Source organism: Strongylocentrotus purpuratus, unplaced genomic scaffold (assembly GCF_000002235.5).
Source record: "Strongylocentrotus purpuratus isolate Spur 01 unplaced genomic scaffold, Spur_5.0 spur5_scaffold_11, whole genome shotgun sequence".
NCBI classification, from domain to species: Eukaryota; Metazoa; Echinodermata; class Echinoidea; order Camarodonta; family Strongylocentrotidae; genus Strongylocentrotus; species Strongylocentrotus purpuratus.
In genome coordinates, this window is record NW_022145596.1 from 6,084,637 (window position 1) to 6,156,725 (window position 72,089).

At 37.4% G+C, this 72,089-nt stretch overlaps 6 protein-coding genes across 7 annotated transcripts; 2 read left to right on the forward strand and 4 right to left on the reverse strand.

Moving 5' to 3' along the window:
* Positions 1-1,965: 1,965 nt before the first annotated feature.
* Positions 1,966-20,550, forward strand: LOC592147 (polyketide synthase 2). The gene is given in 5 exon segments (NM_001252084.1): positions 1,966-2,627; positions 9,267-9,721; positions 10,319-11,805; positions 13,286-13,379; positions 13,816-20,550. Coding segments are annotated over 4 exon segments (7,821 nt in total). The 5' UTR covers positions 1,966-2,627; positions 9,267-9,297; the 3' UTR covers positions 19,632-20,550.
* A 4,105-nt stretch (positions 20,551-24,655) lies between these two features.
* Positions 24,656-29,869, reverse strand: LOC115918084 (aminoacyl tRNA synthase complex-interacting multifunctional protein 1-like). The gene is made up of 7 exons (XM_030980471.1): positions 29,799-29,869; positions 28,633-28,775; positions 28,231-28,332; positions 27,818-27,961; positions 27,165-27,379; positions 26,478-26,646; positions 24,656-25,894 (listed from the first exon to the last, which is right to left on the reverse strand). Coding segments are annotated over exons 1-7 (948 nt in total). The 5' UTR covers positions 29,801-29,869; the 3' UTR covers positions 24,656-25,721.
* Positions 29,870-32,060: 2,191 nt separating this feature from the next.
* On the reverse strand, positions 32,061-41,328 carry LOC115922173 (serine/arginine repetitive matrix protein 1-like). Its single transcript, XM_030980473.1, has 9 exons — positions 39,898-41,328; positions 39,377-39,482; positions 38,642-38,754; positions 37,918-38,005; positions 36,683-37,094; positions 35,856-35,934; positions 35,248-35,325; positions 34,476-34,565; positions 32,061-33,125 (listed from the first exon to the last, which is right to left on the reverse strand). The coding sequence occupies exons 1-9, from the start codon at positions 41,152-41,154 to the stop codon at positions 33,045-33,047; spliced, it is 2,304 nt and encodes a 767-aa protein (XP_030836333.1). The 5' UTR covers positions 41,155-41,328; the 3' UTR covers positions 32,061-33,044.
* LOC100888713 (structure-specific endonuclease subunit SLX4) lies at positions 41,325-49,629 on the reverse strand. Its single transcript, XM_030980472.1, has 9 exons — positions 49,272-49,629; positions 48,519-48,677; positions 48,086-48,173; positions 47,371-47,478; positions 46,662-46,856; positions 44,946-45,119; positions 44,044-44,214; positions 42,917-43,077; positions 41,325-42,453 (listed from the first exon to the last, which is right to left on the reverse strand). Exons 1-9 carry the CDS (start codon positions 49,418-49,420, stop codon positions 41,325-41,327), a joined length of 2,334 nt encoding a protein of 777 aa, XP_030836332.1. The 5' UTR covers positions 49,421-49,629.
* Positions 49,630-53,827: 4,198 nt separating this feature from the next.
* On the forward strand, positions 53,828-61,219 carry LOC581223 (fatty acid hydroxylase domain-containing protein 2). 2 transcript variants are annotated; one of them, XM_011665243.2, is made up of 7 exons: positions 53,828-53,928; positions 55,079-55,183; positions 56,007-56,214; positions 57,310-57,428; positions 58,555-58,763; positions 59,288-59,560; positions 60,714-61,219. In XM_011665243.2, exons 2-7 carry the CDS (start codon positions 55,106-55,108, stop codon positions 60,859-60,861), a joined length of 1,035 nt encoding a protein of 344 aa, XP_011663545.1. In that variant the 5' UTR covers positions 53,828-53,928; positions 55,079-55,105; the 3' UTR covers positions 60,862-61,219. The 2 variants fall into 2 exon arrangements, with proteins under 2 accessions (XP_011663545.1, XP_786329.3); XM_781236.5 differs by lacking the exon at positions 59,288-59,560 and adding an exon at positions 59,618-59,890.
* Positions 61,220-65,771: 4,552 nt separating this feature from the next.
* LOC105437992 lies at positions 65,772-71,903 on the reverse strand. Its single transcript, XM_030981256.1, has 4 exons — positions 71,791-71,903; positions 66,955-71,393; positions 66,504-66,717; positions 65,772-66,143 (listed from the first exon to the last, which is right to left on the reverse strand). The coding sequence occupies exons 1-4, from the start codon at positions 71,881-71,883 to the stop codon at positions 65,772-65,774; spliced, it is 5,118 nt and encodes a 1,705-aa protein (XP_030837116.1). The 5' UTR covers positions 71,884-71,903.
* Positions 71,904-72,089: the final 186 nt, after the last annotated feature.

Consider the following 72,089-nt stretch of genomic DNA (forward strand, 5'->3'; position numbering starts at 1 on the left):
TATAACTCTTACATTTTGCTCCTAGCATGATGACGATCATAGTTTTTTTTAATTTTTAACAACGTTTGGTTTTAAAGTGAACAGGTAACATTTGTTTAAGGTTGATTTTTTTTTAATTGAAAATAAAATTCAACGACATTTCTTTTCCCCTCCACTGCTTTGATTTTGTTTCTTGCATTTAAAGATAAAGGTGAGTTCTGGTAGTATGATTGCATTGTGAAAGAAAAGGTGTGGAATGGATCAGAAAAAGATGATCATAATAGCATGTAAGTATTGTTGGGTACTGCAAGGTTCTGGGGTCATCAAAAATAATCAAAATCATCATGAATTTGGCCCAGTCTTGGTAAAGTAACAATCAATGTACAGTGTACACATAAGATGTATATGGGACAACACAAATGGTGTCGGGTCTATAGTACTACCTTGATTTCCTTATCTTTCTATGCTCATTACTCAGCCAGTATACATTTTCTTCCAAAATTGTTTGTCACATGACATTTATTTGTAATCTTGAACATTCAGTGTAAGTTTCGTTAGATTCTGTGAGAATTTTTTTATATTTTTTTTTACCAGAACTCAAGTTTATCTTTAAGCATGAATTCATATCGCGATATTCCGCATGATGATAACTCTATAAAATGCCACACAGGCCTGGGGTATCAGATAAAAAGGAAACGGACAATTTTCTAATTGCAGAATCAAGCGCCTCATTCAATTGCATAAATGCTCGAACATATGGTTATGATTAATCACATCGGCTGCAATTCTTATCGCACGTGATAGTTTGCAATCAACTATGACTATATCAAGCAATGCCTTTAATTGAAATGAGTAAAGGACAGACGACTTTTGGAGAAGTGAATAAAAATAATCCCCACACACATTTAATATTGTAATGCTAAATGGATTCAGATTTTTTCGGCTTTTGCAATTCGGATGCACTTCTCTGTGGCCACATTCTTCTACATCTATTTCCAGTTATTTTGATATAACACACATGGGAAGTTCTGTAGTTGCATTGATAACACATCTATATTCATCAATTAAGATAAAAACAATTGGATAAGTTATCATCAGGGATGTTAGGGGTTTGTCGATGGGAGGGATCATTTTTTTATTTTTTCAATCAGCCTCGTCAGGGTGGAAAAATAAAAATGGCGTAGTCCTAAACTGCGCCACCCCTGGTGCTATTACATTTCATCAGAAGTATAGGGCTTAGTAAATCAAGATATAATTCGTTGTATAATCCGTGTTTTATACTATATTTTCTTTTGAGCGTTCTATGTTTATAATATCATGGTATATATTACATTATATTATTCTAATTTTAAACTTATCCCTTCAGCTCGTGCTGCTGGTCAGTTCTTATAGACCAATATTATAAATAAATATACGATAATACTACGATGTATGTCTTGTAAGAAGATGAAGAGCAGTGTAACAGCGATGCTATTTTTTTGAGTTAATGAAACACTTCCGATTTGTTACATGTGTAATGACATGTATGATCAATGTCTAACCTTCATTGTCTTCAATTTCCAGAGTATTTTGCATAGTTTTGTTTTAGAATTCACTCTCCATTGTCATGGTGTTTGGGGAATGGCATCATTTTTTCAACTAAACTGATGTTTCTGCAAGTCATATATTAACGTTTCTTTGTATTTACAGGGTAGCATTTCCTTCGGGTTTTGATTAGAGTTCGCAAACGGGTATAGGGCAGTTCCAAGGGATGCACAGATACTGTGTTGAAACTGTAGAATTTGAGGGAGAGGGAGACCTAGAACGAAAAGGGAAACACTGTGCAAAACTTTTGATGACTCATCTGGGAAGTTAGATTAGCAGGCAAGGCAAACTCGTTGTCAGTTTCTGGCTTGAGGTCTAGCCATGCACCGATACAGCGTATATAAGTCTTTGCGCATTAGAGAGCCGACAACTCCTATAGAGAAATAGAACCCCCTCCCCTTCTTTCAAACTATTCAGCTTTGGGGTTGTTAAAGCTTGAACCACGACGGGGGAACGTGTACAGCAGTCCTTCTCAACTCACGAGATTTAATTAACGAGTTGTCGAGGGGGCTTGGTATATAAACCCCTCCCGTCGGACGCTCTTATTTAGCGAGGGTATTCTTGAACCGGTCTGGATGGACGCTTTTGGTTCGCTGGAAGTTTTTTTCGTCTGGAAAGGTGTGCTTTAAAAAGGCGAGGAGGGGGTAAAGAGGTTCATTCTGCAAAAGGTTACTTAGTGGAGTAGACGTGCATACATCGGACATTGTAAAGCTTGAACTAACTGCGGAAACACGCACATGCTTGCGGAGCATAGAAGGGTCGCCATTTTCTCATCTCTTTATCAGCTTGAAGAAGAAAAAAAAGTGTATCCCACATTGGCGAATTTTTATTTCGGGAAAGAGTCGAATCATCATTTTTCAGAAATCTGAAGCGTATCTATTGAATTTTCTTGGAGAAATTCGGAGGTTGTATTTTGCCAACTAAACATTTGGATCCATGATGTCAGGATAACTCCTAGGGTAGCCATTTTACACTCGGTTAAAGTTGGAGGATCGCTAACGCTCAACCATTGATTCTGGTAGAAAAGGAAACTCCACGCACCAGAATGAAGTTGTCAAGAAACGGTAAGTTTTTGTTATTACAATGCTAGTTATTGTTATTTGTTATATTTTTTTCTTCTCTGTTTCTCATATTCGGCCTTTCATCCAAACCTCATTCTGATTCTACCTTTTTATTATTTATTCGTTATCAATTGCTAAAGCATTCTCCCCCCTCTCCTATCGTGATATTTTCCACTTTCTTTACCGGGGAACAGAGAGTCTTTAGTTTGTTATCACAAGAAGTCACATTTGACTGTATTTCTGAAAATTATACAGTTTAATAAGCAACGGGTTTGCGAAGGAAAAATGTTTTAATGGAGAAAGAGAAGTTATTAAAGGTAATTATCGATTTCCTGAAGTATGAGAGCAGTACAATAATCTGCTCGGTGTTTTTGCTTGTACTGGTATGACGCAATCATATAGGATCCCTATGTCTGGATGACACCTGTTGTTAAAGGTTTCAAGGGTATAGGCCCCTGTGCACATAATTGAAACATTTACGGAAGTTCCTACTTCAGCCATGGGGGTATTATAAAAGCAATAACATGCTTTAAACTATTGAAATTAGGGTATCCGAATGGTCGCCCGTTTTTATTTTTTATTTAGTCATGTTAGTTATTTGTTTTACGCTTCTGATAATCATCATTTTCTTGACATCTATTTTATAAATACTAAAATATTTTGTAGACCTTGACTAATTTATTCAGGTATAAATAATGATTTCATTTAAATTAATGTAGCGCATCTTAATTTTGCACGGACTGACCCTTTTTTCTAATGTGATGCTCGTTTTAATTTCCTCCATCTTTTTCTTCGGTATTTGCAGTTTCACTGAACAAGCGCCATTAATCTATGTATTCACGTAATAGGAATAGAGTCCACTCATGACTAGATTTATAGGAATGATATGTATTTTAGAGCTATAACGTGAAGATAGTCGGAATAATGTTACACTCAGAAATCTGTCCGATGAAAGATCAGATTAAAATGACGTCAACTTTTCTTTCACGCATACATGTACATGAATTATCAAACTAGCGAGACAATAATTATGCAAGTCATAAACTAGATGTGTTGTAGCTCCCCCCCCCCCCAAAAAAAAAAAAAAATGAAAAAAAAATGAAAAAAAAAATGAAAAAAAACATCAAGCGCCCTTAGAGTTTTAGAGTTTGGTACAGATCAATATGTATTATTCGGGGGTGAGTAATAATTCCAGTTAATTAACCTGGAAATGTACTTTTACTTTCAAACCAATGACATTTCTGAGAGTAATAGAAATTTTGCTTCAAATGAAAATGTAATATTGTTTAGTTGAATAAATTACAGCGACTCTCAGACCTAGCCAATTTGCATCAAAATTATCTGGAAATTTATGGATAAGAAAAATTATGCCTCGATTACTCTTATTTAAAACTACTTCAAACGTTGTTTAAAAAAAGGAATACTCTGATCATCAATTATTTTCTATTATATCAGTAATACAGATGGGAAATGAATTTCTGAGTTTGTGGCACTAGTCATTAGAGAAGGAAATTGAAGTGAATGATTTCAATGACTTCACATATTGGACCTCCTAAACATTAATCTAAACCAAATGGCCGGATATATTATGATGAGGATTAAAAATTCGTCAGACCCATCACTCGCTTCAGATAAACATCATGTCCACATATCGTCCCCTCGATCGCTAACTTCTGTTTCAAGTTTAGGGTGCGTATTAAAACTATTCATGGGGGGGGGGGGGGGTCACTAGGACTATCTCTATTTTTGTGTGTGGTCCTTATACAGAATTATCTGAATTTGAAATGCTTGTCATGGCAATAGATGAGCAAAGGTGTATCAAATTACAATGCTGAAACCAGCAGTGGAGTATCCAGTATATTGAACATAAAGCCTGTGTACGCACCCCCCCCCCCCAGAAAACACTTATGAGTCTACAGCACGTAGGGCTGTCCAGAAATAGCATTCCAATCTCAATTGGGAGGAGAATCCACAATTTTAGATATGCCATCAACCAGAAATAGTGTCCATTTTTTTCTTCAGAGTAACACAAATGGGAATACATGGAGGTAAAACGTGCGTGGGGGCAGAAACCCTCGATTTAAACCTCTAATCTGCCCTTCCGACTTGACTGTCTAGTCTCGATGGCGTAGCCATGTGGGGGTCCAGGGGGACACACCCTCCTCCATTGCAAATACAGGTCAAACTCAATCAAATCAAGTAGATATGTCTTGTAGGAATATTTTCCTGCTGCTAGTATTTGAATTATGTATATATTTTTAGTGCACTATTCATTTCCTAGGCGTCCCTCGTCATATTTTTGTCAACTTTTAGAAGGAAATATATAATTCGTGCCCCTCCTTTTTACATTGAACTGACATTATGGGGGTCTTAGGGGGTTCTGAATAGAGTTAATGTAAGGAAGCTTTTAACTCGCGTGGAAGGAAGAACCCATCTTAGACCGAATGATGATGAAGATGATGCCAAAATATGACAGGAATTTCTTCATAAAACAGATTAAAAATGTCCATGGATGTAAAATGGATGACCTTAAAATAGAATGGTGGCTTGGGGTTATTCTCGTGCCACTACTATGTATATCAGCCAGTGCGTTACATATTATAATTGAAACCTATCCTCCGAATGTAGAATGTTATTTTAAGACTGAGGCAAATAATTATTATGGTTTACAAATAAAGTATCACACTGAATACTATCATAGTTGTGTTAACATGAGTTAAAAATTCCAATTACGCTCATCGAGTTTTATTTACTATTGTCGTTATTTCCGGCATTTTAATTCCATGATTTCTACTTGATTTCTTTCCGGTACAATAAATAAGGATGAAAATTAAGTGCTTTGTCCTGATTTCCGCCTTCCTTTGATGCTTTCTTATCTATTATATTTTATATTCATTTAATTTTTTTAAAAATTCATTGCATCTTTCTCTTTTTACTATCATTTATCAACAACAAAACCTTATTCTTATGCTTTTTCTGCTAGTTTTATCCATTCAGAGATCATATTACATTAGGATTATAATTCATGATACCGTATATATTGACTCGTTGGTTAGAGAAAGCTTGAATTAGACCTACACGTATTTAAAGAAAACATAATCACACCAAATCTAAAATTTACCTCAAATCCTAAAGACAGGAATTGTCACATTTGATGAGTATCCCGCTGTCACACCCAAACAACAATTGACAGTCCTAATTATAAACTACCGTCTGGTTATTCAGGAAAAAGAGAGAAAGAAAGCCCGTATCGGCAAGCTTTAGTTGTCGAAATACTCCACTTCCAGTTTGCATTAGACTCGATTTTCCTGTTCTTTGTTTCCAGTGAATGACTCGGAGGAAGGAATGATTTTTAGGCGATTTAAGAACTAATTACCAGCCGTCATTCATATCGGTGTTATTACTGTGGGTTTTTAAGCAGGTTTGCAACAAGTGGGTAAAAACCTAAATTGAATGAAATAAGTACAGGAACCGATACAATTTCAATCCAAATATGACTAGTTCAGCTACATATTTTTTATAAAGCTTTTGAATTGAACTTGAAATTCCTTCTATTGGAGGAGACAGTAATCTTCCAACCATTATGCCCGTATTACAATATTACCTACGCACCTTCCCTATACGATAAGGTGAGAATTACATGGAAATTGTGTACAATCATATGTACTTATTTCAGTTTTGCTGGTCTAAGAAGCCCCAGGTATGATTATTCCTATAATAAATTGTACGATAACAAAATCATAGGTTTAAGTCTTTTGGACATTCTCTATCTTAATCGAATTTCACATTTATATCAAATACAGCAGATTTCTATTACTACGGATTTTGTACATACAATGAAACGGGTTCATGACCTTTCAACAAGTTTCCTACAGTATAAAGACCAGACCGGAAACCGGTATGTCAAACTTCGTCAGAGGAGGGGGTACAAGTTCTTTCTCTGCCAATATCTCAACCCTGTAAAGGTCAAATTCTTTTACCTCGCCTGTGACATTCTAATAAAGCTAACATCACAGCTATAATGCTTGAAATAAATGTTAAACAGATAATATCAAAGTTCTGAATTATCATTAAATCGAAAAAACCGTGACAGTACAATAACATTGTCAGTGCTAAAAATGAACTCCGAAAGTATTTTGTTTTCCTTCGTTGGCTTTGTGTCTCTAAAAAGGTGGGGTGCCGTGTACTTTAACAACATGTTGCCATCCCAGTTGGACGGTAATAATTCATTTCTCTAATTGATAGGGAGACTAAATGAACATGCAAATGAAGAGAGAGAGAGATAGAGAGAGAGAGAGAGAGAGAGAGGGAGAGAGAGAGTTGAAAAACAGGAGGGGGTTGTAAGCCTTAAGGGCGTCAACGGACATCAACATTCAACAATCACGTTATTAATAATAATTGCCATCAATATTATTGGTTCATTGTGACTTCTTTAAAAAGCCTTGCTGTATATGTTAATGTGTGTTTATACATTTATTCCAATACCTTGATTCTATTGTACTAGTACAATACTAGATATAATTTAATCAATTTAAAGCTTCAACATTGTCAAATAATTTCGACCTATAGCCATAAGAAATATTACACTCCACGTCCGATATTAATTGGCCCTAATAAAACAGTCATCCTGATATTACGCAATTAATATAAGTAATTTCCTGCATTTGAATTAAAGATCCAATGCTGTTGAAATATGATAACACAACGCTGAGAACTGTCATGCAGAATGTAAAGCGCAGGAGAGTAAAATAGTAAAATCTGTAACAAAAAATTATGATAATAACAATAGTAATAATAATTATAATAATAATGATAATAATAAATAAATAAAAAGGAAAGACAAAAGTGTCTATTAAGAATAAAGCGGAAGGTATGTCCTTTATTTCATTATTGATCATGAACGTTACCATAATTTGAAATAGGCACCGTATCTAAACTATTATCCAGGAAAATTGGTATTGGGCGTGGCCAGAACAAAAGTTTCTGTGTACTCTCAAAGTTGTATACGTAACTTTCTTTTTTCTCGCTCTCCTTGAAAAAACACAGCAATGCTGAAGTGAAAGATCATCTCAGTATAATAATGGATATTTTGGAGAAGCTAGCTTTATCTCTTCACCCCTAAGATTAAAATACAAATATTTGCGGGAACAGTAAAAGTAATCGATAGAAAATGAGGAAAAAAAATCATTAAAAACTAGACATAGGAATATTGAATGATTGTACATTTTTAACAAAATAGATGATTGAATGTGCTACAAATGTAGGATTGGGTTTTTTCCCGTAAATTGTATATTATTTCATTAACTATAACAGCAATACAACTAGCTATTAAAAATACAATCTTTTTTTCTTATAATAACATAACTCAATTAACTTAATACAAGTCATAAATAACGATCGATTAAAAAAATAGGAATAATAATAACAATTGTGCTTATAAAGCGCTTTCCACCGAAGTCTCTAAGTCTAAGCGCTAATTTTGAATGAAATCAGAAGAAAAAATAATAAAATTATGCTTAACTTACCCCCCCCCCCCCATACACACACACACACACGCGCACGCACATAAATACACCCCTTCCCAATCCATACACGGGGACCCCAAGTATAACACGGATACAATGTTGCAGCCATGAATCAATCTCATAAGACACGGGAAAGCACAGATGAGGACTATCAGTATATCATGGGTCCCGGCGGAAATGAATGTTAACTGCTAGCTTGAGTGTGACATCCAAGGCATGTCTGTACCCCATAGCCATATAACCAGCATCAGAACTGCAATCTCGCCGAATAATACCTTGCGACCAGACCAAACCCCCCCCCCCCCCCAACAAAAATTAATAAAATTAAGCGACCGTCTTTTCAGGAGGGGTAACAAAAAGTTGCATTTATCATCACACCATTAATTTTCTTTGGAAATAATGACTGCATGCACTATGCGGTATTATACAACACCTACGTGGATCCTTGTCATTTGATTGGACGATTGTTGGTCACATGATATTCAATAGATGGTATATTGCACGGTCGTGCATTTTTGGTTATATGCGCCGTGCATTTTTGGTTATATGCAGACTGCGCACCTCTCTGCTGCATGTGCGCGTATCCCTGCGTGTATCTGACGCGAAGCTTAGGCAATCTGCATGTAATAGAGAAGGCTTGACTCGAACTTTAATTTATCTTTATAAGGAGTAAAGCATAATTTGTTGATTAACGTTCTATTAGGTCTTCTTCGATGTTGTATAAAACAAATAATGAATGTTTTTCATTCGTTTAATAGTGCAAATATTTTCATTCGTTGAAAGATTAACGTTAATTCTATTCAACTCGGCTGACGCCTCGTTGAATAGAATGTTCATCTTTCAACTCATGAACATATTCGCACTATTGAACTCATAACCATTCATTATTTGTATACTAACTAATCAAACTATTATGAATGATTTGTTAACATTTGTTAACATGAAGCTCACTATGTACATACAATTTTGCATTTTTCCCTAAAATATTTAAAGATATAACATTTTTTTTAGGGGTCAAGATTTTCAGACCTTGCCCAGGAAAACCGAACCAAACTGTTGTTGAATAGTTTCATTGATTATCATACATTTTTTTTCCTTCCTTTTTCCAAACATTCAGATTAATCTTCTCTTGTTGGTCACCTTGAGTTATGGACGATAGTTGGAGGGGCGCTACAGGCGGCCACAGAAGCCGATCAGGAACCCTCCGAGGAGCGTTCTCACTCTCACGAGGAGCACGCCTCACCAAGACTGTCTCACAGGAAATCACCGGCAAGAAACACAAAGCCGCCATCATGAGTTCCATCGACGACCCCACCATGCCCATCGACAAGAAAGTCGCCATCGTTGGCATCGGATGCCGCTACGCAAACGGCATCAACGGCGTCCGCAAGTTCTGGGAGATGTTGGCCAAGGGGATGGACTGTACCACGCCGCCTCCCAGTGATCGCTTCGATTCATCTTTCTTCCTCTTCCCGGGAAGCAAGATACAAGGGAAGATGTACAACAAGTGTGCAGGGTATCTATCGCAGAATCCAGAACACTTTGATCGCCAGTTCTTCAGGATATCACCAGGTAAGACAATTATGTATATTTGTGCAAGATATAAAATGACTTCATATTATAAAATCATGGTTATTTTTAATGGATATTTAAAGTATTTAGGATGATAAAGACGATATTGTATTCTGCTGAGGTACACTTTAGATTCAGATCTATTAACAAACTTCATGATAAAAGTAACTTTTAGAGATTGAGCTTTCAGTTGCGCCACTCCAAAGCTTTGGAAGAATCTACCACTAGACATAAGAAAATCCTCATATGTTGCTGTCTTCCGAGTATGTTGAAGACGCACTTATTTTCAAGATCTTTTGAATATTTTTGTTTTTATTACGTGTCTGTTAAGTAGCACTATTAGGAGTTTTGTTTCCATCACAGCACAGTAAAGTATATTCGTATAGTAGATGCGCTGTATAATTGATCTAATTATAATAAGTAATTAGAAGTTGTAAACAAAACAGGCATGCTATAATTGTGTCACGTACAGTGTGCCGAATTACTTTCAAATTCAATTATTTAAGTCAAAGTACACAGTTATGTTTTTATTTATAGAGTTAAGATGTATGTAAAACATGAAACTAACTTAAATGTTTGATACATTTCGTTTGACAGAGGAAGCCAATCACCTGGACCCTCAAATCCGTATGCTGTTAGAAGTAGTCTGGGAGTCACTCCAGGACGCAGGTATCCCAGCCCATTCAGCCAGAGGTTCTAAGACTGGTGTCTACATGGGAGTGACAGCTAGTGAGTACGGTGTACTCATCGGCATGCCAAACGACAACATCAACCAGTACACCAACTCGGGAACCAACTCGTGCATGACGGCAAACAGAGTTTCATACGAGTTCGACTTCCGCGGACCGAGCTTTACAGTAGACACAGCCTGCTCGTCATCCATGTATTCCGTCCATCTGGCCTGCGAAGCATTGAAGAATGGACAATGTGAGATGGCTGTGGCGGGTGGTGTGAACGTCTCGTTGCTTCCCATCACCAGCATCGGCTTTTGCCAGGCGGGGATGCTCGCCCCTGATGGAAAATGTAAGAGCTTTGACAAATCAGCAGATGGATATGCTCGAGGAGAGGGTGTAGGAGCCGTCATTCTCAAACCTCTTCAACGCGCAATCGATGACGGTGATAGAATCTACGGAGTGATCCGCGGTGGAGCTATCGCGAATGATGGTCGCACTCCTGGTATTGCCCTGCCAAGTTATGATGGTCAGGTATCGCTCATTGAAAATGCGTATAAAAATGCAAACACCCTTCCAGAGGAAGTCGTATACGTGGAAGCGCATGGTACAGGTACACAGGTCGGCGACCGAACGGAAGCGAGTGCCATTGGAGAAGCTATGGGACTTAATCGAAAAGTAGAACAACCACCACTCTACCTCGGATCTGTCAAATCAAACTTCGGACATTCAGAGGGCGCTGCCGGTATCGCTGGTGTCATCAAGGCAGCACTGTGTTTGTATCATGAACAGATCCCTAAGGTGGTTCACTTTAGGTCAGGAAATGAGAGTGTTGACTTTGAAAGTTTGAACATTAGAGTCCCCGGTGAGCTTACAAGGTGGCCAAAGGCTGCTAAGAAGCTTGTTGGGTGCAGCTCCTTTGGATTCGGTGGAGCTAATGCTCACATCGTTCTCGAAGGATACCAACAAGGAACCAACCGAAATGAACGCTCATACTCCTCGCATGGTTCCAACGAAAGAGACTCTGGAAAACCTTCGATTCTGTTTTTGTCGGCTGCGAGCAAGGACGCCCTCAAGCAACATCTGGAGGAATGGGGAAGCTACCTCAACGAAGTGATCGGGAACGATACAAGGGCTTACAACAATGCCTTGTACACAGCAGCTGTCCGATCCACACACCACCAGTTTCGAATGGGTATCATCGCAAGGTCACCCAGAGATGCTACAGAACAGGTCCGATTGAAAATAGACCAAGATCCGAGGGTATCCTACAATGTCATCGAAGGAAAAGCCCCGGAACCACACTTGTCAGTGCATCGACTGGTATTCGTTTTCTCTGGGATGGGGTCGCAGTGGTGGGCCATGGCAAGACAGCTTATGGATGATGACGTCCATTTCAGAAACATCATCAAGGTATTTATTCAATCTGTTTCACTATCAAGCTAATGTGACATTGAAACGTATAGTGTAAGATATTCCTGTTTATCAATATGCTAAGAATCTGTAACCTTATAACTGTAACAGTAACTGAATTCCCCCAAATTATATTTTAAAGGGACGATCGAATAATGTATAAATCGCTCCCACGTCCGCTCCTTCCCAAGAAAATCAAACCAAAATTTGAGACTATTCACTCGATCTACATTAAAATTGTAATCATTACTTTAGTGAGTTATTCGAAATCAATTTTCATATTTATGGACAAATCTGCTAAAAATACGTTTACATTTACTTCCGTGGACCAAATATGCTACATATTTATAGGGGTTCCTCGATTGAGGGTGGAGGTGTTAGATCAAATTTAAGCTCAAAATTTTCCAACAAGCAAATTTTAGAGTAGTTTTTTGGACTTTCACATTTACCGACAGAGTAAACAGTGTTCTAGGAATTTCCGTCAAGAGTTTCGAATGGGAATGGGGTCACACCCCTTTCAATAAAGGCATGTTCCACAAATTTGCATTTAAAATAATGTAAGGATCGCTAAGTATTTCTTCATTATTTTGATCTCGAATGTCTGCAAAAAGACACATGGGAAGGTTCTAGTTCAAGTTTTTACCGGTAGCAACCGGTACGCCACGTTGGCATATTCCCAAAGTCTCCTGAGATTTTCTGGATCTATTTTTGTCTCTCCCGTCTCTCTTCACCTGAAATATCACTGTTAAAACGGAAGCGTTCCTGGCTCGTTCTGCTGCCCCCGTCATCACTTAATATCACACAATCACGTTAACCTTTCACGGGCTTCATGCTCCCTGTAACGTGTAGTAATGTAATTTGCTTGGTTAATACGCGAGGTTGAAAGGGTTAAAGGAGATTTCTGTTTATAGTGTCGGATGAATTCTAGAAGGTATTTACACAGGAAGGTCTGACCAGTTTAACATTAATCACATTTAATGTACCTCTATCGACCTCAGACGATAGATAAGGGTGTTTCTGATTCCTCGTTGCGTTTTTATGATAAAAAAGTTATATTAAAAAGCAAAATATGATTACTCAAACGGTAATTCGAATGCATTTCATGTCAGCTATACAGTCGAACTTGCCTCAGAGACCCCTCGATCAAAAGACTACCTGTCTATGAAAAAAAATAAATTTATCTCTTGAATATAGATTTCTCATTTTAAAATGTATTTAAGGGAACCTGTGTAGACGGACCATCTGCCTATCAAGACTAATATTTATTTCTCTTCAGTGGTCTGGATATTAATTTGACTGTACACATGTTGATTGCATGGTCTGGCCGATAATTCCTCTCCATTTTGGCTACTTTAATTTAGCTCGGTTTACATACTGCGTATATTTACTTGTATTCTGAGACAATATAATGAGAAAAGTAAACACGCATAAATATTAAAGGTAGCATCCCATTTTTCATACTTGTTATTTTTGTTTACAGCGCATCGATAAGATCTTGACAAAGTGTGGAGCTAAGTGGTCTTTGATACATCTACTCACAAGAGAAGCGGATCGAGAGAAAATCAACCAAACAGGTAATCAATTGCTCTGTTAAACTTGGTCTATATACATGATTATAATCATATTCTAAATTGATGTGAAAATGTATTCATATTTTTCTCTCTCACTCTCTCTCCACTTTCTTTGTGCATGAAACGTGAAATCATAATTCCCCAAAAAAGTATAACTAAATCTCTGTAATTGATAATGATGCACATCCATGTATTTGAATGGATATGGGATTCGATATATCAGTAGTTTTGGCTACTTTACATTTATTTGTATGAATGAAAGTATTTGAAGCACAACCTACCCTCCTCTCTCGTTGATTAAATCATCCTTTCAGTGTATGCATGTCAGGCGGTATGTATCAGTAATTATAAATGATGAGTATACATGTATATCTGTTTAGCACTTCATTATATATTCTAAATCGTTATCATATTATTTTTGGTGATTTTTTTTATACAGAAATCGCCCAGCCATGTATCTGCGCCGTTCAAATTGGTATGGCAGAGTTCTACCGCATCCGAGGCATCACTCCAGATGCCATCGTTGGCCACAGCGTGGGGGAGGTAGCGGCAGCCCATGCTGCTGGTCTCCTGGCTCTAGAAGATGCTATCCGATTGATCTACACCAGAGGGAGACAGCTCAGGAAAACAAGTGGGATGGGAAGCATGGTTGCCATCCTGCACTCGGCAGAGGAAATCCAAGCCAGACTAGAAAGCAGCGAGTATGTCAGTGTCATCGACGTGGCAGCAATCAACAGCCCCAGTCAGATAGTGCTTTCTGGTGACAAGGAATCACTCGCTGCCTTCTCGGAGAATCTCAGGCGAGAAGGGATAAGGTGCGTGACGCTGAAGGTTAACAACGCATTCCACAGCTACCAGCAAGAAGAGATCAGGAAGGACTTCCTGAAGAAGGTCAAGTTCTTGGATTCAGCGGCAGCTAGGGAGAACTTCAACATGATACCTGTTGTGCCTTTGATATCGACGGTTTCCAACCAGTACCTTGATAGGGACCAGGTCAACAGCGCTGCCTACTGGTGGAAGAATGTCAGACAACCCGTCCAGTTCAAGATGGCAATCGAGAAGCTCCTCCAAGATGGCTACAATTGCTTTCTAGAGATCAGTCCGCATCCTGTGCTATCACCTGCTATAAGGGACACTCTAGGAACATCAGTGATGAACAACAGCAACGTGTTTGTAACAGGTTCCCTTAGGAGACCATCGGATACCCGAGAGGTAGCAGATGACAGAGTGAACCTCCTTCGCTCAATGGCGAAACTTCATGTTGAGGGCTACCCCTTCGATCTTCATCATCTCTTCCAGGAGGGTCCTTACAAAGTGATGTCACTCCCAAGCTACCCATGGCAACGCGTCCTCTGTTCGGCAACTACACAGAAGAGTCACAAGATGTTCAGGTTTCCCATCAGTTGTCATCCACTCTTGGGTAAGCAGCAGCACCTCTCACACTTCAGCGGAGAAAATTCTCCAAGAGTGTGGAGATCCAAGTTCTCGAAATCAACTGTGCCCTGGCTTCGAGATCACAAGCTTCAAGGTAACATCGTCATCCCAGCAGCTGCTCACACAGAAACTATGATTGCTGCAGCAAGAGAAGTCTACCCTGATTCCGAGGTTGTAACGCTGAGGGATGTGAAGTTTGAAAGATTTGTGTTCGCCTCAGAGCTTGAGGGTGTCCTAGAAATCAGTCTTGAGACAAGATCACGGGAAGCTCTCTTCGCTCTACGTAGCTACAACCAAACAGATCGCAGCTGGACACTTCATAGTAAGTCATCAATTGATGCACCAGGCAAAGTGCGCAACTCAATTCATCAGATTGAGGAAGGATTCCACTCCGTGAAGCTAGCAACAGACGACATCAGAAGAAAATGTCCTTATGAGACCGATCAACAAGAGTTCTACGCCAGGCTATGGCGAGGCGGTTTCCATCTTGGTGAGACATTCAAGTGCGTCAACACAGCTTACTTCAGCCATGACTACAACGAGGCGCTGTTGTATGCATCTGTGCCAGAGGCACTCGAGCGAGAATTCAAGCTGTACAACTTCCACCCTGCACTCTTTGACAGTGTCTTCCAGGGCTTTGGTATCTGTCAGATGTTCCAAGAGCAAGAGAAAGCACGAACAACGAACTCAAATTTCAGAACCTGGTTCCAAGTACCACGTTCTGTTCGTAAGATACATATGAAGGGCAAGGCACCCACTCAAATGGCATTCCATGTGAAGATGACCAAAGCGAATGGTATCACATATGGTAATGCCGTTGTTGCTGATGCTACGAACCAGAGAGTTTTCGCACAAGTTGACAGCATGATGTTCGAGAATGTACATTCCAATGAGCCAGAGGAGAGAGTTCAGTTGTGGAGAAGAGAATGGGTACCATTTCACATAGAGGTTGATGACAGTGCCCTTCGTGTCCCACAAAAGGTACCTCCACCAACCAGACCACTCAGTGCAATAGGCTCAGAAGCTCCAGGTGCAATAATCATCATCAAGGACAAGCAAGGTGTATCAATGGAACTGAAACGGCGGATGGAAGTTGAGAGTGTAGTTAGCGTCCTAGATCCACGCATTCTCATTGACGGTGACGAGAGATTCCGCCGAGTACTGCGTTCACTTGGTATGGTGACAGACCTAATCCTCCTCTCTCCCCTGGATGTGAAGCAGTTTGGAGCGATCGGAGGTATCAGTAAGCAGAGCTTTGAAGAATCACAGACGATGACAGCACTCTCTCCCATCAGCCTCTACCGAGCAGTCAGCCGACACGACACTAAACCCAAGCCAAGGTTGTGGGTTATCACCAGAGGTGCACACTCTGTCATGGATGTTGACGTGGTAGACCCCATGATGGCTCCAGCTGGATCATTCGGATTGACACTCATGCATGAAGACCCGGAGTTTCCTGTAGTGACTGTGGATCTCCCGTCATTACAAGAGCCTGAAGAATCGGCACATTGGTTATACCAGTACATGAAGTCGGCCCCGAATGAGGAAAACTATGTTGCTCTCAGGAGAAAGGTACCAGCTCCAGCTGGTGACGATCCAAAAGAACTCGCCTTTGAAGCTCATGCCATGCGCATCATCATGCAACCACAATCAAGCTTCTCTGCTCCTACTCTATCTACAAATTGGCAGGTCGATCTGAATGAGAGCTTGAAACAGAAACGTCTCACGGTCAAGCAGAGTCATGAAATGCCAGCCAAGACATCTGACAAGGAACTCGCCATCAAAGTAACGGCTTTCTCTGTGCAGCAGCTAGTAGATGCAAATGACAGGAAGGTCGGATGTGGATATCTCTATGCCGGGAAGATACTCAGCTGTAGTGAAGAGGTGCAAGTCATGTTCAGAATGAGAACCAACGTCCTTGGATTTCGAACCGGAAATCAGATCACTGCATCTCTCCACGCTAAGACATCTGACTTAATCCCCATTCCAGCTAACCTCACACCAATAGAGGCTATCAACATCGTGCGAGATTACCTCCCAGCCTTCGTCGCTTTCCATGATACACTGAAACTCACAGAGAATGGCACAGTTATTGTCTGTTTATCATCTCTTAGTGATCGAGTTGGCCTGGCGACGACACATCTCGCACTTGAGCAGGGAGCTACAGTGTTCATCCATGTAGAATCAGATGATGGAAACATCTTACCCGTCGAGAAGCTCCTTGGAATCCTCGGTGATTCCAGAGTGGTTATCACTTCGAATGAGAACTTCAACACGCTCATCAATGACTTCTCTGTGGATGTTCTGCTGTTTGCTGGAGAGCTTCCTCACGATACAAGCAGTTTGAAGAGGCTAGTTGGGAAACTGCGGCCTTTCGGAACCATTGTCCAGATCCATGGAAGAGACGCCGTTGCTGGGGATTCTAGGATCAGCAACTTGCCTCCTAACATCTACTTTCTGTCTATTGACATGGCTCTTGGTCGGTTCGAGGATATGCGTGCACGCATGCAGGATGCAATGTCCCGTCTCTTGCATCTTTTCAGCGTCCACAATGGCTTCCAGGCACTCAAGTCTCTCACGGTCCCAACTGCTCCAATATCTAAGTTGGCACGATCTCCCCATGCATCACTCGAGGAGATAACCGTCAACATTGATGAAGACAGTATTCCTGCCACTTTGAATTTCGATGATATCCACTTCACTGCTAATCCAAAGGCATCATTCTTAGTGACAGGAGGTTCCAAGGGATTCGGACTATCTATGGTAGAGTGGCTGGTTCAATGTGGAGCTCGTCATGTCTACGTCATCTCACGTAATACACCAGAAGAAGAGACGATCTTAAAATTCAAATCATTCCGTGATTCTGGAGCTAGGATTACTCATCTGAAGGTTGATATGGGGCGTGAGCATGAAGTAGAGAAGGCACTCCTGGCCATCAAGGACAACGAAGACCAGCCACTTGAAGGTATCTTCCACTGCGCCACAGTCTACAATGATGCAATCCTTCGTCATATGACTACTGAAGCTTGGAATGACGTCATGATTCCAAAGGCGTACGGCTCACTGATTCTTCACCAATTGACAACCAAACTTGGTTTCCCAATCAAGTACTTCGTGATGATGTCTTCGATTGTAGAGATGATTGGCAATGAAGGGCAAGGAAGTTACTGCGCTGCCAATAGTTTCCTGTCCGCATTATGCAGCATGAGAAGGAAGATTGGCCTACCAGCCACTCTGCTCTGCCCTGGGGTAATCAACACTCATGGGCATGCCGCACGTGAAGGGTTTGTGAAACGATGGGAGAACGTCGGACTTGGAAGTCTACCTCCTTCAGAGATCCTGAAAGGCCTGGGCTGCATCCTAGCCACCGACTATCCAGAGCTTGGCCTTACAGGTGCTGTTGACAGGCGTGAATATGCAAGAGCTTTTAGCGTCATGCTGTCACATCATTTCAGTGAGCCTGGTGGTACATTTTCCATCCTCAAGTCACTTTTCCCTAACCGGGATACATTCCTGGCGGCTGACACTGACATCAGAATGCGGATTAGGTTGCTCACGCCAACAGAGGCTAAGGGAGTGATCTTTGCAACACTGTCAACTCATTTGGTCGAACGTTTGGGTCTAAGTGGAGATGTGTCTCAAGACGCGACACCCATGTCCTTGGGATTGGACTCCCACATGTCCACGGAGTTGAGTAGCATCATCCATGAGAACTTTGGTGTTACTTTGACAGCAATGGAACTCCTCAATGACAGCTTGACCCTCGGGAGCCTTACAGACACCATCTACGAACGCGTTCTTTCCTGTGACGATGAGGGAGAGGAGGCATCAACACAGATCACTCCGACACTGAATATTCGAAGTGAAATGTGGTATCGCATTGAAGACAACCTTGATACGCCGGCAGCACAGTTGATCTGTTTCCCATCTGTTGGTGGTGGCCCCACTATGTTCCTGCCGTGGAAGAGTCATCTGGCTGAGTACGACATTCAGATGATAACGACGCAACTCCCTGGTTGGGAACGCCGTGAGCATGAAAAACCACTTCATAATATCAACGACATCGTTAGTAAGCTGGCCGAGGCACTTATGCCTAGACTGCTACAGGGACGCTTTGCTTTCTTCGGACACAGTCTCGGTGGTCTCATCGCATTCGAGTTGGCTCACTATCTATGGAAGAACTTCAATGTATACCCTGCGCATCTCTTCATCAGCGCCTGGTATGCACCAACCTTGCCTTACCCACATCCTGAAGAGCTAGAGGTGACAGGAGATGTCTACAGGAAGATGCAGCGCATCCTGACCAGCCACCTGGATTCAACCAGGACACCACTTCCTGATGCCATGCCAATCAAGTTCAGCTTCCTTGATCAGTCTGTTATGAACAACGTCCGCCTCATGACCCGTCTCATTCCAAGCATTGAAGCAGCCATCATTACCTGTAAGAAGTATCGCTTCAGACACAAAGACAAGCTTCCTTGTCAAATGACCGTCTTTGGAGGCAAGAGCGATCCATTCGTCAACCCCTCACTCCTAGATGACTGGAGCAAGCAGATCTCACCAGAATCTCGATTCAGGAAGGTCCTTTACCCTGGCAAGCATATGTACATCCTCTCTGCTTCCAAGCATCTCTTGAAGGAGATTATGATTGCTATGCGAGTGATGCAGACTAACCAACAACCACCATCCACCCCGCCACCTATACCTGTAGCAGATGTCAGGCCTTTGTCTGCTTCTCCTACCGTCGCATCGGCTCCACCAGATCCCAGCGAGGCTGAGCATAAGCCGGTGCCTAAGCCTCGCAAAACAAGCTTCTCCTAAATGTGAGTTCATGCGAAATGTTGAAGTAATCAAAGAAATATAAGGACACTCGTATGAAGGAGTGAATAAGTAAATCAAATAGTATTATTCATCAATGATTATCGTGTTAAAACATGCACTGTTTCTTGTGATATTAATGTAATTGTATTTGAGATGATGTTGTTGATGCTGACATAATTAGTATTATAGTGATTTTGACATGTATGTGGTTATAGTCCGCGTTTTTAACGAATGGTGTATCTTGTTGTCTTTGTGATCCTCTCTATTTCTCTATCTTTCTCTCTCTCTATTTCTCTTTCTTTCTCTCTCTCTTTCTCTTTCTCTTTTTTCTTTCTCTCTCTCTCTCTCCCTCATTCTCTCTATCTCTCTTTCTTTCACTCTCCTCCTCATGCTCTCTCTCTCCCCTATAGCCTCTCTATATCTTAATCATTTCTATTACTTTCTTATTTTAATATGTTAAGTATTTCGCTTGTAATGTAATGAACTTTCGATCGCTCAATCTTAATTGATGAGGCTCGTAAAACGGCCGGGCAATGTGCAATACAATGTAAATAGATTTGAACAAATTGATGTAATATGAATGACAATGAATATTTTCATCTATATATATGTATCAGATGAAACAATATTGACGTTTATTGCATTCATGAGATTCTCACCGTGTCTTTCAATTGTAAATATATAAGTAGCTAACATGTCGTGTATATTGTCATATAGAAATGCTTCAATGAGATATCATTAAGAAACTGTAAAATACGATTCAATTTATAAAGTATTACGATATTAAATAAATGTTATAATATGCACTCTTTGGAAATGATAAATTAGTTATTCATGTTCACTTTAGTAAAGTATTTATGGTATAATTCCCAGTAAGATGTGTATAATGTCTATGTTATGTCAATGTAATGATATGAATAACAATATATAACAATTGATTTGACACGTTCTCAAATCTTTTTTTGTTCTGCCAAAATTAAGAATGACTATATAGATAGAAAATTTATATTAATAATTGGAGTTATTGATGATTAACTGCAGTTTACATCTTTAAAATATTTGTTTTCTTACCATTAAACCAAGTGCAAATTGTGTTTATAGCAAACTGAAGAAATGCAACAGTTTGCTTTTATTCACATGTAAGATATGTATATAGTCTGTGTAATGATTATTTGTGTAGTAAAGGGTCACATGCATTGATTTAATTTTTCTTCAAATTTCGGTTATCCCCTTCGTCATTTGCATTTAGAAATGTGATTTTGTATAAGAAACTTTCTTCACAAAAACAAAGCAAATGAATGCGTTCTCAGTCATGTAAGAAAGGAAAGTAAAGTATGATTTCTAATGCGGTTAGGTCGCCTGTGGCTTCACGTCACTCACAATCAGTTGGTATGGTATTTCGAATTGATATTAGTCAATTAAATCAATTTAAGTTAATAATATACTGTACCATTCTTTTCAATGTGATATAATTAAATACACATTTGAAAATTATATCACATTATTTCCACATTGAGATAAAGTTCGTGTGTGTAAGATAAGGTATGATATGAATATATAAGAAGTTGAATACAGAAAATGCAATTAAATTTGAGATCCGTTTACTTTATTATTGATGATGTTCTTCCAATTTAGCATATGATTAGGAATCATGTATTGTTGTTCGTATTTAATTGTAATAATTGCTGACATTATTTGTGATAAATTGCTTTTTAGAATAAGTTAGAAGGTAATGTATCATGGTCAGTAGATTAAGACCTGGGCTCCGACTTTTAAAGAGTCATGATTGATCCAAATCAATCGCATTTCTTCTAATCAATCGCAAGTTTGCAGTCTCCTATCTCCTATGTACATAGTTGCGATTGATATCAATCGCAAAAAAGTTGTGAATAATATCAACTATTTACAAGACGGGGCCCTGACGTGCAAATAAATATAACTATATGACAGTTTATGTAGTTTTTATATAGATATACTTGATTGAACATTACAAATATACATGTAAATGATTAAATGTTTTTCACTGTTCGTTTTATGATTGTATGGAAATGGATTATTGATTATACGACTGTATGAGATGTTAAATTGTTTTAAGACAGTTCTTTATTATTCAGTGTTGTGCAATTTCTCGTTTATTAAGATATCTATGAACCATTTGTGCCCATGCAAAGGTATATGTGTATGGAAATATTAATTTATTATTTACATGACCTATGCATTTGATAAGACATGGCTCTACACTTTTACGTGCCTTATAATTGCAAATTTTATAGTATCTTGTTTAATAAAGGATATTTTGAAGTGCGTGGTGACGCTCCTTGTATTTTGAACAGTTTGATTGTTGACATTAAATAGTTTGTTAGACGTACGATTAAGCTATACCCCTACGTAATATCTTGTATATGTAATATATTGTATGTACATGAAAATTAATCCTTCTGTAAGTTCTGTTTGGAGTTTGAAGTTTGTTTAAATTGCAATGTATTGATAATATGTTACTTTTACATGTGTACGGTATATTTGCATTTTTTAACATATATGTTCAGATTAGATAACTTTGATGGATATTTTATTCTACATGTTAAGATCATGAAGCAACACTTTACTAATTGTCTTCTACTTAAAAAAATAGAACTGTATATTTCAACGCCCTTTATTCTGCCGGGGTGGTTTTTTTGTTTTGTAATTCAGGAATTTCTAAAGTTTGTTTACAAGTAGCTTGTTGTTTTATTTATGATTAACATACTGATAACTGATAATATATTCTATACTCATTACTTTGGTTAAGTTAAGCCTCGTTTTATTCACAATTCCGTATTTTCGGATCCCTGACGAAACTTTGTACTTGTGTTTTCTTACTTTGTAACATCAAATTTCAGCAATAAAAATGAAAGGAATATACTGCCAGTACGTACAATTTGTTAAACTCTCGCTAACATTTACGCAATTGAGCTTGCTGAAGATGGTGCTTGTGATGATGATGATGATGATGATGATGATGATGATGATAGTGATGATGATGATAGTAATGGTGATGATGATGATAGTGATGATGATAATGATGATGATGGTGGTGGTGGTAATGATGATAATGATAGTGATGATGATGATGATGGTGATGATGATTGTAATGATGATGTTCATGATAATAAGGATGATGGTGATGATAATGATGATGATGTTGATGATAATGGTGATGATGATGGTGATGATGATGATAATGAAGATGGTGGTGGTGGTGGTAATGATGATAATGATAGTGATGATGATGATAGTGATGATGATGATGGTAATGGTGATGATGATAGTGATGATGATGATAATGATGATGGTGGTGGTGGTGGTGGTAATGATGATAATGATAGTGATGATGATGATGGTGATGATGATTGCTAATGATGATGTTCATGATAATAATGATGATGATAATGATGATGAGATGATGATGAATATGATGATTATAATGATATGAAGATGTTGCTGATTATGATGATGATGATTATGATGGCATCGTAGCTGATTGTCATATTAGTGATTTTGATGAGTGAATATCGTTGTTAAAATTGCAAAAAATATGGTATGGCAGTTTAATGTGAGGAACTTTACAAGACATAATACAACAATTATTGTTGCATTATGTCTTGTAAAGTAATAATTACTAAAAGTGTTTGCCTTATGCTTTCAAGAAATCATCACAATCTAAATACTTGATTTAAAACTACACATGAAGTCTCCCTCATTATATAATTTCTTTATTCATTAATCTTCATTTTAATTTATATCAAGACTTTTCTTTCCCTCTCAGTCTGTCTGTCTGTCTCTGTTTGTATGTCTCTCTCTTCAGTTCAGTCTTCCTTTCTATTTCTTTCTCTGTCACTAAATTTCCATGCTGATTTCCACGCTTGTGATAAGCACACTGCCAAGACTCCAATTGTAATACTTTTTAATACTTTTTAATACTTTTTAATACTTTTTAATACTCAATACTCAATACTCAATACTTAATTACAATGTTTCCAATGTTACAGTTAATTGAATTCACGTATCTGTATACATTTTATTTGTTTATATGTCAACATTTATTCATTTTTGCTAGCAATATTTCATATCTTGTATTTTTTTAAAATCTTTTTTTTGGTTTTGTTTTCTTGTTACTACTTTAATGTTTTGATTAAAAAATGTATTCATTGTTATATATTTGTCCTCATTTGCTATGTTATCTTTATGTTTTTGAATGCTTTTTATATTGATGTAAACTTGCATTTTTAGTCTTCGGACTTGTTGACAAGTAATGAATAAAACCTTATTTGAACTTGAACTTGAACTTGCTCTCCATCGCTGTGTTCTTCCCTCTTTCTCTCACTGGACTATCCTCTTTCCTCATGCTGTTCTTTCACTACGTTTCTCTTTAATCTATGCCTTCCTATCAATTTCTCCTTTCTCTCATTTTATCCACACAATCGCTCTTCATACACGTCTTCATTCCTTTTGCTCTCACTTTCTCTACACACATTATATCCTCTACCTCTTAATAATTTCTCTCCCTTTCTCTCGATAACCCTTATCTCTTTCTTTATCCTCTTTCCTCCTCTCTCTCTCTCTCTCTGTCACTCTCTCTGATTCTATGTTCCTCCCTCTATCAGTCTCTCTCTTAGTCACACACTCTCTCTCTCTCTCTCCGTCACTCCGTCACACTCTCACTCTCTCTCCCTGTCATTCCTTATTCCCCTCTTTCTAAACATCTATCTTGTTCTCTACTTTTTATCTGTTTGGATCATTGCTAACGAATTTGGCAGCAAAGTACAACCAGACAGTGACGGAATATAGAACTGTTGTTGGACACTTTTTAAACATGCACATGCAATTTACTTCTTTACTTTCTCCCTCTCTCGCTCTTTCCTCTTTATTTTTCCCGCTCTTGCTCTTCTTTTCCCTTTAAAATCTCTCACTCTTCTTCACTATCCCTCCCTCTCTCTCTCTCTCTCTCTCTCTCTCTTACTTAAACACTATTTAAACTGAGTATGTTACAGTACAAATCATCCAAGTGTATTTGTCATAATATCATGTATTTGTTACATATTCAAATATTATTACTATTTCTAATATTCCTCTATCTGTAGAACTATATAACTACCTACCTATACGTTGAGTTTGCATTTTTAATGCACATTTACCACATTGTTATTTTCCATCACTCCAGTTACAATTCTGATGAAAGGGTAATCTACTTCTCTAGTAAATACTCAACCTCATCATTCCTATATGCTCCAATACTTTCTTGTTTTTAAAAGTAATAAACAAATAATATCTTAAATAGAAGATGTTAATATGCCATTTCCCAAATGCTTAACAGAATTAAAGATACAAGAAGTCACCATACTAATTTATTCATGAAGGAACTTAATTTATGCAAATAGTAAAGGACAGAGTACCACTTTAATGTTATGTTTAGAATATCCCTGTGAATACAACACATATACATCCCTTAATAAAATAAAGAGAACATTTGTTTAATATTCTTGATTTAAAAAAAAGAAGGCTTCAAAACAGCTCCTTAACACTCTAAATAATTATGATAGTACTTGTATATATATTTGTAATTAAATCTTTCATAATCTCAAGTATCAATCATGGAATGTCATGAAAGTGTGTTCTTTAATACTGAACTAAATCGATAATCAGTACAATTTATAGGTATTCTTTATTTTCTACAGAATGTAAAACAAGCAAAATATCAGGAAGAAAACGTGCTTGAGTAGTATTACCTTATCAATAAAATGGAATCATCTAATCTTAATCCTACAGCCAAGCAGACAACAGTGGAGCCTTCATTTATGAACCATTTCCTTTAACTGTACTCTTAGCATGATCACAAAGACTTTTACAAAAATCATATACAGTACAGGATTTCTAATAGTCTTGTGCATCACCTTTGGACATCGGTGGACCTTATACTGACATTAAACATGATTTCAGAAGGCAATACATCAAGACAGTGAGAGTGACCTCAAGATGATTTCTTGAAAATCTTTGTGATCTTGTTTTATCAAATAATGACTAATTCTATACGAGGGGAAAATCTACCCATCATTATTTGATACCAGAGTTAGCCATGGTAGCAGCGACAATATGACCTTTGCCCTCAACCTTCCACAGTGACCCCTTATAGGTTGCTTGAAGCTTGTCATCAGTCTTTAGATCAGGCTGGATTCTTTCAAAGATCTTCTTCTTGGGATTCATCTGGACTGGGAAACTCTCACTCACTGCAATAAAAATGGAATCAAAATTAGAATTGCACTTTTGTTTTTCATGACAATACTCTTAAAATACAGAGCCACCCGCCCCCCAATCTCAACCCCAACCTTCCTGACTAAAAAATTAAAATCAATACATTACTCTCATTAAAGCCCTCTCAATTCCCTGGCAGTGAACACGTGGGTGGGGCAAGGATGTCTCCCTTGTTGGGGGAGGGGGCGAAGAGGGGTGGGGCACTAAAGACCAGACTCTAGAACTAACCTGCTGACTACTGAATTCTTTAATTGCTGTAGGCTTAATACAGGGGCCACCGAGTTCCAGTAGGCAAAGGGCTACCAGTCGATTCGGTCTCCATTCGCACTGCATCTGGGGATGGGTAAAGGATCTCAACCTTTTTTTGGGGGGGGGGGGGGGGTAGCAGAGAGGGGGTAGGGATTGGGCTCAGATTTCAACCTTGTTAAGGTGGTGAGACACTGAAGACCAGACATTATCTTTATGGCCTCCACACAGATGACTTTATCCCTTAACAATGAACCATAGGGTGGGGCAAGAACCTTTTTGAAAGGGGGGTTAAAACAAGACACTACTTACTTTCATAGCCCTCACAGCAGACCCTGTCCCCTGGCACTGCATCTGAGGGCGGAGAAAGAATCTCAACCTTGTCTGGTGATGAGGCACACATGACCATGGCTTGACTGAGGATACCTCGCATCTTAGCCGGCTTCAGGTTACAGCACAGAATCACCATGCGGTCTTGCATCTACAGGTCAAAGTTTATAGGTTTACAAAAAGAGCATTAGAATCATCACTAAGAAAAGGAGTAACAGACTAGATGTCTTTACCAGACCTGCAGAAAGCATCGAATATCACATGAAACATTAATAATATTTATCCTAGTGTGTTGTATTCATGCTTGAACACAACAGACTACTGAGATTTAGTAGTAATATTTAGCAAAGAATGAATATCTGTGACCATAAATTTTATGAAACTGTATTGTTGATGCAATGCGACAGATATTTAGCTTCCAACTAGGCCTGAAAAATAGTTCTATTTTGTATGTCTGATCTACGGATTTACATGTATCTCTCCATTCCATACCTATAACAATGTTTTTTAAATGATCAAATTTCATTACAAATCATCAGATTTTGTTAGCGACATGTACTGCATTGAGTTTTGTGAGGCACATTTCTAATTAAAACTCAGTGTAAATTTTTTTTATCAAGCAGATGAAAACCCACGATTTCAATCCTGCACAAACAAGGCATCACTCACCTCTTCAATAGGAATATGCTTGACCAATCCCGACACCACAGTCCTAGGCTGTGTCTCGCCCAGCTCCACCTCCTCCACATAGAGTGAGTCTGCATCAGGGTGCTTTTTCACGTTGGTGATCTTACCAATGCGAAGGTCTAGGTTACGGAAGTCCACCTCAGCAGCAGCTTGGTCATCCTGTTTACCATCCTTCTTGGCCTCTTTCTTGGGTTTCTCTGTTAAAAGAGTAAATCAATAGTGTAGTTTTACTCCAAACGGATGATTACTTACCCTAATCAAAATGAGGAAACATTTGATGCGTACATGAAAGTATCGAATTTAACGACACAAACCATTTAACAAGAAGACTTAAACTTCCGTATTTTCTCTGCAGCGCCATTATATTTTACTAATGACAACTTTAAAATCATCAAAAGATACTTATGAAAATTAGAACAATCCATACTTTAAATGAAGCTGCTATTCTATTTGTATCATTTTTGTCCACCACATTTGGGTGTTAAACATCATAATTAAATCTTACAAGAAATCCAAGTGCACAGCATTCCACTCATCTAATTAACCCACTCAGCTAATTAAATACAATTTGATCTTAGGGGGACACCCCAGCCCAAAATATATCAGGGGTTGTATTCAACAGGTTAACAACTTACCTTTCTTTTCTTTCTTCTTCTGATTCTGGTCGGCAGGGGCTTGAGCTGGGGCTTGAGCTTTGGCAGGGGCAGCTGGCTGAGTTGGTGGCTTCACAGCTGAAGCAGCTACAGTAGCTCCTGCTTTTGGCACAGGAATCTGCTTCACTGCATTGACAAAGAATAATAAAGTGTATAGTACTATCTTTTCATTACTATCATGGGCGACGATGGGGGGGGGGGGGGGACATATCCCTCCCCTTAAATTGTTAAGGGGGAATCATGTCCCCCCCCCCCCTTCGATCGCACAGTTTAACAAATTTGAATTGTTTACTTCCAATTATTTCATGAAGATGAACCATCTCTCCTGAATCTATACAATTTAAAACGATTTAAATATGATGAGCATAGATAAGGTAGAGCTTGAATCAACTTACCACCGTTTCTCGTTTCTGCTCCCACCAGTGTGGCCTTGAGCTGGGTAACCTCCCGTCTCAGAAGACTATTCTCCTCAGCCAAGCGTTGCTCCTCACGACCCACTAAAGGATAGAGACACATCCATGAAAGTCAAGTTACCACAGTGTTAAATGAGATATTGTATAGTATGTTAAAAGCCAGGACTTTGGCTGAATTGAAGGACTCCGTAAAGGTGGTAAGAAAATGTGATAATCTGGATACAAATGTATATTTCAGTAAAAGAAATTAGTACTTTAAAAAATTTATAACTTAAAGGTCAGATGTGAATGTATTGTGATTTTGGAATATGCTAACTCTAACTGAGTAGGTTTACTCTTATTCCAATTGGTACAGCTTGAGATATGGAGAAATTGAGAACTTACCAATTGTCCTGCGGAGTTGCCCAACCTGTTGCTGGAGTCTCAAGATGATCTCATCTGCCAGCTGAGCTCGTTGCTCCAGACGCTGGACCACCCCACTAGTTGCCGACATGATTCCTGACCTAATCAAGCTTCTAGCAACAAACCTATCGGAAAGAATCATACAAACTTTAAAAGAAAATTCCATCAAGATATTGTCTTACTTTCAATAAAAGCATAGAATACAAGATACAGATGAGTAAAAGATTAAGTAACTGTTATTAGAACATGTAATACTAAGCATACATCATCTTATTTAATTTTAAGTTAATAATAACAAATTTCTCAACTACACTAATTGAAAAAAATTCTGCTAACATGCATCTATTAATTATACTTCATTACTTGGAGTTAAAGTTACATTACCTTTTTCTTTATTTTATTCTTTTCAAACAACTTTGCAAGCAAGAGGATGGAGATGAATTGCCAGAATACATGAACTTTCTTTTACTTTTCAAAGAAAATCAAACTGAAAATTTACATTCTTTTTCAGTTTTCTCCAATTTACCAGAAAACCTCGTTATTGACACAAGAGTCGAGTGTATGCATGTGTAGATAGTCATTAATCCAAATAATGCACGAGTGGCAATATATTTTGATTTTTTTTTTCATCTCTTACAAGAACGAGAAGAAAAAAAAAACTAATTAAGGGCTCGATCTGGTTAAAACACAACAAAACTAAAATTCAAAGGACAAAGAAAGAAAAAAAAAAATGAAATTCAAAACTGCAGAAATTGCAGCACATTAGACTATAAATATAAATGAACAGAAAAAGCTCTTTTGAACAATAATGTATTTTGAGACTGTTCAAAGGAGTGTCAAAATTTTGAAAAATTAAAGAACTAAAAGTAAGAGTAATTAAAAAGTATTCCACAAGTCAGATTTTTGGCACAGCGTGCATTGATGGCAGCATAAAAGCTAGCATATGGGACTGTAGATTACTGTCGTGGACGTGGTGACTGCAGACTGCACTGTTGTGAGTAGTATAATCTGTTTCTCATTTGGACGAAAATGTATCCCTAAGGTCTATACCAATACTACAAATCTACTTCGTAGCCAATGACACTAAATATCTTGAGAAATAAATGTCAAACGTTTAATATTTCAAATTTTCAATAAATAATACTCACATGTGAAATTTTAGTCGATCTCACGTATGGTACCTTTAAAGTTCAAGGTATTCATAAAAAGGAAAAATATTGTTTGTCAATTCGATTAGCCATCGGCCATCCCCCCACCATTTTATATTCTACTTACATCTTGTTTTGTTTTCCTAGTACTACTCTCCTTCATATTGTTTATCCTATTCTCACTTTTCCTAATCCATCTGATCTCTAACCCTTTTAAATCTTTATTTCGTTCTTCTTCCCCCACTTATTTTTTTCTCCCTTTTCCTTCTTCTCTTTTTCATCATCATTTATTAAAGCAATATTTTTTAAATATGAGTCTGTGAAATGAAATTGTAACAGTGAACTATTTCATCTCACAAGTACACAAGCTGCCCCCCCCCCTCCCCCATTTCTTCTTTCTCTCTCTCTCTCTCTCTCTCTCTCTCTCTCTCTCCTTCTCTTTCTCCCCCATCCCAAAAGCAGCAAAAACATAAAAACCTAACAAACTTCCACATTTTCACCATTTTAGAATAGTTTCCTAACATTTTAAAATTTAGTCAACATATCCCCTTGATTTTAGCATTTACATTTGTCATATCTTTCCCTCACTGTTGTAAATGCATACCACAGCCACTAGAGAAAATGCAACAAATCTGAGTCAGATCTTCCCCATACCACAAAAAAATGTGGTTAAATATATTAGTCTGCATGAAAATTGTAACATTGACTATAAGTATCCATAGAAATACTATGGGAAATAAAATCACAAGACAGACAACGATTAATATGGATTTTTAAAACATTTTTATTACAACAGAGATCAATTTCTCTCTTGAAAGAAATGTTTGTATTCATGCAATTAATGAGATAGATGAATACATGAAAAGGTTTGTGTGAATAGGTTTACTTCGAATCATCAGGTCATCGTGTAGGGTCAGGTCATCGCGTTACCCGACCTTTTCTGAAAACGTGGCCCTTTATTCACGAAATGTCGGGGGTAATGTTTGTGAAATACACCCCTCTCATCTACAAATGGTCTGGTTCAATTTATCTGACACTTTGTGAAAACCCAAGGCAAAATTAAGCTTTGAAAAGTAGTGTCCTGAAGTGTTTTCATTTCACGAAAGGTTGTGTAACACGACCACCCGACTGGACATGATAACCCCTTGATTCTAAATAAGCCGTGTGGATCATACATTCCCTGTTTATGGAATGAATCTTTGAGTTTGGTGATAATTGATTCATAAACTTTCACAAACATACTTCATTTCTAGTCCGACTTAGCAGTTCCCAAGCATTATACTAATGCTTGACATTTTAAGGTAAGAAGCAGTAATATTTGAAACATCAAAACACTATTTAAAGTTTTTCATATAAATACTACCGGTATTACATTTCCTGTACTGAGCAACCCTTGGGCACAAATAAGCACACATTTCCTTGGCAAAACAAGAACATAAATATAATATTTATCTTATATTAGGACACTTGTGAAGAGAGATCAAGAATATTCTTATCTTCAAGATACATACAAAATTGCACATCGATCAAACTATCAACGATAAACTAGTGATCAAACAAGGAGTAAATATTGAAGGGTACCATCTTTAGCTTCATTTACAACACAGTTAGAACTAGGACCTGTATTCTTGAAAGCTACCCCATTTAAGGCCAGGTACAAACCACATCTAGACAGATTTTAATAGTTCATTGATTTTATAGTGTGCAACCATCAGTCTCTTCGTCCTCCATTAATCGTCACAATTTTGTAACAAAAAAACACCACCAATCAAACAAACTTGTCATCGTGAAATTACTTTCTCAATAATCATTTTATGACCAAATTAATTTTACTTATCAATTTTGTTTCATAATAACAGTAATTTATATGGAATCAAATGGTTGACACTTGGCTTTCCATAAATAAGTGAACAAACCACAACTAACACTATGAACATGACAGACAAAGAGAGCGGACAAAATATACAGTTCCTCAGGTAGACAAAGGAACATCCCTTCACTGCTATTATGTAAAAAGTGAATGTGCATGTGACACCTGTTCTACATATTTTTACATAATAGCAGTGAAGGGATGTTCCTTTGTCTACCTGAGGAACTGTATATTTTGTCCGCTTTCTTTGTCAGTCATGTTCATAGTGTAAGTTATAAGCAAGGTTTAAATTCTAAAAGCCACTTCCAAGAATAGACAATAATTTAATTACTAGACAGAAAGGTAGCATGTCATGCAGTTGTAGTTAATTTCTTTATACAAAGGGGGGGGGGGGGGGGGGGGCAGGCTTCACTCTGCACCAAGCCATTTGCTGTATATAGGCCCTACTGTTCAATCAGTACTATACACCAGTAAACCAAGAATACTGCATGATCAACATAAAATCACTGCATTGCATTATTCATGTTTATTGCACATATTTGAGATAACCTGATACTTGATTGAAAAAAATAAGATGTATGATTTATCTGGATAAGTGAGATCGTAATACCTGAGTGATGAGCAAAAAAAAAAAAGAAATCTAGACAGAACAATCAGTCTCCTGCGTGTAAATGCGAGCAATTGAGCTTTTTATGAAGTATAATTTCCATCAAAATATCATGAATGTGATAAAATATTCTGATTCAATAAACCCATCAAATAATTGATAAACAATGCTGACTCACTTAAAGAAAGCTTCTCTCAAAATGTTATTCCATAACCAAAATACACAATAGCTTTTAAAGCCATATACATTAACAAACCCGAATTCATAGGTCTTATTCTATGAATTACATGCAGCATTATGTTAACACATAGTCATGATATAAATCTCTTTTGTTTCCCATTACTTTTGTAATTCCAATTTCCAATTCCAATGGAAATCATGTAAACAGCTTTCAGGAAGTTGTGAATACCAACAAATTAAAGGGAACACAATGTGAAATGAACTTGAAAACAACGTCTTTCTTCACAATCAGAAGAAAAATTACCTAGTTTTCAAGTTACATCACCAATCAGATGAACCTCTTCAGTGATTTTCATGGATAACAACATTTTTTCCTCTCACTGTGACACCAGCCATTACTGCGCTTTCATCTGACCTCAAGGGTGAGTTTTACGCCTTCTCTGTGTCTTGAGAATGGAACCCAATTCCATGATGGACTCTCAAGATTATCTTGGATCCCAAACAGAACCAATCTGCATAAAGATCTTTGTTAAAGTTGGCTAAAATAGTTTTGCTCTGCTTGATGAACGAGTAGAGGGAAGGACTTTGGTTATCTCTTGGTCTTGGTCTTGGTCTTGGTATTCTTTGGTTTGCGCTGCCGACTGCCTCCTTGGCCTCGAAAGGTGATACACTGGAGACAAAATAAGAGAATAATGGCATAGAAAATCATTTCTTAGCCCTATAATTGATAAAATGCAATATTTCTAGTCGATATCTCAAGTATGGTTAAAATGTTTTTGTTCAGCTCTTACACTAAAAATGTGGGAGCAAAAAGAAATTAATTGTTCAAATTACAAAGACTGAAAGACAAAAGACAGAAAGAGAGAGAAAGAGAGACAATCGTTCGTTCGTTTGTGTCTCCTATCAAGATTGAATCTTGATCTTTGGAGTAGTTGCTACAACCGGCCGTGTCGTGGCAATACATAATGCTTATGGTGAGGTACATCATACAGAGTAAGGTAACTTGAGATAGAGGAACATTAATATTTTAGAAGAATAAAAATCACAATGAAAATAATAAGTTTGAATCGAACCAGTGACCCATTTGATTTCAATAATGTGCTTTTAGTTTAATTCAATAACATTAATATGGTAAGTCATACAGTTGTGAAAACTCTTTTTAGTGGCTAATGTCAAATATGAATAATCAATAATCCTTGATTTTATACTCCTCTGTTGTTTATGAGGGACAGACACAATGTCAAGTATAGCACAAAGACCTGGTTATTTGTACTATAACACACTGTAAACACACATTTAACCAGTTCATCACACTTTGAGTCTATTCATTTCATTATATGATGGAGAAGTGTGCGTCTTGACACTTAACAAACATAAAGCCTTCTCTCTTGCCCTAAGATTTAACAAAAAATATTCATTAAAGAGAAAGTTGAGTTTTGGGAAGAGATGAAAAATAATTTATGAACTTTATCATTCTTATTGTGCAAGTGTGGAAGAACATCAGATAAGACATGTTCCCTGAAAAGCATGGCTCTTCAAATGCCTTCATATTCTAAATATGTCATGTAACATCGTAAAACTCGGGGGGGGGGGGGGGGGGGTAGGTTTTTTACGCCACGTGTTCGTGTAGTCCCATATACATCTTTCTGTGTACAGTGTTTGTAACTTTACCAAGACTTGGCCAAATTTCTTATCATTTTGATGATTCCAGGACCTTGCAATACACACAAATTCTTATATGCTAGATGATCAACCTTTTCTTGTCGATTCCACACCGTTTCTTTCACAATGCAATTGCATGACCAGAACTCAACTTCATCTTTAAATAGCACTTACTGCATGAATATTTATTCTTTATAATATTTTCCAACATAAGTCTTAGAAAATTTATGAAATATTGCTCATAAACTTCTTTAAATCAATGATCCAGATACATAACGTCTTGGTATACTTCTACAATCATCATTAGACTACTGAAAAAATAAGTACAAGTAATGTCCATTCATATGACATGACTTACTTGATGGTCTAGAAACTCCATAAGCTTGACTTTAGAACACTGTACTTTGGCTTCTTTCAGTTCTTTGTAAAACTCTTCCAGATTCAACGCCTGAAAAAATAAAAACCTAATTTATTCATGGCAACCTTTTAATTTTGATAATGCAAAAATGTGGGACACATCATCAGGGCCCGAAATCTCTGTACCCACATCCTTGAGGGTCAAACCAATGAGATAAGGTCAAGAGGAAGGCAAAGAAGGAGATGGACAGATGATATCAAACAGTGGACAAGGAGATCCCTTGCAGAATGCACAGAAACAGCAAGAGAGAGAGAGAGAGAGAGAGAGTGAGAGAGAGAGAGAGAGAGAGAGAGAGAGAGAGGAAACAGTGGACAGCATCAGTGTATGAATCCATGACCCCCGACCCTCAGTTGTAAGGATGGGAGAAGAACAAATGTTAAAATTACAAAATAGTCTACACAGAATCCAACAGAATTTATGTCAATGCTAAAGACTACAAATAAATATCTGCCACACGAACTTGAAATAAAAATGTATAATTGCTCAGTAAAGACTGCAAGAAATTGGGAAATAAAACTGGAAGACTAACAATAAAAATATTGCCTTTGTCTTAAAATGTAATCATACTCTTAGGGTAGTACATTATTTTCAAAAGATTATATTCTCCTAATCTAGCACTTTTATGTGCGCATCATCATTTCATCTCTTCATGAAATGACAAATCAACTGAAAAGGAACAAAATGTTCTTGACATAGCAATGTTTGTGCTTACCTCATATTGGAGGATCTTCTGATGTAGCTCCTTATTCCTCATGATATATCTCTTTACCTCGGTGGACATATCTTGTTCCTAATGTGTCACACAGAAAAAAAGTACATATTATATTAACTATAGGTCTGGGCCCCGTCTTACAAAGAGTTACGATTGAACCAAATAAATCGCAAGTCCTCCAATCAAGTTTGCAGTCTCCTATCTCTTATGTACATAGTTGCGATTGATATCAATTGCAAATAAGTAGTGAGTGATATAAACTCTTTGTAAGACGGGGCCTTGATCTACTTAAGAAATGACCAAAAAATGAAGACATGTCAATTCAAATTCCCCTCAGTTGTAGTGGTTGGCAGTTTTTTCCTAATTTTTACATCATATTATTCTCTCACAGGAGTTAAATCCCATTAAAATGCAGGTTGGCTCTGCTATCTTACCTCTGTCAAGATATTTATTGTAACAGTTTCATAATAATTGTGAAAAACAAGCGAAAATCTTAGAGCCCTGTTAGAGCACTGCGCAAAACTTTCTTATGCATGATAATGAATTTTAAATGTAATATATATATATATACCAGTACTGCATTCAATTAAAATCAGAACAATTCACACCTGTTGTGTTTCCATGACATCATCATCTTCATCTTCCATGTCCTCATAGTAAATGCTTTCTCCAAAGTCACTCTTATTACTGTAAACATGAAACATGAATATTAAATTATTGAACACACATTACTAATATATCTTGTAATAAATCACCTTGGTGTTATTCTCTGGTTAAAAAAACAGATACAGAATAAATATTGCAAATCATGACAATTACATTTGGAGATAATGTGCTACCCCTAAGTATATGTATAACATTTATCCCTATTCTAACAATGTCATTCATCCATTCATCTATACAAGGTATATCATATAGCATACCGGTAGACATATAATCTTTGCAAGGTAAAAAAACGACATAAATGCTGGTAACAAATCTGAAACTTATGCCCATTTTTCTCCTTGAAATATAGCACATTATAATTTCCATATCAGTTGAACTTTGATATAATCAATTTTTGCATTCTTTTAGTTTAAAAAACAATCTTGTAAATCTGATTTCAATTCGACTAACTTGTCATCAGTGACAAATGACAGTTTTTTGTTATAAGCTAGTGAAATCCTTGGTTCTGATTGGTTATAAGCAGATTTGTTACTGATTTTTGTCATTTGTCATTGAAAACAGGCTTTGTAAAACAGGTCCTAGGGCCCCATCTTATAAACAGTTGATATCAATCTCAACTTTTTTGCAATCAATATCAATCGGAACTATGTATGTAAGAGATAAGAGACTGCAAACTCGCGTTTGATTGGAGGGCTGGAACTCTTTACAAGACGGACCAAGAATGCTTCTAAAAAGATAGGCAGTTGCTCACAAGAAAGACTCGACTCACCTATCAATACTTGAGCTATGACTACCTTGGCTAGACACTGGCTCATCCAAGCCTGTGCTATCCTCTGTTTCTACGCCCCTCCTGGCAGTATCCAGGATCCTCTCCTTCAAAGGTATCTCCGTCTTCACCCTCTTCGTCAGTGTCTCGTCCAGACATCCCTCTGCTTTCTTGCGTTTCCTTGGCTTAGTCTGCTTCTTCTGGATATTGGATTTCTTATTGTTCGTTTCCTTGAATTGTCTATCATCGGATGAAGACTCCTCCCTTGGCTTTGGCTGAGCTTTGCCTCTCTTTGTTGCTGGTTTCTGCTTTGTTGTGGCCTTTCCCTTTTTAGATCTTCCCTTGGATGGTTCCGGCTCTGCTTTGGTCATGGCGGTGGATGATGTGTCTTCATCGGATTCGTCTCCTGGCATGACTGGGAGAAAGAAAGAAAGATGATTATACAGTCTAACCTGCTTTAGTGACCACCTGTCTACAACAAGCACATTGTTTGTTTCCCTTGAAAATGGTTTCTCATTGAAACATGTACTAAATGAACCTGTCTACAAAGACCACCTGTCTACCAAGACCCTTTTTTTATGTTTCCCTTGGGCGGTTGCCGTAGACAGGTTTGACTGTATATACTAATAGTCATGTTTCTCATTTGAGAAGCATGGGTATAAGTATGCATGTACATGTATGCCTTGGTGTAAGCTGACTCTTTGTATGAGGGCACATACCTTAAAAAATCTCTAACAATCAAAAGAAAATCAGTTTCATGTTTCTATGTAGCATTAAAGTGTTCAAAGTCTCTGATAAGCAATGAATAACAAATTTAAAAAACAAAACAAACAGGGTGTCAACATTTTGGATCAAATATGGCAAATCATAGGGAGAGAAATATCCACCTCTTCCCTGTAACATTGCACCTACACATATTTCATTTTTCATTTCATTTCATTTATTTTCCACATTAAAAACCAGAAGAATATACAAGGTAAGAAAATACATTTTATACATTTGACACATAGCAAATGAAAAACAGATACATAAGCTTGAGAATAACAGATACATAAGCTTGAGAATAGGCTTTTTAGACACATGCATGTATTTTTAGATTGAACCTACTTATAAAAATGGTAATAATAAGTGACTCTGAGGAATGCCCTTCCTAGATAGGTTATCATAAAGCTTCTTAATCTTGGCCATATGATGAAGAATATTCCTATAAAACAAAAAAACACCTCAATAATTCTTACCTTGATGTAAATAAGAATATATTTCAGACAGTAGTAGCTTGGCCTTCTTTTTACCTAGGGGCTTAACTCCATACCTCTTAAGCTCTTTCTGAATGTAAAAATAGTATAAAACATTATAAGTAATGTTGTGAAATCCATTAATAAATTCTTAAATGAATCACAATAATGTGATACAATGGTTTATTACTAAACTAATGTCATATTTAATATATCTCAACATTTGTTACCCTATTTGTTGATTTTGTATTATGTTTTATGAATTTATAATTCAACCGTTTAATCTATGTTGGCTTTCATACAATTCCCCAAGGAAGAAAAGTATTTTGTTTTCTGATGAGGCTACCTCGTCAAAATAAAACTCAATCAAATCAGATTAAATCAAACAACACCAATATTATGGATAGATCATTTCAAAAAGGGAACTCTTACTGTAAATCAATATCAAATTTTCTCTCTCTAAACATCAATCCTTTTTCCTGAAACTTTCAGGGATATATATTTCTCATGCTGCCAAATTTTCAAAACCTACAACTTGGAAGGAGACCTCACTCAAGCGGAAGCGATATTAAAGGGAAATGAAGCGTCCAACTCCACTGCATGGGAAAAATGGACGATAAATGATGAAGACACTGAGAGAAAAAGTTTACTGCAATTCAACTACTTTCATAACCAGGTCAAACTGATACAACTGGCTTTAGAAAAGAAAACTATTAGTGATGCCTACCTTGAGTTCTGGAGTCATCATAGAGTCATAGTTGGGCATTGGGGTGATTGGAGCTGGAGGGTAATACTCGTCTCTTATCAGACGGGATATCGATGGTGTCTTCAGAACAGCACCTAATAATGTCAATCAGGATACAGCAATTTTTCTGTTACATGGACGGCTCACTCACACTGCATTACGCTGCAGCACCAATCTTTAACTTAATATTTTGTTCTTTTCAACAATGAAGTCTGATCAAATTGTGAATTAAATATAGGTAGTGTCCCATTGATTTAAAAACAATAATAACTACATTCATGTTGCACACATACTCATCCCAAGGGATGCTCAAGGCACCTAGAAAATAATACTAGGATCTTGGCTTTAGCCAAGCTGCCATAAGGAGCTGAGCATATTCAATTAATTACTTCCTTGTGATTATACATGTAATACCTGATAACGTTACATTATCAATAAGACAATTGGAAGTGGTCATGAGACCATGTTGAATAATTTTGAATTTACAACTGACCCTTCCAATAACACAAATCTTATTTATTTGGCCATTTATTTGTCAAAAATATACATATAAGTTGTTAATTTTTTTCAAAATGTATCAAACAAATCTTTAAATCAGGCTCCATTTTCACATTTTGACAGGTGCGTCCCAATTTATATTTTAAAAATCTGCAAGGTCTTCTTACTTGCTCTAAATACACTTCAGTACAACTTTGGTTTTAACATAACAAAGCATACCTGTGGAGGCTGCGTTTGACTGTGAAGTCCTAGGGGTTGTTGTCAACGATTGAGAAAGCCTATGAGCTTTTGGTCCATCTCCTGGTCCTCCACCTAAAAGTGGTCTCTGAAAACATTTTTAACAGAAGTCAATATTTATTTCATGTTTCCATAATACCATACACAAAGTCCAGCACTTATCAGAGGATCTGGCACAAGTGGACATCTTTTTGATTGTATATGCAAGGGTTACTTTTACTCTATTTTTATGCAATGAAATCAAATTTTGAATGTAATCAAAATTTAATTTAATTTAGACCACCTTACTAGTTTTAAAACAGTTTAGGTTATTTCACTAATAATTCAAATATGGGACACAATTATGTGGAATAAATATACCTGAAATGTGCCATGAGAAATATATAGGGGTACCCTTATTGCTATTATTAATCCTAAGACCATGATAAATCATTACAACTGTCTGAAGAATTTAACTAATTTCCATTATTACAATTATAAATGTAACTATGTCATTAGCTCACCTGATAATGTTTGACATGTGGGGTTCCCATACTGTTATATTCATCTTCTTGTTCAGGCTCCTTGTGACTAACTTGCATTGGTAAACCACTACCCTCACGACTCCTATCTCTGAAGGCTGAAGAAGGGAGGTGAACATCATCCATGAGTCTGTCTTCCCCCTCCTCCTCCTCATTTGTTAAGTCAATTTCATTTTCTTCTTCAATATGTTCATTTTGATGACTCCCAGTCATAATGCCTTCACTTATTTCACCATTTCTGTGAGATCCTTCCCCATCTTCCACGGACTTCTCATCCTGGTGTGCAATTCCTGCATCACCATCATCATCCTCATCATTTGGATGCTCCATCCCAACATGGAAGTCATCATAACCGCATCCCTCCTCCATGTCATAGGCAAATCTTTCTTCTGGCTCCTCATCCATGTCCTGCATGGCACGGTATGGAGACTGCCTGGACGATACTGAAGGAGATGTTGATACAGCAGGAGAAGCACCTGGAACGGGAGAGGCTCCAGGAGCTGAAGATCTTTCCATGGAAGGAGACAGTGATATTCTATGCAATGGAACAGAAGAGGCTCCAGGAGGTGGAGACCTTTCAAAGGAAGGAGACGGTGATATTCTATGCAATACGGGTGGAGAAGTGGAAGGAGATAAGTCATGCATCAGCTCAGGTGATGCTTCACAATGAAACGAGTCTCTAGATCTGCAGGAGGGAAGATCCTGGTCCATCTTTAGACTGGACCATCTTCTGTTAGTGTCTTTGGAGCTTGCACTGGATTCAAAGGAAGGGCTAGACAAGCTGCTGCCATTCCCACGTTGCGGGGTTTCTCTTTTAACCCTCATTTTCTTCTTGCGCTTGGAAGAGGATGGATGCTTGCTCCCTTTTCTTGAAGAAGTTGAAGATGATGGAGAGAGTTGGTATGGATCATCCTCCTCCTCCTCCTCAAGGCTCTCTGCTTTGATCTTCGGGGATGCTTTCAAACTCCTGCTGTGATCCAATCCTAAATGATTATTTCTGCTGACTGGACCTCTTTTACTCTCTACCATTTTCTCCAACCTTGGAATCTGAGATGCCTTGGAAAATTTGGGCGATGGTGGTGGTGATGGAGATAGAATATCTTCAGAGAGACTCCAATCTAAGGACCCTTGTCTTTTTTTGAATCCTCGATCATCATGGTTTTCTGTTGATGACTGCGATGCAAGCCTTTTCTGCCTTGATTCGCCATCTTTATCAAGCTTATTACACTTTAAGGTCATGGAGAGTTTCTTAAGAACTACTGAAGAGTTACGATGGATCTTATCTATGATTTCTCCAGACTCTGATTCCTTTATCCTAACCACTTGTATCTCATTCCCATCATGAGATGCTACTTGCTCTGGTGGTGAGCGATTATCATCAGAATCAGTCTGTGGAGAGTATTGCTGTATCAACAGTTTTTTTTCCTTGAAGAACTTAATCTCCCTTGATCAGTGTCTTCAAAGCCACGATCTTGGACCTTACCGTTCAACCCTGTACTATTTTCTACCTGTAAACTTGTTTCCCGTACACTTTGCAGACTCTTCTCCAAAGTTCTGTTCCGCCCATCACTCTCAGATTCTGCAGAATCCATCCGAAGGAATAGTACTTCGTCATCAGGACTCTCTGAGTGCTCTACACCAGCATCCAAAAAGCGCTTATGCAAAACTTTGACCCCATCACCACATTCTAAACCCATACTGCCACCCTTAGATATGTTTGAAGTTTCTGGGGATGCCTTCCTTTTCTTCTGACGGTCCGTCATGGATATTGCACTGACATTACTCTCACGTACTAGTGTCTGATTCAAGAACGATATATGATGATGTTCATCAGTAATTGTTTCATTTGTTGATGAGGAACTAACACTGACCCTCCTTCTGCTATTATATGTTTCCTTTGGAGTTTCATCAACGATGTCTTCAGTACACTCATTTAAGTTCTCTCCAATCATATCTTTCCTTTCATCAGTAGTCCTCTTTGCTAAGGGGGTCACACATTGGGCATTTACTTCACCTTGTACTACCACTTCATCATCTATTGCCATGCTCCAATCCTCATTATCACTATTGCTGTTGTCACGGGAACAGTAACTACTGGTATTACTCCGTCTATGCCCTTGTGTCAACATCATCTTGTGAAGCTCCTCCTCCTCCTCCTCCTCCTCATCCATCATCCTTTCACCATCATTCTCGATATTCTTCGGGCTGCTGACACTAGAGTGGACAAATTCCCTAAAGGGGGAATCATCCTCCAACTCCTCATCTTCCAACATTATCGTCCTGAATCGTTGGGATGACTCATAAATCTCTTTGATCTCATCATCGTCGAGGGCATCATTCACGTCATCATCCGACGTTCGACCAGCATCTCTATTTTTCTCCTCCTTGTCATCTTCTTCATCTTCCCACAGACTGTCGATGAGTTGGTTGAGGTCTTTATCCACAATGTCCAGCTCACTTCCTTTCCGTCTTATCTTAGAGTCAGTGTCATCCTGAAGATATGGCTTGCAGTGTGAGGCTAAATCTGCCATTTCAAATCTATTTGACGAAAATAGAGATGTAAAAGTAAAGTGTAACATAATCTTGCAATAATTTCTTGTATCTATTTCTGACTAATAACATCAAACAGTGGATGTGAGTGCCATTTGAGCAGCTAACTAAAACAGCTGAAGGCAGAAAGTTATGTAGAACCTGTGTCTCAATGTCCGTTTCATTGTCACCCCAACGGCCTTCAAGCTATGGAACATAGATAGATAGATAGAAAGATTTCTGTAGCTTTACTTTATGCTCAGGAATGTCTCTAGAAAGCTTAATTGTCTAGTTTTTCAAAAATGTATGTGCAAACCTATTTACAACCCATATTTTCTTTATGGTTTTGATAACCCCAAATCAATGACCTTTCCAAGAATTAGCAACTTACAAGCTCATGTATTATGCACCAAAATCAAGCTCTTATACCCTGCAACTTAGTTTTACTAAGAGGGAGAGATAATTCACTCACCTTTCAGCAAATTTGTGGGTTTCAACTGCTGTATCATTACTAATATTGACAGTGGCTGAATAAATATAACTCAGAACATTCTCCATTGCTTCATAGCCCATATCACTCACAACAATGGATGGAAGGCCGGTGCTTTTTCTTCCAAATGGTTTAGCCAGAAGCTGTTGGAAAATGAAATGACAAAACATTATTGGATACAGAAAGGAAGTATCTGATTTATCGAAGTTTTCTCCTTTTGTCAGATTATCGTTATCACCTCTTTCATCTTAGTTATATTTGTCATCATCATCATCTTTATAATCAACATCATCATCAGCATCGTCATCTTCATTACCACCTCCACCACAACCACCCCACCACCACCACCACCACCACCACCATCATCCCCATCCTCATTAAAGCCTCTCTAAAGTGTTGGAGCCCCAAAAGTTGATGAAGAATTTCACCTAAATTGTATTATAATGTGAGAGAGGATTGCATTTCTGCAAGGATTTTCAGAACAAATGTGTTTGAAGTCAAATATTAATGAAAGAATACAAAATTCAGGTTTTCTGCGTACAACAGAAAACCCAAATTATGTATTATTTTATCAATATTTGCCTTCAAACACATTTTTTTGTTTTTTTTTGTTGTTGTTGGGGGGGGGGGGGTCTTTGCAGAAGTGTGTCTTAAATGACATCCTCTTTCACATTATGATACAATTTAAGTTAAATTTTGCCATCAAATTTTTGGTGAATTTGGGGCTCTCAAGACTTTAGAGGGGCTTTAATTTATATGTATCTGGCAACCTTCCACAGCAAAACTTAGAAAATTTCCAAAGCCAAATTAAGGATATAGTGTATTGACATCATTTTATACAGATGTGATCAGAAAATTAGAGGAATATTGGGTTCATAACATTAGTTTGAAGGCAGAATCATCAGAATAATTTCTCCAAAATAAGATTGGTTGGCAGCTATGTCAATATCATAATCCGATAATGAATCAACATCGTAATAATGTTATACTATTAAAGCTTGAGATTAATTACAATGACGTAAATGAGAATACACTGAATGAAAACAAAACTTTCGCTGTGTCACAGTATGATTTCAAAAGCAATTCCCCAACCTCTTGGGCATACTTACCGTTGCTAAGGCGGGGCATCTCAGTTGGATCATGAAGCTATGCACATGAAGTTTACTGCCATCATCTATCTGTATGACAGCATCACTCATAGTGGGTGAGTTCACTAAACTAGACAGGTCTTCTAAGAGGGTCAGCTGGTCATCACTCAGCCGATTCTCTGGGCTGTCCGCCTGAAAAGAAATCATCAAAAGTTAGTATCAATAGTGTTGCTATTCACACCATCTACATCCTGATTTCTAGAATAAAAATATCTTTAAAAAAGCTAGGTTGAACTGAATTTGGACAGAAAACATTACTGGCATTGCTTATATCAAAATGATTGCATGAAGTGATAGGAGATGCTTTGATAGAGTTGAAATCTTACTACTCCCAAGACTACTTATCATCCTACTTATCTACTTATCGTCCTATGGCTACTGTTGATCCTGTCACTAGTAATGCTTCTGTTGCTCCCATTGTTGATGCAAATACTACTACCACCACTACTACTACTACTACTACTACTACTACTACTACTACTACTACTACTACTACTACTGCTACTACTACTACTTCTACTGCTACTACTACTACTACTACTACTACTACTACTACTACTACTACTACTACTTCTACTACTACTGCTACTACTAGTACTACTACTGCTACTACTACTACTACTACTACTACTACTACTGCTACTACTACTACTACTACTGCTGCTACTACTACTACTACTACTACTACTACTGCTACTACTACTACTACTGCTGCTACTACTACTACTACAAATACTACCACCACTACCACTACCACTTCTACTACTCTACTATCACTGCCCCTTCTACTACATTGCTTACAACTTTCTACTTCTGATTCTACTCTAACATGAGGACATTACCCCCAGATACAAAATTCATACCCTGTGAGCTGTCTCCTGTGGAATAAACCCACATTTATCTGATGACAGAGACAGAGATGTTGAGTCTTGCAGTCCTTCCTCCGCTAGCTCAGCCAGGCATTGCACTGTCATACCCAAGGACTGCGTCGTACTGAAGCTCTCTTCTACACTGCCTTCGTTTGATAGTACTGCAGCCTGGTAAATACACAAGCAAAAAAGACTTAATGAGGGGTGATTTGAATATTACACATTAAGACTAGACCCATAATATACTGCGCAGTAGCATCAAAATAAAATAGACTATCAAACTAAACTGATTGCATAGTTTTAAAATATCTGGCATTATATTCCACATACTAAGAATCTTGCTCTATGATTGGTCAAAAGTAAATCACGTGATGAAAGATAGTTCGCCTATTATTGATGGGAGAAGCAAAAAGTTTGTTACACTGTGTAGATAGTACTACTATATACACAGTGCAACGCACTTTCACTGAAGATAGAGGTACTATCTACACAGGGCAAAGCACTTTCACTGAAGATTATCCAAAAGCGCACTAAAACAGGCGTAATTAAGCGCGCATTACCAATGAGCGCAATTAAGGCAAAGACATGCGCGCACCGTACCCTCAAGGGGTTGGGTTAAACTTTTAACTTGTTTGGTGTGAATTTGGGCCTGGTGTCTTTCATGTAGGGTCTAGATGCATACACATTCTTTTCTTTTTGTAGTTAAATTGTTTTAGATGTGGAATATAAAGCAAATAATTACTTTTTGGTTTCAGGCGATGGCAAACTATCACTTCCTCGTCAATCAGAATGTATACGCTATCTTTCCTCAGCTTCGCTTCTGAAAGATAGCTACATCCAGATCGCCTCGGAAGTGATAGTTTGTCCCATCACCTTCACCAACGGTAGTTATTCGCTTACTATTCCTGAAATTGGAATTCTTTACTAGTATGAAAATATAAGATAAACTGCTGTGGTATAAATATTAAATTTGTTGATTGACACCTATCAGTTTAGAACAAATCGCCAGTCCAGAGATGGAATTCATTGAATTAAAAAATCTGCAGCAAAGAGACAAATTTGTATGACTAGTCTGACCACAGGTGGAGTTGATTCATCACCATACTGGCTTACAGACATGTTCTCAATCAAAGTTAAACTACAATGTGACTAAATAATGTAATAGATGATACATCATCTGTTTAGAGCCGAAATGCCTGTAAACCATATCATTTTACACAGAGTTAACCAGGGGTGATAGTGAGCATTAAAAAAATAGGTTTTTTGTTTTCCCCTCAACCATGCCCCCCTTGAGTAAAAAAGAAGAAGAGGATTCACGAGGAAAAAATGGCATCCAACAACATTCCCCCCTTTCGAGTAAGAAAATTGGGAAAAAAATAGGGCAAAATAGGGAAGAATAGAGAAAATAAGGGGGAATCGGGAAAATCAGGATAAAATAGGAAAGGAAAAAAAATCTGGTAAAAAAAAAAATAAAAAAAAAAAAAAAAATCTGGATTTTTATTTTTTATTTTTTTAAATCGGGAAGAAAATAAATTCGGGAAAAATAAAAAAAAATCGGGAAACCGATTTAAATCGGGTTTTTATCAGGCCTAGTTAACCCCCTCCTGGCTCTAAACAGACAATATTGACTAATTCTTTCAATCCCCTTTGAAAACACTTTGAGGATGAATTCTGGAAGGCATACTTTTTATGTGAGAGAAGTACACATACCTTTGGAGACTGCTTGCTTGGGGTCTCAGTAGGAGTCTTGCTGAAAACTTGATGTGAGATGGGACTGGTATGGCTTTTTGGAGTCAAGGGTACAATCGTTGGCTGCAGCTGCTCCACATAGAAGGGTGACCTACCAGTCTGCTTCCATGATAGGTCTGCTCCAGTGGCATTCCATAGTTGAAGACCAGACTTTATCTGTGAAGGTTGGCAATAATGGAAACAAATACTTTATTTGCAAGAAAGGAGAGTTCAGTTTCTACTGAATTTCATGACTAGTTCTTTGGATATATGCTTCAGTTGGTTGCTCATCAAGTGATAAATTAAAAATACATTGAATTTGAATTTGGAGCATAATCCCAGATGGTGAAACTATATTAGATTATATTTTGTGGCTATAATCTGCATCAAAAGGCAAAGGAGACCAGTGGTTGATTTTAAGGTAATTCCAAAATATGTCATTTTCGCTTTATATCACAAAAATCAGAAGGACAAATATCCACAGAAAATTATTATACACTTATCAATGGCAAATTTATATTCCTTTATTGAAAATGGTAAATAACAAAATTTCCCATGAAAATAAAGATATCTTTAGCAATACCTACATGAAATTAAGATCAATTGAAATCTAGGGAAAGGATGAAAACATAAAGGAGGGTATTGATTACCATACCGGTACTTTAATATCTGACAGGGTAAAATAGCTTACTCTAATATTCCCAGGGTAGGTCTCTGTGAGAGGCCGACTGTCGGGGTCCGAATATTTTGTCCTGATGTTACTCCGTTGAAACACATGGTCAGAGAAAATAATGTCCTCCTAGGTTAAAAACATAAATGAACAACTCATTAGGCTATCACTTCATAGAACACTTTAGGGGGTAGCAAAAAATTATCTATGTTCCCTGTACTTTAGTAAGAATTAATAATTTGTAAAGATATAACTTCTTTGATCAATTATGATAATGTTCATATTTCTTCACAAACCTGGTAGTGTGTATTGAATACAATACATACATTATAAAGTAAAAAAATACATACATTATATAGTAAAACAATACTTTCATTGACTACAAGGTTTATGGAAATTTACTTCACACACCCTGTAGAGGAAAGAAAGAATGTCGCATAGTAGTTCTTTAATGAACAATGTGGCTAAATTTTCCTTTAAACACCAACAAAAACAAAAATTGCTTTTCTCGATGGGAATACTATTCTAGAACATTTGAGACCAGCTAAGAAATTAAACTGATAATTTTGTCAGAGCTGGTAAAAATTAATTCACATCTTTTTGTACATAGCAAGAAGCTTGGACTTCATTTTTCCTGGTGTCTAATTCAACTAAAATGCTAGTTAAAGAAAGTATTGGAGATCTGATTTTAAAGGTCTATGAAACACAACTGTGTAAAGACATGTTATGTACTTACAGAGTGTTTAGGTTCCAGAAGAGCACTGATGCGTCCTTCCAAAATTTTCTGTCGTTCATCATCTAGCCTTGTTAACAGAACTGGAAATCTGAACATACGATCAAAACTCATACTTGTTTAAAGCTGCATTTAAAAAAAAGTTTGTTACATCATGATATATGAATAACAGACATAGCACCCAGACAGCCAGGTTTAATGTACTACTTTATAGTTGCTATGAAATATATTTTAACAACATAATTTGAAAAAAGCTTTCAATCGGATATGATTTTCTAACTCTTGAATTCAACATATATCAAATGTTAAGTATAATATAAAATGAAAAGGAAAAAAAAAAAATTAATAAAGAAATAGCAAGAAAATGAAATTGTTCAAAATTTATGCAATGATTTATTGCATTTTCTGAACTAAGGTCCTCAAATACTGAACTTACTCAGCATGAATCTTCTTGAGCTTTTTTTTAGCCTTAGCCCTGGTCTTCTTTCCTGGTCTCTCTTCATTCTTCCCAAGATCTTTATTCTTCTGCTTCGTCTCATCAGCCAGAGATGCCGATATCGCCATGGCAATCCGGGTTTGCTCATCAGGGTCCTCACTGTAAAAAGTACATCAATCTAGATTTACGACGTTCTCGTTCCTGGTCAAAATTGTTGTTTTCAATATTGCAAGCAAAACTAGAATCCATTCTTAAAGCTATGAATTTAATTCCCAGACCAAGAATTCAAAGTGGGGATAAAATATAGAGCTTTGGAAAATTTATATCATGTCCAGATTACCTATACATAAATCTAAAAAGGTTCTCCTGAATTTTTTTTCTTCTTTACTATGCTACAATGTCTAATACTAAAATATATAATTCATACATGATCACCAATTTCAATTATAATTTGCATTCCTCTGGTGAAATAAAAAAATTCTCACAAGCAAGAAGATGCTTGAGCACTTTATCATGGAACCTCAGCTAAAGCCAGGATGGTAATACTGTTAAGCGTTTTTTTTTGTATTTTCAGGAAAAATCACTTTATCCAATCACCTACGGGAACTGAGTGTCTCCTGTATAAACCCCATGGGAATAAATAGTTAATTAGTCAATGGATTATACTATCATTAATATCATTATCAATCACACAATTCTTAATTAAATATCAAGGAAGCCATATCTTGATGGTATGGACTGCAAAAAACTTACTCTGTTTTCTTCTTTTTCCTGCCTCTCTTCTTCTTTGGTTTCACTGCTGGATCCTTGATGGGTACTTCTATGGCTGTGCTACCTTGCTCCTTTTCCCCTATCATTGATATGGACAAGGCCATAGCAAGCTGAGTATGCTCATCCATCATGCATGCAGTAGAATCATAGGTTTTTACTTTCTAGGAAAAAACATGAAACACTTTTGCTGCGTGGCTTTACAAAGGCAAAGGGTCTTTGAGTTTGACTTTTGAAACTCTAAAATTGAGTGTAGGGTAGAGTGCCCAATATTTGGTCACTTAAGGGGAAATCACTGATATTTTGAATTCTTACCTCTTTTATTTTGCAATCTACCCATCAAAAGAACGAAAAAATATTCCTCTAACAGGATTTTATAGTCACTTAAAATAAAGAATGATGATAAGAAAAATATTTCTGAAAGAAGACGGAGCATTTTTCTGCCCAGAATGCGGTCGCGCCGATTAGAATTCGGTCACGCAATTTGTGCGTTGAATCTCTGTGCGCTATTTTCACACAATTGCGCGATAAAGCACTGATTGTCAATGCGTTGACCGAATACTGGACGAGCGATACCGCATGGCAAGGGTATCGTATAAATACCTCTTGCACATCGGCATGTGTGTCATTTGCAAATTTGCTGCGATGGAGCGAACACGGAAGAGCTCCTCTTCACACACATACTAAATTCATTGCGACAGCACACAAAGTTGTTTCACAATAGACTTCTACATATGGCTATGCATGTTAGCGCATGTGCTAACAGAACGCGGAAGTGCAGAAAGTGGTGCGACACTGACCAATTTCGAGCTAAGTTGGAGATCTTTCCGGGGCACTAGGTCTATATCTGATTTAATTTTGAGAGTTAAGAAAAGTTGTTTAGCTGCCTGATTTGGGCAAGTTTCGCGGCTCATTAATTATTTTTTAAATTGTTACAGCTGTTGAATTGAAATGGCTGTCTGACCGAATACTGGGCGCGCTACACTATTTGAAGAATGCAGAGTCAAATCATCCAGCAAATTTAACGCCCTTAGAGAGGACTTAAAGCCATCTGTCCCCTGGGTCCTGGTTGCGTACTTACTGTAAGGGGTTAGGAAATTACCATGTGACCTGTAGAGGGCGGAGTGCTGAGACAAGCCGGCACTCTTTGCTTGGCCCTCTCACAGGTGAGTTGACCAAACTTGAACCACTGTTATGTTTAGTAAATATTAATATTGTTATGCTAGAGATTTGTTATGTACATATGTGTATTGTGTCAGAACGATTTCAGTAGTTATTTTGATGTATCATGTGGGTTGATATGATTATATTGGAGACGAGGATTTAATGTTAAACTGTGTGATGCTTAGCGCTTTGATTTGTTATATGCATTTACATTGTAGTACATGGTTATGTACACTAATAAGTTGAACGCGCGGTACCAAAATTGGGTGTAGTGCGCGCGCGCTAATGTTGTGCCTGGTCCCAGAGCCAGGACCAGGACCAGGGTACGCTCTAATTGATGTGATGAGTATAAGTCTTGGTTTAGGAATGAGGTCAGTAAGAACGGTAGGGAGCATAGAAAAGAAGTGCTTATAATAGAAGTTGAGTGTTTAAAAGTATTGCATATGTTGTTTGTATTTTGGTTGCTAAGCTAGGGGATATTAATTATGGCACTTCAAACAGTGAAGATCGAACTTTGTCTGACTATGTAGCCATTTCAGGGTTTCTAGCGCCCTCTATCATTGTAAACCTTATTTCTCATTTTGCAGATTGCTATAAAGGAATATTGTTACATGTTAAATTGAGATGGAATAATAGGAGTAAGAGCAATGTTTAGGGTTAGACCAGGAGATTATTGGAGTTTGTTTGGAAGCAAGAAAAGTATGGAAGATAAATATTTGAATTGGATTGGTTGATGAAGGTTGTATTTGATGCAGATATAAGGAGATTTATAGTTTCCAGGATTTATCAATGTTTCAGGACTTGGGATATTCTGATATTTAAAAGCAGAGATATTTTGTCTTTGTTCCATTATTATGATATATTGTTAGTTTCATTATTCATTCTTTAATATGTGCTTACTGTGAAAAGGGGGAACCAGGATAGCCCTATTTAAGTTTATGTTATTAGGATATTTGCATTGTCTTAATATTACAATGTACAAGTTAAAGGTATAGTTTATTGAACAAGAATTAAGTAGTGATATTGAGGTCACATGATAAGGTTATTAAACCTAGCTTGGTGTGTTGGTTTATCCAAATATGTGAATGTATTGCTTTATCTGAGGTTTATATTGACTGTTACTTCCAGTTGTTTAAGTATTTGGGTCAGGTATTTACCTGCGTAATGTTGAGAGTTTCAGCTACATTGTACTGTGGCAATTGGTTTTTAAAGGGCAGATTTACTCGTTTAATATTTGATAACATGACTTGTTTTGGGGAATGCATGATCTCCATGATTATCGGCATTAGTGATATGTAATGTGTCTGTTACTGGTTACTACTAATAAAGACTCTTTGCTTGGCCCTCTCACAGGATCTGTCTGTCGTTGATTTCGAGTTCTCGACCACCTCACATTACAATCATACTCATGCTTTTTTAGCAGTCAGGTAAAACAAACAAACAACAGCTCGGGCCAATAACTCTATTCAAAGTCAGATACCACACAAAATTAGACATGTGGGACTAGACTGAAAATGCCATCGTATCATTTTTCATTTGTTTAATCATAATCAAATAGGCCTCTGCAGGTAAACAATCAAAACAGTACTTCACTAAAATATTTCATTATACAACTTACAATAAAACACTTCGAAAGAGAAGAGTTTGATGTAGAATAGTAGAAAGATTAGGCCGTTTCATTCAAGCAGACTCTCAGCTCTGTCAAGTCGTGGAGTGAATTTAGCGACCAATATTGTACACATATTGAACATATTGAAGTTAGCCCAATTTTTCTATTGAATTCTACAAGTGCTGTAAGTCAAAAGGAAAACCAGAAATAGGCGTAGCTGGCAGTGCATGGGCAAGAGGGGGCAACAAAGGGGGCGTGCCCCCCCCCCCACCACCTTGCCCTTGGCGTACGCAATATAATAATTGTATAATTGTTCGGCGATATTTTGCCCCACAAGTTTCCAACCATAATACATGTATCACATATTTTATTATACATTATCTGACCTAAACGGAGATCGGATCAGACCATCGAGTGAAATAACAAATTTTATGTCAATTTGATCCATACGCCACAATTTACAGGTCATTGACGACTTGGCTATTTAGTATTAGTTTCAAATTTAAATTGCCATGCATGTAGTAATACTCTCCTTTCTGTTTTGTATATTCGCTTGCCGATATATTTTTTTTAGGCCGGCTGCTTCACAAGGGCTGCTGCTTTGAGAGGATTATGGTTTATCAATCATTATCGTTATCATTATCATTATCATTCAGACCTATAATCAAACTTGGTAACGTGGGCCCCAACAATACTTACCTATAATGACAAAAATGACTTTTTAACGGTGAGTTAGTCCTCAGTATAGTTGTCGGCACGGGCCAAATTTGTTCGTAATGTGGTAAAAATGAGAAAAAACAACAACCCTGTTTTGCCCCCCTCCCCGGGCCCCTCCCCCTTCTTTATAACAAATAAAATCAGCCAGTGCGACGTTATTTTCCACACTGCATTGCTAGTTTGAAATGTACTTCTTTTGCTAATGCCCAGACAGCGACTCTTCCAAAATACCTTGATCTGAAGTCAGGTCTATATCCGAGTTACTAAACCCTAAATATTATGATAATAGGTCTATTTTTCAAGTTTTATAGGGATCGAGGTGACTGAATATATGAGTTTGATTCATGTATTGGGCAGCGAGGTGCCCGCATACATGATATCTTATCTTATCTAGGGTGTTTAGTTCATAAAATAAAAATTTAGTGATATAGAGTCTATGTGATAAAAGCAAAGAGCTTCAAACTACTATCATTTCTCAACTCGGATGTTGGAGAAAAAAAATGAATTCACTCAAAAGCACTGGCGTACAGATGGGGGGGGGGGGGGGCTCAGGGCAGTTGCCCCCCCCCAAAAAAAAAACAACAACATTCAAACGTGGTTTACTTCTAATTCGATACCAATGATTTTCAAATTGATGTTGCTGAAATTAGGCTTACATGATTTTCCGAGGTTTCTTTCTCCCCCCCCCCCCCCCCCTCCAAAAAAAGTTTTTGCTCATTGCGCCACTGCTCAACAGAGGACCCCAAATTGTAACGGATTAGTCTTTTACGACTTAGCTACGCCACTGTATATTGTGTTTTCTCTATTATGTTGCATTTATTTTAGATAACATTTTGCATTGTTTTTATATGAGGTATAGGCTGGTGGTGGTAGTAAGGGGAGGGGGGTAAAGTGCTTTGCACTCATTTTTGAGCAACCTTTGTATTATACTATTAATATTCAAACTCGATTATAGAAGTGAATTTGGGTCAAGGTTAGAAACTATATAAAGGCTAAGTAAGCTCACAAAGTCCAAAGGTCGATTATTAATGTGATGGTTCATGTATAAATACTTAGCCGAAGGCCTCCACTTGCTTCAGACAAGTTGACTAGGTGCAGTTACTGCGTATCAGAAACCAGAATATCAAATCTTTCTTCGTTTCCGAATAAAAAGTAAGACTAAATCAGATTCTATAATTCATTTGGTAATTGCATAATGTATATTAATTTGTTCAACGGGCATACGACATTACGCGGTAATAATATACGTAAGAATTTGAGATACTTTGTTTATTGTGCTGTGTGCTATAGTAACTTGGAACGACTGGGACATAATAGTGGTTGCGTTGTATTCGTGCTGAATGTTGAGTAGATTGTTATATTTTGCCAGCACTGTTGATATCATACTAGGTCGAATCATTATATTCGATCCAACTTCGATCTTGTTACTGACTTACATGATTATAATACAAGAAATAGCCGATTCAACTTTAACTCTACCAGAAAGAGTAGGGAGTATTGGAAATTCGTTTTATTACAATGCCATAAAACATTGGAATTCCCTTCCCAATGGTATAAAGGAAGTAAAACAAACTATGTTCATTTTAAGAGGAAATTAAAGGAATACCTAATACTTAAGAGTCAGAGAAGAGAAGTGAATGACATGTTATATGATTGAAATTTGTATTCTTCTGCCGTTTCATACTTTTTCATTTTGTATACCGGTATACTTATGTTTTTGTATACGTTATAGACATTCTACAAATTCATCTTTATTTTCCTCTTCTTCCTCCTCCTCTTTTTCTTCTGCTCCTTCTTTTTCTTCTTGTACTTATTATCATTTCTATCATCAGTTTAATGTTGTTATCATTATTATCATTACTTAGTAATTATTTTGAATTTTATTATCTGTCTGTAAATATTACTATTTTAACTTATTCATTCTTAGGGGATCCCATCGGAAATAAGCTCTCGAGCTTTCGTGGGTTTTCCTGTTCAAGCTGACTTAATTTTGATCTATTATTATACAAATAATGAATGGTTATGAGTTCAATAGTGCGAATATTTTCATGAGTTGAAAGATTAACATTCTATTCAACAAAGCGTCAGCCGAGTTGAATAGAATTAATGTTAATCTTTCAACGAATGTTGTTATGTAAATGAGGGTTTAAACCATGGGTTAAATTTAAACCTCCTTTGTGAATTCAGGCCTATATGATTATTGCCTCCATTAACCATTAAATTCTATCACATGATTTGTCACTGCCTTGGTATCTGACTTTAGTATAACGCTGTGTGTACACTCACAATTTTCTGTTCATAGTTCGAGCGAACAAGCAAGTGAGTAGTCATGGCAAATCACCACAAGCAGAATGGAGTACATTTGGAAAGAGACAAAGGAGATCCACATGAGAATGTAAAGCTAAAGGTAAGAGAAATGCCAGGAGAAACGTCAGAGAAAAAACAATAACTGATTATTGCGATATGTTCTTCTTTAAATAAACATTTCCGATATTTTTTAAAAATCTGGCTTTATTTTCTTTAGTTTCTGAAAATATTTTTTACACCATCTCCAAATTAGTACTGGTGACAGTCGAGCATAATATTATGTGTGTCTTTACTTTCATTATATCCATCTCATGATTTTTGTTATCATATACCCCATCTCTCTATATAAATATATTATATATCTCTCCCTCCTCTCTTTCTCTCTCTCCCCTCTCTCTCTCTCTATCTATCTACCTCCCTCCTATATATTCTTGTATATTAGCTGCTCTTTTCTTTACTATACGCCTCATTTTTATTTCTCTATCTTTCATTATATATTTGTACATTTAATTATGTTATCCTTTTCTCTTTTTATGATTTCTTTCTTTTTCCCGTTTCTTTGATTTCTCTCCCATTTCTCTTTCACCATTTTCCCATTTCTCTCTCTCCCACTCTCTCTCTCTCTCTCTTTCTCACACACACACACTCTCTCCTCACCTCTCTCTCTCTCTCCTTTTCCATCTATCTCTATTTCTTTCTCTAATTATATCGCCTCGTTTTTCTAAAACTTGTTGTCTTTTTCTTTCTTTCAAACCCTTAATCTGTTTGTATTAATTTGCTTATTGTTTACTTTCTTTTTCCCCACCTCTCTCTGTATCTCTCTCTCTCTCTCTCCCTCTCTCTCTCTCTCTCTCTCTCTCTCCCTTTCTCTCTTTCTCTCTCTCTCTCTCTCTCTTCCACTCCCTCTCTTTCTTTCTATGTAGTCACCGCATCTCGGTAAACAAGGAGCCAACCTGACGACTGCCATCCTGTCAGTCCTAGCTGTAATGTTTGCAATATTTTGTGCTGCATTCCGAAGCTCTCTTCTTCACCATGGTCAATCATTCTGGATTTCATCAGGGGACTTCATAGCCAGACAATGGGGACACTTCTATGACTATTTTGAGGGAAATTTTGCCAAAATGGGGATAGGTAAGTATGGACAACCCTTCTATGTCGGACTTCTTAAAGCCACACTGCACTACTTGCGCCCTCTATGTAACAAACACTGCATAATCGGTGACCATTGGTCCCCCATGATCCTCTTTTCTTATGTTAATTGAGAGCTGATTTGATGAGATAACCACCTGTCCAGTGACCTTGCAGGGTAGTTGTATCCCTCCTGTTCACTAGTATTGATGGGCTTTAAGTATATGGGAATCTCAACCAAAACACAATTTTTCTAAAATGCTTTAACCATGACGATGCACCATAATATTCTTCTTCTCAACGTTCATCTTGATTAATATTATTGCAATTTATTATTACTGCGATAATATTTCATTATCGTGTTATCAGTTTAGCACTTTGTTCTTTGAAGTATTTGCTTTCCATTTTAAGATTTGGGTTATCTCCATGTCTACGAAAGATTTGGCAAACTTCCTGCTTATTAATAGCTTTATCTAAAAATTGTACCTCTCCACGCAAGTGCAAATGGGTACCTGGCAACTGCTGGGGTGATAATAATTGCATGGTCCTCAAGAAAATCAACCTTGCAGCTGATGAGGCTTCCCTGAATATACAGCATTATTATTATCATCATCAATATATTTATTATCATTATTATTAATCTTATTATCATTATTATTATTATTATTATTATTAATATCATTATTATTGTTGTTGTTCTTGTTCTTGCTGTTGTGGTTAACATGACTTTGTTATAGATTTAAAGGTTGATATTAAATATCAGTCAACCATGATGTTAAAATATTCTGGATAGTTAAACTAATAAAAAATAGTTAGTCAAATGATTTATTCAAAAAGTAGTTCAAAAACTGTTTCCCAAAATGGACGCTGTCTCCCTGCAGGGTACATTCGGGAAGAAACAATACCTGTAGGTGGCTTTCTTTAGATTATCTGCCGCAAGACTTACAATAATGATTGTAAGCCTCTTGATGGCTTTACCGCCATACTATGTCAGGTATTCAATCCAGTTAAAGCTTGGAAAACGATGATAAGTAATGATTGCCAGACATCTGATCAAATTCACATTTCTTATTTCCTGTGCTTCTTGTGACTCCCAAGCTCTTCACTGTCTGTCTGTTCTGGAGCATTGGTTGCTAGGAGGACTGTTCTTAATCATAGACCTGACTGGTAGACCCAAGTTCATCACCAAATACAAAGTACAGTTGGATCAAACCGAGGTATTAAGGGATATCATTCAAAATGATAAGATGAGTAATATGTACTTGTGTATGCTAATTTGACTAGAATTTATTTACGATTTACGAATCTTGATTTTCAAGGAGTTAAAATACATACATAATTATTATGTAAATACATTATTATTTTCATCTATGTTCAGAAAGGCCAGAACTTCTGGAAGAAGTTTTGTAGTCATGAAATTCAGTTATATTAACCAATTAGATGGTTTGTGAAGTTTCCGAAAATAGATTTATCATTTTTTTGCATCATTTTGCATTATATAAATCATTAGATGGCAAGTAAGTTGGTGAATTGATGATATATATAAGCAAAAATTTTTGTTTTGTCACCATGATTGAAGACAGTGGGATCACATGATCTCAACACAGTAATGACTTTACCGATCAACAAGGTCATTATTTTCTATATATTGTATCTAAAATCCTATCGGTGTTCGATTACAATCGAGACACTTTATATGATTAGAATGAACTTATTTATACGTTCGTTTTTAGAACAAATACATCTATTGACAGACGTTGGGATGTAACGTATGCATACATTACTTCAAAGATAATACCAGAGTGTTATCTTTCATTGTATATACTTATATAGCAATAGTTTGTTGAACCGAAGTTGAAGCCAAATCAGGATCAAACGTGGCTATATATTATTTTAGTAATGCAACAATGGCACAATATAACAATAACAAAGAGTATCTTAAAGAAATAGATATGTAAGAACCATACAACGATATTCTTCTCATACAACATTATAATGAATTAATAATCTTACTTTAGTTTTTAATTGAATTTCCCCAGTTTAGGCAGTTATGATTATGATGAAGAGAATTTATCTCAGACAACATTTGGTATACAATTCCGTATACTGTACTATAAGTTCCTCAGAAATTAAGAATTTCTTGTAATAATTTTATTATGTGCAAAGTTTATTTGTATAGTTTTGAATTATGTATTTGAAAAAAAATGTAATATCTTTGTTTACCTTTCTGTTGGAAATGAAATAAATATGAATATGAAATATGAATATAATATGCTCGTTATTCATGTTAAACGATTCATATAATACTGAGGTAACATTAATTTTGAATCAACCTTTTCTTAGATTCCTGCAGACAAGTTGCGAAGAACTTTGTGGACTGTTTTCCTGAACCAAACCATCTACAATGTGCCCATCCTGATCGGGCTCTACTATGCTGCAGTGCGTCGAGGATGCGGATCCACTGTCGAGGAGCTACCAACCTTCCAGACCGCCCTCTATCATCTGGCTGTCTTTGTTGTAGTGGAAGAAATCGGGTTTTACTACAGTCACAGGTGGGTACAAGACTTTTTATTTTCATTTGTTAAGCTTTTGCTTTTAAATACTTTGAAGTGTTTGAAAACAGGGAGTGCATTTTGTCATTTCTAAGAAGAAAACAAAATCGAAATAGGATTCAAGGGAGTCCTAACAAATTGCAATTTGCTGATAAACTTTTTGTTTTACATTATACCACATGAAATATTGCCTTACCCTGATTAATTTTCTCTATCTGTTCTCTCACTTCCGTATCCAGTCTTCCTTTTGGCTCCATGATTTATTTGTATTATGTTCTTATAATCATTCCATTCCTTTTTATCTTTGTAGGTTTGATTTTAACTCATGTTTAAACATCTGTCTTTATCTTTCAACATTTCCCTATATTATGATGCAACACCTTACTATCTATTTCGCATCACTGTCTATTAAAAAGATAAAATTCATTTCCGCTATAATTTAACAAATAATCAAACCCAAGATCTTCAGTGCAATCGTGAGCAGCTGTATAGTTGGAGAGTTTTTACTAAATTTCCTTCTGAAGGTTGCTCCACCACCCCTTCCTCTACAAGAACGTCCACAAGATGCACCACGAATGGACCGCACCCATCGGTCTAGTCACCATGTACGCCCACCCGGTGGAGAACCTCCTCGCTAACTCCCTCCCAGCCATCACCGGTCCTCTCCTCGTAGGCTCTCATCTTCTCACCTTCCACATCTGGCTCCTGCTGGCTCAATATGTCTCCATGATTCACCACTCCGGATACCACCTTCCCCTTCTCCCGTCTCCAGAAGCTCACGACTACCACCATCTCAAGTGAGTGCCATTCCTCATCCACACCCCTCCTCTCATCTTCTCTCTGTAAATCCGCAGATTGCTCCATCATCCATGGCTGTACAAGAGAATCCACAAAATACACCACGAGTGGACGGCGCCTATTGGCCTGGTGTCCTTATACAGTCATCCATTTGAGAGCTTCCTCTCCAACACATTCCCCGCGGTTTTGGGTGTGGTCATTGCTGGCTCTCACATGCTTGTAGCATCATTGTGGTTCCAGCTTGCTCTCACCGTAACAACCATCACTCACTCTGGCTACCATCTTCCACTGCTTCCATCACCAGAATTCCATGACTATCACCATCTAAAGTAAGTACACAATTTTCAATTTTAGGCAGTATGAATATGTCATATTCATACTGTCTAAAATTGAAGATGGTTTACCGTGGGCAAAGGAGTGAACTGTTTGTTTGTATGTTTTTATTTCCATTTCCAAATACAAGTCCGTGATTCATTGTGTTTGCTATCACATGCGTGTAGAATTTATTTGATATGTTAGTACATGATGTGGCTCTATTCTGTATATTGGAAATATTAGTAATAAAATACAAAAGGCTGCTTGACATTTTTTCATCCATGTTATCATTATTCATTCGGCAACATACATCAAAATGAAACAAAATATTCATATGCAAAAAGAACAAAAGAACAAAAGAACAAAAGGAAAAACAAGGAACCTTGAATACTCACCATTTCCTACAGATTACATTACTTAAATCTAAGAGGAGCAGGGGGGGGGGGGGAATACAAGAAAGTGAAAGACACTTCCATTATCCTCCGGTCTGTCCAATCGCTTTGCTCATTTGCATTTCATCCACTTAGTAAGACCATGCCCCCGACAGAGCCATCCATACAAAGAGTTGTGGCCAAGTTTCACTTGGTTACAACATGCGCTATATTCTTTTGTTTTGTGCTTGCCCAACAAAGCAGTTTCGTCGCTACATTGTGCCCAATTCGAACCAGGTTGGCTAAACTCGTCTAATCAATGGAACTGCCGTGTGCCGTTTCCCCGACTCCATCGTGACTGTAAGGGGGTAAAGTTTTTTAAACAATAATCATTTTAGGGGTGGTCGTGGAAGCTACATTTCAAATTTGATAATAATTGGTCTGCAATTCCTTCTTCTTCGTTCAGATTCAACAACAACTATGGTGTACTTGGCATCCTGGACTGGCTTCACGGGACGGATGTCAACTTCAGGAAATCCAAACAGTTCCAGAGACACAAGGCCCTTCTTGGAGTCAAACCACTCAACGAAGTTATTCCTGACAACACAAAATAAAGCACTTTTAAGTCAATCTGTGATCACGGAAAAATGAAAAGATTTTGCGTAACGTATTTCTTTTCAAACTATGCAAATAATGGTTAGTAATTACAACACCGTGAATAAAGTCTGGTCTGTCAGATGTGGGCAATTTGTGTTTTAGTTTATCTAAGGCTCTCAACTATTCCTATGATTGTGTTCTTGTTGTTATTCTTGATGTTGATACCATCTAAATTACTCGACAATGAACCTTACCAAGTCTTCACAGACAAAAATGTGCAGAGTGTTCTTTTTGTACAACCAAAATTACGAGATACATGGCTATTCAATGTTTTTACTCAAATTTATCATGCATTCCAATAATAATAATAATATATATCGCAGGGTAAAAATACAACAAAAATGGTGATAACTCAATGTACCACATCTTGCACTGAAATAATATATATTAATGCTCAAAATATTACAAAGTACATGTAATCATTTGTGAGCTTCTTAATAATCGAAGAGGATGAATCATAATGTTCTAGATAAGTAGACGTATACATGTATATGTTAAAACCCCAAATTTCAGATTTCTGCGAGATTGTCAATTCCAACAGAATGTATGCAAGTAAATACTGTTTTATAATGCATTGCTTTTTACCCTCAGACCGAGTTTACTTTTGACTTCAAAATGATAAATAACTACAACCTTTCTGTAACTCCTATATTGTGTTGGAGAGGAAATGAAGCTCTACACTATTGATAGTATAAAGCTGAAATAATTATTATAGTTATTATGCAATCGTGTACTAGTTTATTGCATTTGCCACTCTCCACCCAGGTGCAGTAATTGTGTACCCGGTAGGAAGAATTTCCTTGAATGTTTTAGCGCCTTGTTATGGCAGCTCAGCAACAGCCGGCCCAATAATCATGATAGTTTGTATTAATAGTACAGGAGCCAGGGGGGGTCAACCTAGCTGGGAGGGAAACCAATTTTCATGTGCACAGACGTAAAGACCGCATAGCACAATATAAGGAAGTGACCGTCTGGCATGTTCTAACTGGTGGGTGTGGCCAGGGGGACGCCCCCACCAAAAAAAGTGGCCCTTTTGACGACAAAATAGTATTTTGTAAATAATATTTTAAGGAAACCTTGAACCACCATGAGTTTGGTGTCATATGAAAGAGAGTTAAATTATCTATATTTTGATACCAATTTCAAGGAATTTGGGATTAATTAACAATGCAAATTTAAGTAAAAAACATGATTTTTGTGATTTTTTTCGAAAAATTGAATTTTATCAAAAAACATTATTTTCAAAATATCAAAATCAGAGAATTGCATTTTTTCATAACTTTCCAGGAATTTGCTTATGTACAACGACATTATCCTGTGCGAGGGATAGATTTATATATCGTTTCAATAAAAAGTTATAGCAATCCAAAGTTATTAATTTGATTTCCACAAAAACAACATTTTTGCCCACATGTGTATTAACTGTATGCATATACAACTATAGTGTATTAAGGACCTGTTTGGTGTGTTTACATCGAGTTTTAAAGATAACTTTGAACTAAAACCTCTAATCACGTACCATGTATTTGGTGTCAAAAGATGGATAATTAAAATACCTTCATTCTGATATCAATTTCAATGAGTGATGTCGTGTGTGAAATATAAATTTTGAGCCAAAAAGGTGCTTTATTGTAGATATTCCTCTGATTTTGGCCAATATATCGGTATATTAACTAGACAAAAGTGATTAGACATTTAGTAGTGCAGAAAGTTCAAAGGATTTGGAGCGCTGACTGCAATTGATCAGTTCTTCTTCTGTATCTGGGATGTTTTAGGAAATGGACAGTGGCAGTTGCCTCCCCCCCCCCCCTTCCAGTCGCTTGTCATAATCTTCCCCATGACTAAGAAAAGTTAGTTCATCGATCAACATGAATATAATATAATATCGCCATGTTTGGTTAATTGGTTTATTTTGCCTGACTACTAAGAAAACATATTGAGCTATACCAGCTGGAAAGGAAACCCAATGGAACCTTTATGAAAAGATTTGCCACAATCCAAAGATACATGAATGGGCACTGTCAGACGTTTTAAATGGTAGGGAGTGACTGCCAGACGCCCTTTGATGCTAGAAAGCTATTTTGATTACGGAGAGAAATCTTGCGGGACTAATGTGAAAGTCATATTCTAAGGTTTATATGTCCCTTTCCTGCCCTCCTTCCCGATATGAAGACTTTAAAAAATAAGAGCTATACCAGGATTTCACTTAATAGTCTTGAGCTACTGTAAAAATTGATTAAATCAATGACAATCTTTTTCAAACTCTTCTTATCTTTACCTTGGCCTCTACAGTAATTATTGTTAATGAGTTTTTAAAATTCACAAAACAATGTCCAACCAAAATGCTTAATTCATCGCCTTTAACAACTTTATTTCTGAAGGCAATATCAGAACGTAACAAATATGTTTTCAACATCAAGGAAAAATCCATCGGAGATCAAACAAAACAATATTAAAACATGTCCATCATGCTTATAAATTTCCATTCATAAAGCGTAACAAATAATTTTCCAAAAACATTGTGCCTACTTGAGTTGGATCGTATATGGTACATAATATGCTTGAAATCAGTTGTAGCACATTTACTAGCTTGAACTTACAAAGTATTACATGCAGATGTCCACTTGAGAAACTGCTGATTTAAAAGTTAAGCACAATTAGCACATTGTTCTTATATATCTGCCCATTTCTTGTCAATGTTATATTATTGTACAGATTTTTTTTTAGCATGTTACTCCTTTTTTCAAATTTCTTTTTCCATCCTATCCAACTCATTCACTGTGAAATAAACATAATACTTTAAGAAAACATTTGTGACCGAACATTTAAACACAGTTGTAAAAAAATGCATCTACCGGTACACGAAAAGTATTAGATAAATTAAAAGGAAAAGGTAAAATAAATCCCATGCATCGTGTTACTTTATGAATGAAAATTGATTGTATCAACAGCGAATTATGTCGTATTGTTGCGGCTTCTATGTATAATAAGCAAAATTATGATGAACAAGCATTCCTATAAATATGATTATACTGCAAATGTAATGACTTGATATGTATGAATCAACCAGTCATAAGTACGTCATTCATGTTGATACATTATTGATAACCCACACACGATCTTGAAAATGTCTTCAAATACATTTCCTTTACAACACACTTTGGTTCTGAAATACCTTCACTCTTACCAAGATTGTAAGTGGCCATTTTAAAGAACAATGAAATATACTTGGTATGAATATATACAACACAATATCTGACGAATTGATCACCATGCATTTCCAGTCTGCACAGTCATCATTTGCCACGTTTTCCTTTATAAATAACACTTTTATCATTTTCATGCTTCTTGGTTTCTCTAACTTGGTGAAGTTGTATAGGTGTCAATGATGAAATACATGTAACAGCTTATCATATTATAGTGTAATCACGTTGTAGTAGTTGTTGTCAAACTCTGACAAATTAATTCTACCTAAAGGTAATGTGGCGTTTTAGCAGCATGACTACATACATATTCACAAATTCCTATGTGAACAATTGTTTTATGTTTTTCCTGTAATAAATATAATTCTGGTACTATACCATCATTACTGAAAAGATTCAATTTTTTTTTTTACCAAGATGCAATGTGATGATAAAGTACAGGCATTTGGGACTATTAACGTTACAATTTCCGCGGAAAGGCGATCGACATACAAATTATGATCATGTTGGAACTTCAAAGTCTACAAATACCAAGCAGATTTCAGGTGCCTAGTTTTAATATTAACTAGTTCACTACGAATACATGATATGCTTTTTAAATTGCTACATATTATGTTTGTAAAGCGCGGTGATACAGTTTTGTCAATTTGTAAGAGCGCTATATAAATTTGATTTATATGCTTTCAGATGGAAATCAAACTGATGAACATTTTCTATGATGGATACTTAGCCTTACCAGTACTCCACATAACCTTTAATTCCTGATTAGAAATATATGAACTTTTCTCATTTATAATTTTGGCTAGGTATATGTAAAAACAAATAAAAATTCTCGATTACAAGTAATTTGGTACGAAAATCGAAGAACATTAGAAAACTACTTGATTTGATTGAATCTCAGTTTTAGACTTTGCATGTTTTAAAGGAAGTTCCACAACTACAATTGAGATCAATTTGAAATCTTTTCTGCTTATCATAGCCATGAATAACTGAAAATCGTTACTAACTCCTTGCACTTGTAATGAACTCACGATTTGATGATTTGTACATTTCATTAGGTACCAGCTTATAACTTTGGTAACACATCACCGTCTAGATTACTACATTTACTATTTTTGTTCTTTCCTATCAACTTTCTGTTATATGAAATGTAATTTTATATCTATAATGTTCTTTTGGTAACTGTGTTAATTTATTATGGGCGTTCTCAACTCAAGCTATGCTTTCCGGGTTTTCGCCTCCTTCCGTATCTGAATTATTTACTGTATACTCTATGTTGAAATAATTGTTACATATATCATGTATAATATACATATACATATATTATATACATTGTGTTTCATATTGTACTGTTGAGAAGGAAATAAATGTTAATAAATACAAATACAAAATACATTAGAGTTCTTTCATGCCCGTGCATAATTCGTATGGTCTTTTTTAACGTAGAATAACATTTAAAAAAATCAGAATAAAATAAAATGCAAACTTGTCGTAGATTGTTTCCTTTGAACATCAACGTTCATGTTACATGCAGTTCCACCAGTGACATTTTCAAAGACAATCTTTGATTACTTCTGTTTATTGAATTTTAATTGGGATGTGGGCAACAAATAGACGTTTACTGTTTCTTGAGGACTATTCAGCAAACTGTTCAAATTGTTTATTTAGTCTTCTGTGTCTGATTCAGAGTCCTCAGTCCATGCTTCGTCCGAGGACAAGTCTAGGGTATTGTTCTGCTCCTCAACAATCCCTTCTTCAATGTTCCCAGTGCTCTCCTCGGCTTCGATGGCCTCTTCATTGCATGGAAATAACTTTTCTGGTATAGCAGGGCCATCAAACCACCTAGGTACTAGGAGGGAACCTTTCGTTTGCCACCCATAATCTGTAGGAGAGATTCCTTCGGTAGGACGGGCGTTGCTGGCTCGTGTCCAACTGGTTGCCACATACTGTGTCCTGCGAATCTTCATCTGAAGTGTCTGGCGACATGGTGGCAGCAAGGCGCAGTCTACCTTCTTGATGTGGGCTAGTGGATTCTCCTGAAATGGTGAAAAATGAAGTGGTTGTGAAAATTACACTCATCTTAAAGTGTAGAGGGATTAGACCACACTGCATGGTCACTGGCAGGTGGCTATCTCATCAAATCAGCTCTCAAATAACATAAGAAAAAGAGGATCATGGGGGACCAATGATCACCGATTATGCATTGTCTGTTAAAAAGAGGGCGCATGTAGCTATAAGTAGTGCAGTGGGCCTTTAAAGAATGTGTATTAACATAATTTTCAATGTCTTCTTCTGATGATATTTCAAGAAAGCCTGGATTCATCATGTCTTGCAATTGACTTTCATTCTCACTAGCAACTTTTAAAAATAAAATTAATTGTTTTTCTTCAAAATACCTCGTCCACCTTGCCAGTCATTTGCATCAGTTTGATGTATCGTGCTTCATTGACGTCCCCAGTCTTGTGTTGTCCATACATGCGGCAGACAAACTCTGATGCGACATCCAGATCAATACTTTCATCTTGTGCTTTACCCATACTGATGAAGAGGTCCACGTAGTTGCCAGTTTTGTCTTTCTGCATGATTTCGAGGGGCTTGGTTTTTCCTTTTCTGCAAAAAGAAAAGGTGATATTATGGATAACATCGTTCACCTATCTGAGATGGTCATACAATTTTTCACTTTCAAAAACTTTATCGTTGCTTTTTTTTTAACAGTGGGTATTTATTCACTATACCCTTCAATATATGAAACCATTAAAATTTACCATTAACAAATTAATATTGAATGAAATACTTTTATACATATCCTTTTTCTGATCATATTAATTAAGTGACAAAAAAATATACCTGTAGAATGCGGAATTGAAGTCCGATCCAGTAAAGGCGTGGAATCCAGGTAGTGCCCTTGGAAGGCCTTGTCTGCAATCTTCAAGTACATCGGTGATGTTGGACACATTTATGTATCGCCTGGAGTTGCCCATGCCACAATCCATGATGACACTTTTCATTGCGCGTACCTCTCTGCGTTGTTTGCCAAGGGCACCGATGAGGATAACAAGAACGTCGGTGTCAGATGCTCTCACCATGATATTGGCTTCTTCAATGTGTTCAACGTGAAAGGCAATCAACGTGTCTGCCTCTTCGTGGTCACCTTGCAGGTAGTCCGGACTTGACACATTGATATGATTGTGCTCGTCAGGGGTGTATTGGTAGCACTCGCCGCCATATGAGGCAAATAGGGTTTTCCCGTGATAGATGTAGGAGTGATGATCATTGCCCCATTCTCTTAGAAGAAACTTTGCTAGTTCGTTTTTGAAAACGCCATTAGCAAGAAGCTTCTGACCGCTCTGTCGTATTGTCTGATCAGGACCAGTTATTTCGTACACTGTGTCAAGTGCGCCACGTAGCTTCCTTTCGCTGTCTTTGATTGAATTTCCCACGTATTTGTCGAGACAAACGTGCACTTCAGTAGACTTTCCAGAAAGTACTAGTGAAACCATGTTTCGTGCAATGGACGAGTATGATGCTCCTGTGTTAGTCTGAGAGAGGACAGAATGCAGGAGAAGTCCACCATCATAGACCCTTACATGACCCTGTAGTACACCTGCTTCAGAGATGTTTTCTGTTTGGAGAGACTCAAGACTTCTCAGCAGCGCTGACTTGTTGGTCTTCATATACATTCCATCGCAGTGTGCTAGTGACAATGGGTACGTAGTAATTGGATAAGAAAGAACGTACCGAAGATCAAATGAGGTCTTCTGAGCAATTACTACGATCATTCGAATGAACATATCTCTGAGACTCTCTGCGTTTGTTTTTGCTTTCATTGAAGCTGGGAGCTTGGTTTTTTGCTTCACATTCTGAGCAGCAAAGTTCTTCACACGGATCCGTTTCACAGGTTTGAGAAAGCGAGCGCTGTCCTTGTTCCATTCATCTCTGAATTTGTCTCTTGCCTCCTGTCCCCTTTGCAATGTTTCAAGAAGATACGACGTGGTCTCCTTTGAAGCTGCTTGCCCTGTAGCTAGATTCACAAGTGAAGTCGGGGCGTCATCAGAGAAGGGATTGCACGTTTCGTCTATCTTTGCACTCAGTGTGGTCATGTGATCCTGATCTTTTTGGATCCTGGATGGGCGAGATTGGACAGAGGCGTTTTCACTGATGTCTAGACTAAGAAGTGTTCTAAGTTCGGTGACAGCCATCGCTCGTTGAGTCATTCCGAGTGCCCATCTTTGCACCGCGTTCTCTGAATTTCGGAATGATACGATTCCCTTCATCTTTGAAGTGGCATCTCTGTTTACTGTCTGTTCTAAAGACAAATCGACGGCGGACCTGCTGTAGTTCTTTGCTGTTCTTCTGATGGAAAATGCACCCTTCTTGAGAATCTCATGGAACACTGAGTTGCAGCTCTTCAACTTCTGTAAAAACAATGTTCCCCACCTGGCATAGTTAGGTCTGTTGAGGGCGAAGAACACAGACAGCAAAATTGGGAAGACATATGTGTAACCCTCGACATCATTGGTCTTGATGCATCTCCGAACTTCTCTGTGGAGGCGATTGATCAAGAATATGTACGTTGTCCAATATTGAGCTGTTTTCCCGAGACTTCCATTGAGAACAGCTTTGAAGTAGTCATCATACATCTGTATGTGACGTGTGACCACAGAATCTGATAGATGGTCTTCAACTCGTTCTGGGTCCTCGGGTACTGTAGACATCACTTCTTGGAATGAGATCCTGTCTTCTTCATTTAAGTCACGAAGAAATCTGCTGTGCAACTTCTTTTCCAGGACGTTTGCCAGGAGCTCATGGATTCTCAAGCATCTGTTATAGAATTTGCCCTTCACAAATCCGCGCACAGATCCGGCTGCCAGCACTCCGGACTCCGTCAGGATGAATTCTATTCCACTTTCATTGATAAACGTTCCGATTGCTCCATACAGAGCAAGCTCTGTGTGGAAGTTTCCAAGCATGATCAACAGTTTGTCGAATATAGGGGCCTCAATCGTTTGGATCGAATACGCTTTCAAGGCGACTGCCAAGTCATAGGTTACCACGGCATGCTCTTGGCCCGTTTCCTTAGCAACGTTCAGGGATCTGATCATCGTTTCCCTTACCACATCGTTGTTTGTAGGTGATCTTGATATCGGGTTCATATAGCAAATTCGTTGCAGTGGCAAAGAATCCTGAATGTACTTGCTCATGAATCCTGCATGCAGGGGTGTGCTGCCATCACTGAGTTTCCAAAACCAATATAGATCCAACACACTGAGTGTTGTACATGCGGATGAGTCATCAGAACTTGACTTGGTTGCTGTACTTTGTAATGAAGTAGAATGGGATGAAGTACATGGTTCTACTTCCAAGTCTGTAGTCGACCGAGAGGAAATGTCTGGTTCAACAAGGGCTGTCCTTATTTCAGACACTGAGTCATCAGAACTCGACTTGGTTTCTGTACTTTGTAATGAAGTAGAATGCGATGAAGTACATGGTTCTACTTCCAAGTCTGTAGTCGACTGGGAGGATATGTCTGGTTCAACAAGGGCTGTCCTTATTTCAGATACTGAGTCATCAGAACTTGATCCATCGGTGCCTGCTGTCAACTCTGGCACTGAACTTTCAGTTCCACTAGAGACATCGCACGACTTGGATGTAATTGATTCGACTGCTCTCATGCTTCCTGGTTCCGCATCAGTGCTGACAAATGTGGCCTTCTTGAGGGACTTCCTGAATTCGGGTATCTCTCGATCCTTCCCAACAAATGTACGTCGGTTCTTTCCCTCTCGAAATTCTGGTTCATTGATAATGACTTGCTGATCATCTTCTATCACGTTCTGGTATGTGTGACCAACAGTTGCATGGAATGTCTCTTTTCCATCCAGCGTCTCCACGTTGGCATCGTTGTTGTCCCAGACGCTAGCTGTTGCCAAGTTTGGTTGAAGGGCAATGCCATCTGGAACATCGTGTTGGTCATCTGCAACGGAGTAGGCAAACTCACTCTCAATTCCTTTGATTTCACTATAACTTATACAGTGTCCTAATCTGTTCAGTACCTGCAGGGCTATCTTACATCCTGTCAGTGATGCTAATCCTAGACCAAGCACTGTGTTTTTCCAAGGTCTTGTGGAACCTCGTGTCACATTGTACATCGCATCAGACGACATGGCATTTACCTTTCGCTCAACTGATTCTTTTTGTGCTGTGCAACTCGATCCCATACCACAAAGGAGAGTTCTAAAAAACAAATCTAACTGTGCTGGTATCTTTGCAGCGCACTCCTTCACGTTTTGGACTGTGACAGGATTAGGTGTATTCGTCTTTGGAACCTTCAAGATTTCAGATCTGAGATGAAGGGCAGCCCATCTCACTTTGCTATCCTCTTCATATCTTATGGAATCTTCCTCAAGACGAGCCCTTGCTTCTTCTTCTAAGAGGACTGAACAGTAGATGAAATTTCCTCTCCGTTGGTCTGCCAGAGCCGTCTTGATGTTGTCTTTGAAATGGTCTTTAATTTTTCTCATCAAATTTTGGCTTGTGTAGGAGGGAATATTTCTCTCAGCGATAACTATGAATTCCTTTTTGTACATTTCAAGTAAACTACTCAACAACACAGTATGTTTCTTCTCAATTACTTCATCTTGGATGTGAGCAATTGTAGATGCAAAGGCCTTCTTGTGAGATACAAAATGCGAACCATCTTCAGAGGGACATCGATCCTCAGTCTCTTTGAGGAACGAAATACGGCATGACTTATGATATTCTGCCTCCTTTGCGATGAGGTCAACACCGCTCCAAATGAGACTTCTGATGCGTTCGTTGTTTGAGTATCTAACCCGCTGAGATATCGTCTCACAACCGCCAACTGTTGCAATCTTCAACCTTGGTTCTTCTCGTTGATGCTTCTTTTTTCGGCCCTTGCCACAGAATATGCAGGTTCCTTTCAGCAGCCCTTCTTGATCCGACTTGAGAATAACGCTGCAGCGTCTGGTCTGGATGCATTGACGTTTAGCTGGTTGTTCTTCATCGGCTTGCTGGCTATCTCTTGATCGTTTCACGGCGGTGAATTTCCTGTGACAACAGCTATGATAGAAACAGTTGTAGTCCATAATCTCAGTGGATTCCATAATCTTTTGCGTCGCTTCAAAGTATGTGTTGGATTTCAAAAGTTTACGCTGACTTGCAGCGCGTTTCATTGTTACCCAGGTCTTCTGACATAACTTTATCAGCTTGTTTCCCTCTGTTGTAGACTCGTGGCATATGTAGCAGCTCGGAGCAGCTCCAAAAGTATCCTGTAATATGAAACGGAAATAGTCAAATTGTAACTACATATCAAACATGTTTACTCTTTAGAAAGTTGAACACTTCACTTGTTAAAAATAAGCTTTACTTTAATATTAACGTTTATTGCCCAAAATTATAATTTCTATTTTTGAATTTTGAAATGAATATCAGCAAAATAGAACATAATCACTTGCTTTATAACTAACAAATACATGATATTGCTTTTATTTTCACTAATAACAGGCGGTATTTTACCTTCATACTATTATGCATGTTTGTACGTCCTTATTAGACCCTATATAGCTTATTACTGTTGTCTTAGGTGCTGAAAAAATAATGGGAATTTAAATATTGTGAATATACTTCATATTTTTATAAAATATTCAACGTTTTTTAAACACTAACCAAATGACTCTTAATAGTAGAAGAACTACTTGAGCATTCGCCTGAGACCCCCACATGCTGTTCTCCGGTATCACCTCCTTCTCCTGGATCCATGTTTCTGGCCGGCTAATGAATCTTCAATCTGGAATTATAAAACAAGATATTCCAATGATATCATAGGGAAACTTAGTGTATTATATATTGCATTATTATACCATGTATACGATAAGCCTATATGTCATTTTTACTCTGAGTTCAAACGGCTAGAGTGTCTTCCTATTTATCAAGACTTTAATTTACCAGGATGAGGAGTAATATAT

What these genes read in the sequence shown, in the direction of transcription:
- LOC115922173 (XM_030980473.1), bottom strand. Translation starts at nt 41,154, where the DNA reads ATGACCTTAAAGTGTAATAAGCTTGATAAAGATGGCGAATCAAGGCAG. An exon ending in CACATGTCAAACATTATCAG is followed by an intron (nt 39,483 to 39,897) that starts GTGAGCTAATGA and finishes AAATGTTTTCAG; the next exon opens with AGACCACTTTTAGGTGGAGG. An exon ending in AGAAGATCCTCCAATATGAG is followed by an intron (nt 34,566 to 35,247) that starts GTAAGCACAAAC and finishes TTATTTTTTCAG; the next exon opens with GCGTTGAATCTGGAAGAGTT.
- LOC115918084 (XM_030980471.1), bottom strand. An exon ending in AGCAGAAACGAGAAACGGTG is followed by an intron (nt 27,962 to 28,230) that starts GTAAGTTGATTC and finishes TTGTCAATGCAG; the next exon opens with TGAAGCAGATTCCTGTGCCA. An exon ending in GAAGAAGAAAGAAAAGAAAG is followed by an intron (nt 27,380 to 27,817) that starts GTAAGTTGTTAA and finishes CTCTTTTAACAG; the next exon opens with AGAAACCCAAGAAAGAGGCC.
- LOC105437992 (XM_030981256.1), bottom strand. Translation starts at nt 71,883, where the DNA reads ATGGATCCAGGAGAAGGAGGTGATACCGGAGAACAGCATGTGGGGGTC. An exon ending in CTACTATTAAGAGTCATTTG is followed by an intron (nt 71,394 to 71,790) that starts GTTAGTGTTTAA and finishes TTCATATTACAG; the next exon opens with GATACTTTTGGAGCTGCTCC. An exon ending in TTCAATTCCGCATTCTACAG is followed by an intron (nt 66,718 to 66,954) that starts GTATATTTTTTT and finishes TTCTTTTTGCAG; the next exon opens with AAAAGGAAAAACCAAGCCCC.
- LOC581223 (XM_011665243.2), top strand. Translation starts at nt 55,106, where the DNA reads ATGGCAAATCACCACAAGCAGAATGGAGTACATTTGGAAAGAGACAAA. An exon ending in ATGAGAATGTAAAGCTAAAG is followed by an intron (nt 55,184 to 56,006) that starts GTAAGAGAAATG and finishes CTTTCTATGTAG; the next exon opens with TCACCGCATCTCGGTAAACA. An exon ending in TACAGTTGGATCAAACCGAG is followed by an intron (nt 57,429 to 58,554) that starts GTATTAAGGGAT and finishes ACCTTTTCTTAG; the next exon opens with ATTCCTGCAGACAAGTTGCG.
- LOC100888713 (XM_030980472.1), bottom strand. Translation starts at nt 49,420, where the DNA reads ATGATGGATGAGCATACTCAGCTTGCTATGGCCTTGTCCATATCAATG. An exon ending in CCTACCCTGGGAATATTAGA is followed by an intron (nt 46,857 to 47,370) that starts GTAAGCTATTTT and finishes CAACCTTCACAG; the next exon opens with ATAAAGTCTGGTCTTCAACT. An exon ending in CACAGGAGACAGCTCACAGG is followed by an intron (nt 44,215 to 44,945) that starts GTATGAATTTTG and finishes ATTTCTTTTCAG; the next exon opens with GCGGACAGCCCAGAGAATCG.